This window comes from Silurus meridionalis, chromosome 1 (genome assembly GCF_014805685.1).
Source record: "Silurus meridionalis isolate SWU-2019-XX chromosome 1, ASM1480568v1, whole genome shotgun sequence".
Taxonomy (NCBI): Eukaryota; Metazoa; Chordata; class Actinopteri; order Siluriformes; family Siluridae; genus Silurus; species Silurus meridionalis.
The window spans coordinates 32,078,349-32,150,170 of record NC_060884.1 but is presented as its reverse complement, the minus strand read 5'-3'; the positions used below and the strand labels follow the sequence as shown (position 1 = coordinate 32,150,170).

Sequence of the window (71,822 nt, the reverse complement as noted above, 5' to 3'; positions counted from 1 at the left end):
CCCTGCCATCAAGATGTTCCAGTCTGATGGAAAGTCAAATTTCAATCTGTCACAGGGGGTTGAACTTATTAAACCACATTACAAATATTTATCAAAGGCTTTTCCTTTTCGCATTTTTTATTCACGGCATCGTCATAATAGGCTGTATATTAACTTATTGGGGGAAAACCGGGAGTTTTACGTGAGATCAAAGATTGAGCACCCCCATATAACCAAAATGGCACGATCCACGATTCAGAACACTAATGCGAAGATTTGACGGTGAGACTGGTAGTCGAATCAGACTCCTTAACGATCAATAAAGTGATGAAGTGAAGTCTCAAACAGAACGTGTTTCATTCAACAAAAGCTGAAGAATCTGATAAGGCTGTAGCAGGACACTCACAGCAACACCATCATGATATCGTGTAAGCATGAGTGTATAATAAACAGGAGTGTGAGGTGAACCTTCTGGATGTAGGCATGGATCACAGCGTCGGGCCGCAGGGATCCCTCTCTGATCCGCTGACGCAGCTCGACCAGCGAGAGAATCAAAATAGAGCTCAAATCAACACCAGGATTCTGCAAACACAAGATTGTTTAAGCCAGATGTTACAGTAAGGGTTGATTAGTAGGCCTAGTTCTGCGTTCTGTTGACAAAACATGGTTCACGTGGAAAAAAAAATGGTGTGGAAAAGATGAGTTTACATTTAACACAATGCCATACCAGAATGTCACCAATGCCATGAATTGTTTTTGTGCTTACTTGGTAAAGGAGGTGGTAGCTTAGTGGGAAATATTTTGGCCTTTAATCCAGCCCCATTAGGCTCCCACTCTTAATCAAGGCCCTCAAACCCATAGCTGCTCTGTTGTAGAGGCCGACCGCTTTATCGGTTTTAATCGGCAACGATAGTTGATTGCTTGAACTATTGGCAAAAAACCATACAGGCAGTTTTTCCGGGTTGCGTCATACAGTACGAAAGCGGCCTCTAGAGGTAAATCACTGACACCACATGCTGTTTATTTGAAGCGTAATTTTTTATTCAATTTGGATGTAACTGTTTATTTCGAGTGTTACTTTTTGTTTCATTTTATTTAATATTGATTCATATAATTAATTAATTCATATTTATTTCATTTAGCACATTTTAGCCCATGACTCTGCATTTTTTTTTATGTAAATAAACAGTATTATTATACATGGAGCATTAGGTTGGTTTATTAATCTTTTTATCCAATATGCATTTTAAAAACTATTGGTGGATTAATCAGTTATTGGCAAGTATGATCTAACCTAGATATTGGTAGCGGGGGAAAACCTTTACCACCTAACTAGGGCTGAAACGTAACTGATTAAACAACCGATAGTTTTCGGCTGCTTTCCGCCACGTGGAATCTTCTTGCAGATGCAGATTGCTAATGTATTGTCTTTCACAAACCCTCAACAAATTTGTCTTGCATCCTTGGTATTTTATGCGCTGAAACACGTTATTAAATTTGTGTAAATCTGCAAACGCAAAATTGTGTGATATATTTGCATATTCAAATGATAGTTTGAATGTCATGCTGCTTTGATCTTTACCCTCGTACTCAGTACTTAGGAGTTGATCCTAGTCTCAGATGAAAATTGCCGTTAGCTTATTTATTTGCTTTTACACGAATCCTACTTTATTCTCATTTCACATGCAAGTAACAGCTTTAGACTAATCATGAGAGCAATTCTGATTTAAGAAATCATATAACCATATTTATGTACGTGCAAGCATGTATGTTTATATGTATGCAGATAGATAGATAGATAGATAGATAGATAGATAGATAGATAGATAGATAGATAGATAGATAGATAGATAAACAGACAGACATGTAGGTTGACAGACCTGTAAACCTACATGTCTGTAGACAGACACATAGCGACAGACAGGCAGACAGGCAGACAGACAGACAGACAGACAGACAGGCAGACAGGCAGACAGACAGACAGGCAGGCAGACAGACAGACATACATCTTGGAATGTAAACTCAGACAATCTGTTCCACACACCATTTTCAATGGAATGTTATGTATAAATTATTGTATAACGTGTCTTGAACGAATAAAAATTATTAGTACACAATAAAAAATAATATAAAAATAAAAAATTGCTGTTTGCAATGCAAATTATCGCTCGTGGTGCAAGTTACATTTGGATAAAAACGTTATTGTAATTAATTGTAAAGGGAAAACCCGCACTGTTATAGGTGAGTGCAGGTGAGTGCAGTATGAACAGGTGAGACAGGTGTAGTATGGACATACCCGAGTCCTAAATTGTAGGACTGCTTTTTCAGCCTGTTGGAGCTCCCACTGTCTCTTCGCTCTGGCTCTCTGCATTTTCTTCCTCAATTTTAGTCCTTTTCTCCATTTCAGCAGGAAACCATTCACAACAGCAACACAGATCGCCGCCACCCCTACGGAGAACCAACCATAATACATTATTCCACTCGTCTGCTCAGACCTGTTCCTCATACCCTCTATATATCAGTGACACTCAGAGATCCAACAAGCCCCGCCCCCCGCTCTGCTTTACGTCACAAGAGGAGCGCTGATCAGTCAACTTCCGGGTTACCGCGTTTTTCGAAAAAAAACAACTTGAAATTTTCGAGAGAAACAAATTGTTAAGTCAAAAAACTGAACAGTTTCGAGAAAAATACTCAATATATATGAAAAAAACCCTCAAATAAAAAAAATAAAAAAATAAATTTTATATATATATATATATTGTTTTGTTGTTTTTTTTTGTTTTGTTTCTCAAATTGTTTTTTTTTCTTTTTCTCTAAAATTTAAAACTCGGAAACTTCGAGAAAAACATTTTGGAGAAAAACACAGGCCAGAAACCTGACTGATCTAGAGAAGATCTGTGTGGAGGAGTGGGCCAAAATCCCTCCTGCAGTGTGTGCAAACCTGGTGAAAAACTACAGGAAACGTTTGACCTCTGTAATTGCAAACAAAGGCTACTGTACCAAATATTAACATTGACTTTCTCAGGTGTTCAAATACTTATTTGCAGCTGTATCATACAAATAAATAGTTAAAAATCATATATTATGTCTCTCACAGTGGACATGCACCTACGGTGACAATTTCAGACCCCTCCATGATTTCTAAGTGGAAGAACTTTTTACAAAAATGGCCTCATGCTCTATGACAAATTGAAGGCGTATGGTAAAGGGATAAACGGGTTTATCGATGGTCTTAGTCGTTTGGTTGTACGGATTGAGGCTTATACAACAAATAATGACCCCATGGTTGTGGCTGGTTCTTATATTCAAAGCTTTCTGGGGTCCATAGAGGATGCGTGCGGACTACGGCACTGAAAAACCACACCGATGCCTTTGCCAAAGATTCTAAGAAAACAAAGCGTTCAGTTCTGGATTAACATGTTCAAAAGTCTCCAAGACAATGGCCACTTCTCTGGAGACATTTTGAATAAAAGCATAATCCAATTCTGCTTCATTGGCCTTCTTCAGTTAATCCTCCCTCTCACATGCAGAATAAAAAAATGAGTTAGAACAGAGTTCTCAAACTCCCAGATGTGGCCCCATCTTAATAAAGTTACAGATAAACCTGTCACCATGCATGGCCGAGGCAAGCAGCCGATGCAGAGCTGTTTGTGTCGCGTGCAACAGTATGTGTTCATGCATTTACATTCCTGGTCTTATGCCAAGTTCTGCCTGCTAGCTATAATCTTCCTGCCCTTTGCATGAACGCGCATATCACCCAGCGTGAGAACCGTGAACACTTGACCCACCCCGCTGCAACGGAATATACTGATGTTTGTGTTTTCTTATAACCAAATTCTGGCTAAAATACACATCCAGAGGAAACACTGAAGAGTTCAAATGAATACATGTTGAAAGCAGAGCATTTGCTTTTAATATGGAAGCCACAAAAAACGTGAAAACTTTGTCACTGCCTCATTAAGCACTGCTCCGTGACTTTCTCCTGCAACTTCTCTTCTTAATGTTTTAAAACATACTATAATGCAGTCCTTGTATTTCACCAGAGTCTTTAGGGTCTGATGGTGTTACCTGTTATACCTTCTGGTATGTTTTAGATTAACAGGATAAGATGGATTAAGTGTCTACGGTCATGTTGTTTAACTTGTTTCAAGTAAAATAATGTTTGTACTGTTCTTGCAGAAGGAACTGGATGAAGTGGTCGGACATGGAATACCCACAAGATCCGACCTAGAGCAGGGCCAAGATGTGCACTAAGGTCATCCAGTCCTCCATGTATACAGTCCCACAGTTGTACGATGCACAGGACAAGCTCAAAACAGTGGACCTTGAGGAGGTGGCTGTGTGCTAGGAAGAGTGCATGCCAGTCAAATTTCACCGCAAGTATTAGTGAGGTATTGCCCAGCAATAGTAACCTCTGACTGTCGAAGACGTCGAAGCTTCTTTAAGAACCTACTGTAAGCTGACCTGCTGTGTCCTCAGAATAGAGTCTTCTATAACCAGAGCTCTTTCAGGTTTTTTAGATGGTGCTTCACTGAGGAGAGCACACCTGTTGGACATGTGAATTAGAGATGAATGGTGCTCCCGTAGGAGCCTTAGCGTTAGCTTTGGCTTTGCGAGTATGCCACAGAGTCGTCACCCACTCGCCCCGCTGCGAGGGCTCTAATGCCGGAGTCAGGGGAATGCTTACTCCACCTATAAGGCATCCAGACTTTCTCCTGCAGAACCTGGACTGCTCTCGCACCCACTAATCCTTTTTAGACTCTGGATGCGCTCCTTTAATGCTCAGAACTTACACTTCCCACAGATAAAATTATCTCTAGCGACGGAGAAAGACTGACTAAACATGTCACACTTCACCCACTGAATGAGCTGGATGCTCGCCATATCAGAGAAGATCCATACCTTAATGCGGTTACTGAAATGTGTTCGCAGTTCTCCTGGACATATTAGTTCATCAAACACACACTCACACACACACACACATTCACAGAATAAAACTCGTTGACCATCTTAATTAAAACTCACGCTTTATTTCATCTCAAATAAAAAACAACCAATATTCTTACAACTGTAATTACTCTTCTCCTCTGTGATCTTACAGCATACTGAACATATCGCTGAGATGATCACCACCATCATCATTCTGACCTTCATCCCACATAGTAAAGCTCCATCCCTGACCCAAACCTGCGTCTTCCCACATCATAAACTCATCCTCCATTCGCAGTGTGTTGAGGAGTTCATGTAGACCGAAGGCCAGGAAATCACCGTTACCATAGGAACCGTGCTGGTCATCACCCTGCTTCTTCTCCATTTCAATGTTTTGGTCGTAGATTCTCCGTTGCGCTCGGTTAGACAGCACCTCGTAAGCTGAGGAGGAAAAAGTTTAGCAGAGAAGAAAGTCATGATGCACAGGAAAAAAAAAAAAAATCTGTAATAGAGATGACGTGTGTGTGTGTGTGTGTGTGGATACACACCTTGAGCAAGCTGTGTGAAGACATGTTGAGCATCTGGGCTGTGGTTCCTGTCGGGGTGAAGCTTCCGGGCCAAGTGGTGAAACGCTTTCTTTATCTCTCTTTCAGAGGCCGAGCGAGGAACTCCTAACACTGAATAATAATCAGCCAAACACACGGATACACACACGACCAGCAGCAGCACAACCATGTGCATTGCCAGAGCCATTGACTGCCTGTGCATGGACACACACACACACACACACACACACACACACCCCCTGAAAATTAGCAAATCTAGAAATCTTCCAGAAAATACACTTTCACTAACTAAATTTTTTTTATGATGTGTGCGATATATGCTTAATAATTTATTAAATAAATAATAATAAAAAATAAGTGTATTTTCATCTGTGATAGACAATTCTATCTATACTATATGGACAAGAATTTGTGGACACCTAAACACATCCCATTCCATATCAAGTCTCCATTTGCTGTTTTAATAACCTCCACTCTTCTGGGAAGATGTTCCACTAGATTTTGGAGTGTGCTTGTACATGGGTATTAGTGAAGTCAGATACTGATGGAGGTGAGGTGCAGAGGCCTGGGGTGCAGTCAGTGTACACATTAATCTCAAAGATTTTCACTAGTGAAGGAAAGCATTCATTTTGGAGACAAGGTGAGGGAGGAGAGATTGAGATGGTTTGGACATGTGCAGAGCAGGGACATGGGGTATATCAGTAGGAGAATGCTGAGGATGGAGACACCAGGAAGGAGGAAAAGAGGAAGACCAAGGAGGAGGTTGATGGATGTGGTGAGGGAAGACATGCAGGTAGTTGGGTTGAAAGAGGCAGATGTAGAGGACAGGGGGATATGGAGACGGATGATCCGCTGTGGCGCCCCTAATGGGAGAAGCCGAAAGAAGAAGAAGAGGAAGGAGGAAAGCAGTCCTCTTCAGTTGTATTTCGACACTTCACCACTAGTTTACCAATCATGATAATTTACCTCTGTGACGTCACAGTGCACCTTTCTCCATTCACCAATCTCTCGACTGAGTGCTTAAAAGGTCGAACACTGAGCAGCATTCGTCCTCACGAAACATATCAAACAAAAGCTGCCAGATGACAGCAAGAATCACACCACACACTATCAAATCTTACACCCAGTAAAGTTTGAGTGTTCAGAGTCCTATACTGTGTTTTTACTGACACACTGGGGTGAGTACACCAGATAACCTTCCTTACAGATAGTGAAACTTCCTTACAATTAATCCTTCGAGCCAGATATTAAACCTTCTTAACAAATAGTCAGGGGCTCTACAGCAGGAGAGCTTCCACATTTTCCCACCCATGGAAGCATACCTTCATGGAGCTGGCTTTGTGCACAGGGGCATTGTCATGTTGGAACAGGTTTGGCTCAACTGAAGGGAAAATTTCATGCTACCAAATGCATCAGAAGACGTCCTTTACAATTGTGTGCCTCCAACTTTGTGGGAACAGTTTGAGGAAGAATCACATACGGCTGGAAAAATCAGGAATCCCAAACTTGGAGATCCAAACCTGTTCCAGCATGACAATGACAATGCCCCTGTGCACAAAGCCAGCTCCTTGAAGATCTTCTGTGCATGGTTTGTAGTGGTAGCTCTCCTGCTATAGAGCTCCAACCCAATTGATCACCTTTGGGATGAATGTGAATGCTGACTGCACCCCAGACCTTCCCACCTACATCACCACCTGACTTTAGAACCAGCCTTTAGGCTGAATAAATATCCACAACATCTAGTGGAACATCTTCCCAGGAGAGTGGAGGTTATTTTTACAGCAAACAGGGACTAAATGTGGAACTGATGTTTAGATTACTAGTCTATGAGGTGTATAAAAAGAAAAGAAAAGAAATGCTTTGATAGATAATATTGAGGTATGATTTGTTAGGGTTCTAAAGTTTTAAATATAAAAAAACCCAACAACAAGCATAAAACAAAATGTGGGTTTGTACCGTTTGCACAGCGTGGTGTAGTTCCTCCTCCGAACAACAGGGGGGCAGTAGCGTGCCAGAGTCTCTTCACTTCTTCTCGTTGACTGACCGTGTTTTGGGAGAGGAATCATGGTGTAAACACACGGCCATGGCTGATGAGCGAGAAGGAGCTGAGAACAACAACAACAACGACTACGACGTGAACGACGACATGGGGAACCAGCTGCAGCTCTTACCGGGTGAGTGTTGGTCTAAACGCGGTGGAAATGATCTTCCACCACGCTGACACCCTTCCGAGAAAAGGGAAAGAAGAAAAAGCTGGGTAACTGCGCACTTTTCCCAGGCCAGACACCTGATCTGGGGGGGAACCTGAGGACGAACCTGAGATTTCACACATTTCATGTTTTGTTCAGATCTGATCTTAGAGGGATCTGAGAGTCCTTCATCAAAACAGTCTATGGTTTCAGACTGAAAATGAAGCAACACAAGGGGTAAAAATGCATGAAAGTGAAAATGAAACCATGAACCAGGTCTGGATCTGGAATTCCACCTTATTTTATCAACAAATCAGATGTGCACTTGTTTTTATTTCAGGCGGTTAAGGTTCATTTCCTACATTATAATAACAAGCCAATCAGAACCAATAACTGAAATGATTGACAGCTTCCCCACCATATGAAGCCACGCCCATTTATTCTATTCCACTACATATTAGTGTAAATATAAATGTTTTGACCCCCAAGCAGGCTGTTGCTTTCAGTTAAGTTCAAAAGAACTTCCTGACTTCATTAATGATCAAAGCAAAGTGGGTTCCAGACGTCCTGTCCTGGGACCATTTCCTGATATGAAGACCTCCATTCTTCTGAGAAGAAAAGTATTGGAGCAACTGACTTTTCCATCCATATGTGGTTCTTCTCCAAACTTCTACCACAAAATCGGAGGCACACAATTGTGTGTTGCTGGAATCCCAACCCAAAACCTGTTCCACGATGACCATGCTCCTGTGCACAAAGCCAGATCCATGAAGATATAGGATGGGGTGGAAGATCTCCACAAGTACCCTCCACAATCTAGAACATCTATTTATCTCACTTATCCAACTGAGGTGCAGGTGAGGGTTTCATCCTGGTACTGTAATTGGTTTGGAAAGAAACCCCAGTGGTATCCCCCCCATCCCTATGTATTATAATTGGAGCTTAGTGTAGCTAGATGTAGCTGAGGTTGAGGAACTGTTGCATCACGCTGACAGTTATTGTTTTTTAAGGTTTGGGACACGCCCACAGCCACTTGTGAGATCCTAATGTTCTCTGTCCTTCTGTAGGAAACGAGGAGGAGGAGGAAGATGACATGGAAACAGAGGATCGGGACAGCGAGGGTGCGGAGAAGCCGAGCATCATCAACTTCGACCCCAGCCTTCCCACCTCGCACGCTGTGAGATCATGATTCTGAGAAGATGTTTCTGGTGAAATGTTTGTGACGTGTGTAATGTTTTTACTGTCATTCCAGCGATAAGTTCGACTATGATATTAAACATTACAGTCAGGGGACAAACAAAAAAGTGCAAGAGCTTCTTTCCTGATTTCCCATTTTACTGCAACTTCTACATCATCATCATCGTCATCATGAGGAAACCAGACTCGGAGAGATGTTCGAGCGAACACCAGACACAGAATCCCAGAATGCAGTGCAGGGTGTTGATGTTTGAACAGGGAGACGATGGAGATGGACAGAATAAAAGACATGCAGCATGGGAATGTCGCAGTAGATACATGTCTTTTTTATTGTTGGGAAAATTGCTGCGAATACGACCAGCAACCGGATTCGCGTCACGCTCCAGGGAGAAATCAAATCAGGCAGCTGAGTGGTTACGGCTCTGGGTTTAAGCTTCTTTCTTTCTTTCTTTCTTTCTTTCTTTCTTTCTTTCTTTCTTTCTTTCTTTCTTTCTTTCTTTCTTTTGTTCTTCTTTTCTTTCGTTCTTTCTTTCGTTCTTCCGTTCTTTTGTTCTTTCATTCTTTCTTTCATTTGTTAGTCCTCTTTTCCCTTTTCTTTCTTTCTTTCTTTCTTTCTTTCTTTCTTTCTTTCTTTCTTTCTTTCTTTCTTTCTTTCTTTCTTTTTCTTTCTTAATTTCTTTTTAATTTATTCATACCTTAAAATTCTTTTTCATTCTTTTCTTCCTTACTTCCTTCGCTTTCTTTCTTTCGTTCTTTCTTTCTTTCTTTTTCTTTCAGATTCTTTTTTCTTTTTCTTTCTTTCTTTCTTCATTCTTTTAATTTCTTTTCTTTCTTTCTTTCTTTTTCTTTCAGATTCTTTTTTCTTTTCTTCCTTTTCTTCCTTTCTTTCTTCATTCTTTTAAATTCTTTCTTTCTTTCTTTCTTTCTTTCTTTCTTTCTTTCTTTCTTTCTTTTCTTTCTTCAGATTCTTTATTTTATTCCTTTCTTTCGGATTCTTTGTTTCTTTCTTTTCATTATATCCTTACTAAATTGGACGGCAGGGCAGCACGACTATAATCAATGCTGCTTCTATTTCGGGTTTTCGTGACGTGTTTATTGGTTGTACGTGGTCACGTGACACTAGTTCGCAGGCCCATTTCTGTACTTGTACTGCGTGAGTACGAATGTAAAGGCATGAGGAAGAAACCCTGAGAGGAATCAAACTCATCACTGAATGTCGGTTTATTACAGTTCCATCGATGTCGAGTTAAAGACAAGCATCGCTATCTTTAGCTAGAAATGGAAAAGAGGTGAAGCCCAATGCACAGATTTGGGGAAGTAGTTGAAGTGCATCAGTGTAGGAAAGTGAACGTATCAGTGTGTGAAATAAAAATGAATGTTTTTTTTTTCTTTGTAGCTCATATTAGTCTACATTTTCACTTCTATTACATTCTTTCACTTTTACTACATTACATACTTAACTTGTTACTTATATGACTTCCTGTTGTGTGTGTTTGTGTCAGTACCTGGGTTTAGACATGGAGGAGTTCCACGGGCGCACTCTCCATGACGACGACAGCGTGCAGAACCTCCCCGTCCTCCCTCACGCCGCCCTCATCCTGATCCCGGGTCAGACGCTGCCACTGCAGCTCTTCAGGCCGCAGGAGGTCAGCATGTTCCGCAACCTCGTCAGCCACGACCGGACGTTCGCCGTGCTGGCACACAGGTGAGAGCTCCATCAGGGAATCACACGCTTTCATCAGACCAGGTCTTGAAGGAAGAAGATCCATCCATCCATCCATCCATCCATCCATCCATCCATCCATCCATCCATCCATCCATCCATCCATCCATCCATCCATCCATCCATCCATCCATCCATCCATCCATCCATCCATCCATCCATCCATCCATCCATCCATCCATCCATCCATCCAAATTGAAATATCGCCAATGCCTTCGTACACTTTTTACATACGTATATAATAATAATAATTAGATAATAATCATCTTTATTTCATATAGCACCTTCAAAAGTTGAACAAATTGGAAACAAAAATGACATTAAAAACAATAGTAAAATAAACAAAAAAACACCAAAAGTTGGTTTTAAGAGCAAATAAAAAAAAAAATTTCAATTCATATTTGTTGCCTATAAGTTTATTCCCAATGAGTAAACCAGTGGCGACTGTAGCAATGAAAAACTCCCCAAGAAACCTTGAGAGGAACCAGACTCAAAAGAGAGCCAGTTCTCATCCGGGTTGCACCGAATGTCCATTCATTACAGTTCCATCATTGCAGTTCAACTGTTTAAATGCAGAAATACATGTTAATTATAGTCTGAAGCTGTTGTAACTGTCTGTTTGAAAGTGGTAGGTCAGAGTTTTAAGGCTCTGGGCTACTGAACAGTTGAGGTCAGAGATCTATAGCAGGAGATCTTCCACTCAAATCCATGTAAAGCATATCTTAATGGATGAAGCTTTGTGCACAAGGGCGTGGTCATGCTGGAACAAATTTGGGTCTCCCAGTTCAACCGAAGGGAAGATTTGATGCTAAAGCAATTGTGCGCCTCCAGATGTGTGGTAACACTTTGGGTAAAATAACCAAACATCTCAGATGTCTCTCTTTATCTCACTTTATTTTCATTCGTTTCCCCCCCGCAGTCCGGATGTGGGCGAAGGAGAGCTGCCGGCGGAGTTCGGGACCACGGCGGAGATCTATGCCTTTCGCGAGGAGCAGGAGTACGGCATCGAGACCGTAAAAATCAAAGCTATCGGACGGCAGCGCTTCAAAGTGCGCGACATCCGTACGCAGGCAGACGGGTGAGGCTAACACTTCGATGGTGGACGAGTTCACACACGCGAACCAACGAACGCTTATCGAACGCTTTGTTTTCAGGATTCGTCAAGCAAAGGTGCAGATTTTGCCGGAAAGGATTTTACTGGACCCTTTGAATGCAGTGCATCTGTCACCTCGCGTACACAGACGTGTTCCAGATGCCAGACCCACGCCAGCGCAGAGCCAAGTGCAACGCCGCCACACCTACAGACGGGTAACGAACACGCGAGACCTTTAAATACATATACCACAAACGTGTCCATATACCATATCCGTGTCGTTTTTTCTCCTTTTTTTTTTTTAGAGGAAGTTGTTTACGGCTGGTATGACCCCGTGGCCCTCCTGGGTTTACGCCCTGTACGATTCGGTGAGTTCTTATTCGTAAGTGATGCATTTTTCTTCGTACATACAGTAGATCAGACTGATAATGTGCATAACGTTTTCTCTGAGGTACTTTATTAGAACAATAAAACAAAAAAAACTTAAAACAATCGTAGAAATTACAATAAAAGGTTTTATTGCGACGTCACAGTTTATATTATCAAAACCGCAACAAAATAAATGAAAGAACAGTTTCAACAAATTAGTTTTTTGTACAGCTTTTCCTTGTTTACTAAAATAACTATACAATACGTAGTTAATAACAAACATCACATAATTTGTTTACAAAGTGTATTTATGACTGTTTTGTTTTAAAAAACATCAGCCAAACCGAAAGATTTATCTGGAAAGATAATTTTAAAAAATTCAATTAAAAAATATCGGTCGATATATCGGCCACAACGATATATCGGTCGAGCATTAGTACACGTAGTCGAGCCAGATTCATAATTTGGAGAACTTGTATTTAATTAGGTTTGTGATTATAGATTATATATGTTTTGTGTGTGTGTGTGTGTGTGTGTGTGTGTGTGTGTGTGTGTGTGTGTGTGTGTGTCATACACACAGGAGACTCTAATGAGCAGAGTGAAAAAGCAGCTCCATGAATGGGATGAGAACCTCAAAGATGAATCGCTGCCTACTAATGCTATAGGTATACACCACTACATCTTCCACTCCAACTCATGTAAAGCGTATCTTCATGAAGCTGGTTTTGTGCACAGGAGCAGGTTTGGGTCTCCCAGTTCAAGTGAAGCAGAAATTTCTTTGTGGTAACCCCATATGGCTCGGGAAAGTCAGGTGTCCCAATACTTTTTGTTGTATAGTATATATTAGGTGTCTACTACATTATATAGTCGACAATTAATTTTATTTTTTTTTTATTGTAATTGGCCATTTAGTTGGTACATGTGCCAGATGCCTTAATTAATGCACTCATAAATAATTAAAATTATATATTATATACAGTAAAATAGAGTATTTGTCCAATTGTGTAGAGACAAAAACAGATCTGGCAACCCGACTGGCTTCGTACTACTGATCAGTTTTGAAGTGTCGGTTTGTACATTTATAAATATTGAGGTGGATAAAGCCCATGAATTCCTGTGTGTGTGTGTGTGTGTGTGTGTGTGTGTGTGTGTGTGTGTGTGTGTGTGTGTGTGTGTGTGTGTGTATAGATTTCTCTTACAGGGTGGCAGCATGTTTGCCAATAGACGATGCTCTGAGACTGCAGCTACTTAGGATCGGTAGCGCCATTCAGAGACTTCGCTGCGAGCTGGACATCATGGACAGGGTGTGTGTGTGTGTGTGTGTGTGTGTGTGTGTGTGTGTGTGTGTTTCATGCCCTAACCTACTGACTTGTTATCCGCTGCAGTGCACGTCCCTGTGCTGTAAACAATGCCAAGACACCGAGATCACGACCAAGAACGAGATCTTCAGGTGAGAAGTGAACTTTCACTTGCACATATCAGTATGTCCTTTTACGAACATCCTATTCCACATTTAGTTCCCTTTTGCTGTTAGACGAACCTCCACTCTTCTGGGAAGATGTTCTGCTAGATTTTGGAGTGTGTTTGTGGAGATTTGTGTTAGTAAAATCAGGAAGGTGCAGTCCGCATTCACATTCATCCTAAATGTTTTCGATACAGTTTATAGCTCTAGAGCAGTCAGAGGTGGCAAAAGTACCCACATCCTTTATTAAGTAGATATATTTAAGTTAAAGTAAAGAAGTTTGGGCATTGTCATGCTGAAACAGGTTCCAGGTCTTCTAGTTAAAGTGAAGGGAAAATTACATGCTACTGCTTCCGACTTTTTGGCAAATGGGTGGAAAAGGGCGGGTGTCCCAATACTTTAGGTCATAATCTATTCCCTATAAAACATTGATATGAAATTTACATTTGTGGCATTTACTCCCTTGTCTGAGCATCTATGGGGTTCAGGGCCTTGCTCAGGGGCCCAGGATTAATAGTTTGGTGTGGCTGGGATTAGTCCTTTGGAATGACAGCTAAAAGAGTATTTTCATACACAGACAGAACTTTGTCATTGTATTGTACAGGTAAATTTGATAGATATGCTGAATATCGCATGGTATTCTGCTATTCAATACACTGTATATTTCTCTCTGTGTTCATGTGTGTTGTATGCCGTTATCTGTTCCGTCTCTGCAGTCTGTCTCTGTGCGGACCGATGGCTGCCTACGTGAATCCTCACGGTTACGTCCATGAGACTCTGACTGTGTACAAGGCCAGTAACCTGAACCTGATCGGGAGACCCTCCACCCTGCACAGCTGGTTCCCCGGGTGAGCACATCATCGTTAAGGGTTAGAGATGCAGCTGGTTTGCTATAAACTTAATTTCCATATAAAAACATTGATTAAACATTAGTAGTAGTGAAATTCCCAGACTTTTCCCAACTTCATTCATATGATCTTATAGTCTGCGTTGTTTATCGGATTGTCCACCGCCAGCGCCTGTAAAAAGTGTGGAAACACCCAGACGTTTCTGGTTTTTGAGAGACACGTGCATGTTCCTTTTGTTTCTTTGCTCCAAACTCGGTCGTGTAAAATTATAAAGATTTACTTCAACCAAACAAATATATACTGTAAATGTCCAGATGTTCACTTAATTTTTTTTAATAAAAAAATCCTGAAGAACAGCTTTTCACAAACTCTGCATCCAAATATTCAGCTGAAAAACTTTCTTGTAAAACTTCACTATTTGGAGACTTCTTTCTTGTGGTCCAGTTCATCCCAGAGCAGTTTATAGGATTTTGGTGCAGTGACTGTGCAGGTCAGTCCATGATGGATATCACTCCAGAAAACTCTTTGTTTACTAAATAACACTTACAGAACTCGGACATGCACTTCAGCTCGTTTTCTTGTTGTACGGTGAAGTCGGTTAAAATGAGCCACAGTCCAGACGGAACTGCATGGTGTTGAAGTATGGAGTGGTTGCCATGTTGGCTCAGGATTCCTTTCACTGTGGGGGTGGGGCAGTCTGATCACATCTTCTCTCCTGTTCTCTGACTTACATAAGATCTTCTATTAGAGACAAAATATTGCATTTGGACCCCACAAAAGGTTTTTCCACTCATTCATTGTCTACTTCTGTTTTTGTGTTTTTGTTTTTTGTTCTTGTACTGAGTTTGTTGCTTAGAAACAAAAGGAACAAACACATGTCTCAAACACTATAAAAGACTAGATCTTTCCATTTTTCAGACTCTGTATTTATCATTTGAACCCTGCCAGACAGTGGGTGTGGCTCTGTCAGGCAGTGGGCGTGGCTATGTCAGGCAGTGGGCATGACTTAGCCAGGCAGTGGCAAAGTTTTGAATGAATGTAAATCTGAATAATGAATGAAGAAACTAATGACTTGCCCTATTAATAATTTAATGTATGAATAAAAGTAAAAAAATCGCGTTTTTGTGTTTGTGTGTGCGTTTCAGGTACGCGTGGACCATTGCTCAGTGCCGGACCTGTGGTTCTCACATGGGCTGGAAGTTCTCGGCTGTCAAAAAGGATCTGTGTCCTCAGCGATTCTGGGGTCTGACCCGCTCTGCGCTCTTACCCACAATCCCTCAGGGCGAGGAGGGTGTTGAGGGCTCACGCCTGCTCTGCCTGTGACCTCAGCACAACGCACATCGCACATCGCACTTCACCCAGCCTCCATCACACACACACACTATACCCCGAGCGGATGAACTGGAGGAAGCTGAAGAACGGGATAAGGAGAAAGAGAAAGAAATTAAACACTGAAAATTGTTTAAAGAGATTTATTAGAATCGGGACGTCACGCAAAAGCGTTTTTTTTTTCTCTTCACGCAGAAAAGCGTGTGTATCATAATCGTCGTCTTGTGCATTTTTTTTTTTTTTGCTGTTTGGTGTTGATCTAAATAAGCTTTTCAAATGTCAGACGAGGGATCTTTCTTTTTCCGTTTGGCCCAAGCACGATGATGTTTCACCTGTGTGTGTGTGTGTGTGTGTGTGTGTGTGTGTGTGTGTGTGTGTGTGTGTGTGTGTGTGTGTATATAGAAGTGTCGGCTGTGGTACCGTGTGCCACTGGGACGGCTATAAAAATGGACAGACTGTGATTTATATAAGAAAAAAACAGAGAAATCTCTTATTATTGACGTATCGTACGAGAGACTCGTGTATCTACTGTATTTTTATATTCTCCCCTCTTTTTTGTCAGTGACAATGTCTTTGGGTGTGTGTGTGTGTGTTAAACGCTGAAGACGTTCTCTTAAGACGTGTGTTTTTAGAACGATCTGTGTCTAGATTGAGAAACTTTGGGTTATAAAGGACTATACATTCACCATACACACATCATACACACAATAGAGCTTGTGCAGATTTCATCAGTCTCATGTTGCAGCGCCACCCCCTGGTGTATTTATGCCGTACTATTCCAAGGATTCATGCTGATCAGAACTAAATGCGCTAATAAAATCTGGAATGTGTTTTTTTTTTTTTTTTTATAATAAGTATTTAATAATATAAAGTTTTTAGTGTCCTCCTAATACTGAAGATTTACACTGATCAGGTGTAACATTATGACCACCTGCCTAATATTGTGTTATTCCCCCTTTTACTGCTAAACCAGTTCTGACCTGTTCAGCATCAACAGTATGAACTTCTTCAGCAGTTTGAGCTACAGGAGCTCGTCTGTTGGATCAGACCACACAGACCAGCCTTCTCTTCTCATGTGCATCAACGGGCCTCGTCCACATGAACATGTCGCCGGTTCACCATTGTTCCTTCCTTGGAGCACTTTTGATAGATACTGACAACTGCAGACCAGAACATCCTCACAAGAGCTGCAGTTTTGGAGACCCAGTTGTCTAGACGTCACAATTTGTCAAAATCGCTCAAATCCTTAAGCTTAGCCACTTTTTCTGCTTTCAACATCAACTTTGAGGACCAAATGTTCACTTGCTGCCTAATAAATAAATCCACTCACTAACAGGTGCCATGATGAAGAGCTCATCAGTGTTCTTCACCAGGCATAATGCCATAATGATATACCTGGTCGGTGTATTAAGATAAATAGATGTGTGAAAGGTGTATTTCCAGGTAATGGCCTGTGTTCTAGAGATCCCAATTTCCTGAGTGCTCCAGAACCAAAAGTCCTTGGGTTGTAGTCGGACCTGTTGCTGATCCTTATTCTGCTTGTATTCAGCCTACAACTTTAAACCTTATAAGTACAAGTGATCCAGTGGCGACTGTGGCAAGGAAAAGCTCCCTGAGATGGCATGAGAAAGACACATCGAGAGGAACCGGACTCAAAAGGGAACCCTGTTCCTCATCTGGGTGGCACCGGATGTCAATTTATTGCAGTTCCATCATTGTTGAGGTGTACTGTCCAGCATTCATGCTACCTGTGGTCCTGAACCATTGTAGCAGACTTTTGATATTAATTCCAGTCCAAATTTATCCTCATAGTTCTTGAGTTGCTCAGTAATTTCATGGATCTTTAGGCTGTTCATGTGGATCCATCCTCAGCTGTCTCCAATTTGAAAAGAACACCATCCAGAGGTAGGATGTTGTGATGAATAGGGTAGATCTGAAAAGAAGGAAGGGACAGGAACGCTGGTCAGTAATACCTCAGGAGCATGTTTAACTCGACAGAGAGAAAAATAAGGATTATTAAGTATTATTATTGTTTCATAAATATTTAAAGACAGTGTACAGTGAGATCACAGTGTAAGAAGGGACTCTATCAAAACTTGCTATTGCAGCAGAACTAACAGAGAGCCAGAAGGTAACACATACATGAAAGATTTCTAGTATAAGAGACAAACCACCCACACCTCCATCAACAAACCTGAGTGAATGTATGAGAGTGAGGGGACGACAGCATCCAGATATCCCAGTTCACCAAAACACTCAACAGTGATCCCTCCAGATCTGCTCCTTTACCTCATAAAAACTTACTGACTAAAAGGCTTAGTAAGCAAATAAATATATTTTAAGCCTAGACTTAAACGATGAGACTATGTCTGAGTCCGGAACCCTAATTAGAGGCGGTTCCATAACTGTGGGTTTTTTGTAGGATCAAGCTCCGCCCCCTGCTGTAGTCTTCATTATTTGAGGTACCAACAAATAACCTGTACCTTTTGATCGAAGTAGTTGTGTAGCGGATCGTAATGTAACAAAGATTTACTCAGATACTCTGGCACGAGACCATTCAGTGCTTAATACATAAGTATTTTCCAATCAATGCAAGATTTAAATAGAATCGCAATTGTACCTCATGTATGCGTTACTGGAACCAAAACTTATTCTATGAAGTGCATTAAAGACGTCCTGAAACTAATATTCCAAATGTCCTCAGGTAAAATTTTTAATGGTCTACAATTTTGGGTAGATTTTCAAAATGTGGATTTGTGGACGCTTTTCAGGAATTGGTGCAATCAAGAGAATGGTGAGTCGTTTCATTTCTATAAGGAATAACGAATGAAGAGAAGACGTTTTTATATTAAAAAATTAAAAATAATGGTACGTCTCGGTGCTTATATACATTTGCTACAGAAGCAAAAGTATGTACATTTTCTTCACAAAAAGGGTGAAGAACTGGGAGCCCTCTAAATGAATGATCAAATTCCCACAAATCCATAAAAATAAAAAATAAAAAATTGTGGAAAAACCTTCCCAGAAAAGTGGACATTACTCTCTTTGACTTCTTCATATCTCAGATACCCCACCAGGGGGAGATAGTGATCATGCGCTGTGGGTTTTCTACTTCGACTGCGGTTGATGACGCAATCAAAAGGCGACAGATAAGCGCTGGGCGTAGTGTAAACAATTCCCCTTGTGCTTGTTTATCAACAAGGTTTGCTCCGTCAGCAGCTTTTTGGACCGCACCGGGGAGAAGGAAGGTGATCGGCCATGCCTCAGCCTCCGGAGGCCGGAGAGGGACAGCAGCAGCAGCAGCTTCCTCTGGTCCGCTCTCTGGTCAGTCATCTCCCGGCTCATGTGCTGTTCTGTAACCGCAGCACCCGAACCGTGCAGCTGCTGTGGATTAATTTCCGGGGACAACCGGAGTCTTACGGAGTGCTGCAGCCGCGAACGGGCAGGAGGATGAACACCTTTGTCGGTCAGTCCTTCTTCTTTTTCTTCTCCTCCTCTTTCTTCTTCACCTTAATCCTCCTCTTCTGTCCTTCTTCTTTTCCGCATCCTCCTTGTTCTCCCTAATCCTCTTCTTCCTCCCATTCTTTTTCTTATTTATTTCTATTTATTCTCTCCCACTCTCCTTCTTCTTCTTTTCCTCCTCCTTATTCATACTAATCCTCTTTTCCTTTTTCTTCTCCTCGTTCTTCTGCTTCTTCTCTGTCTTCCCCTTCTCATTCTTTTTCTTCTTCTTTTCTTCCTTCTTCATCCCCCTCATTGTATTGTTCTTCTTCTCATCATTCTTCTATTTCTCCTTCTCTTTCTTCTTCTCGTTCTCCTTAATCAACTCATTCCTCCTGTTCTTTTACCCTCTACTTTTTCTCTTTGTTTTCTCCCATTGTTCTGGTTCTAATTAATCTTCTTCTTGATCCTCATTTTCTTCCTTCCTTCTTCTCCTCATCATCTATTAGGTCACGTGTGTTGTGGCGGGTTCGAGTCTGGAGTTTTTTTTTTTATCATTTATTCTCTCTAAATGTTCTGATTGCTGCTGAAAAGAAAGGAAGGACATAAAGAAGGAAAGAAATAAAAGAATACTTTTTATTTTTATTGGTTTGTGGTGTTCCTCAGCTTGCTAGAAGAAGGAATTTCTTCTTAATAATGTACCATGCACGTGAATTTGCCGTACTGTTTACATTGATTATTCGTCACGAAATAAAGAGGACAAGAGCCTCACGTGACTACAAAACTTCTCGACAGTTGAGTGTCGGAGTCTCACATAAATTATTGTCACAGCAAATGTGTTCAGGATGTTTGTGATGAAAGAAAGGTATAGAAATGTGCCACATTTACGGTCTGATTCTTTCTAAAAAGGACACCCCTGGATGTTTCGTGACGCCGAGACAGACGACCAGATGTTGGTGAATAATAAGGAGATGTATTTGCCTACTGCGCTGGAAAACGGTCAAGTATCCGTAGTCAACATCACACTACCAGGTAACTAGTTCTGAGTGCCGGGGTTTAGAGTCCTGTTTGATTTGAAGCAGCCTGTAAACTGATGTACAAAAACCATGTAGATGAGTAAAGGTAGAGATTCACTCGTTAAAATACCACTCAAGTAGAAGTGCTGCTTTTTAAACGTTTACTTGAGTGAAAGAACGTTTTTGCCTTGTACTTAAGTATCCAAAGCACTATGATTTTATTATAACTATAATGTTCCTATTATCATTTTTATCACAAGATTCTTTATTTACTGTAATTTCCGGACTATTAAACGCACCCATATATAAGCCGCACCGAATTGTACAAAGATTTTTATTTTAAAAATAAATAATCTGCACCTGTCTATAAGCCACAGGTGTCTACACTGAAACTAATGAACTTTACACAGGCTTTAATGAAAGACAGTGTCTATTACACGGCTTGTATCTAAACAGTAGCTACCAAGAAAGTCACTGTTCACTGTCTTCCTCCTTCCTTTCACCATCGGTGAAGCTTTTCTCCCGATGCCGTGCAGCTCAGAACACAGGTGAAGTGTGTTTTCATGCTCGGTTGTTTTCAGCGTGATGAATGATTCACATTTTCTGTAGACAGTCCGAGTGAGCGGCAGGTCAAACGTCAGAGGAACATCATCCATATTTATGATGTGGTGCGGCCCGATTCAGTGGGAGCGCATCTGATTTAATATAAAGAGTTTCATTGGTTCACCTGAACCCGTTCCGCAATTTCATTGGTCTAATGTTATGGGGCTCAGTTTTTTGGATTGAAGTTTGTGAAACCGGGAAAAACCCAGGAAAAATCCATAAATTAGCCGCTTCGTTGTTTAAGCCGCGGAGTTCAAAGCGTGGGAAAAAAGTAGCATCTTATAGTCCTGAAAATACGGTAATCACCTCAGTTTATGTGAAAAGACTCGAATGTGACTCTCAGCACACTGATCTATTAATAGAATGATATTAATGACTCAAACACCGATTTCTACTACAATTATCATGAACACAAAACCTTCTTTTCAACTACTTCAAATAAATCGTGTAAATGAGGTCACGTGTGTTATGGTGAGTTCGAGTTTCTACATCATTGATTCCTCTCTAAATGTTCTGCTTGATGTTGAAAAGATAGGAAAGATGGAAGGAAGGAAGGAAGGAAGGAAGGAGGGAAAGAAGGAAGGAAGGAAGGAGGGAAAGAAACAAGGACGGCCGTAAAGAAGGAAAGAAAAAAAAAAGGTTGAAGGAATTTCCTTTATTTTATTCTTTCCTTCATCACTTCCATCCTTTTTTCTTAGAAAGAATGAAAAGAGGATGAAGGTAAAGAAGATTAGAAGGAAAGAAATAAAGAATCGAAGTGTCTGGAGTTTCTTCATCATTTATTCCTCTCTAAATGTTCTGCTTGATGTCGAACTGATGCTAAACTGTATGTTGGTGATCAGTAGATGCACCAATCAGAACACGTGTAAAACAGAGCGAGCGCTCGATCCTGATTGGTGACTCGCTGCGTGTTTCACCGGTTACATTTTTATCCTCATTAATAAAAAGGAACGACTGATTTCACAAAATTGTAGTTGAGTAAAAAGTCAAATATTTGACTTTGAAATGTAGTGAAATTACAGTTAAAAGTCCACTCGAATGAAAATTCTTGTCCACTGCTGGCTGTATATAATGTATTTTGTGTGTGTGTGTGTGTGTGTGTGTGTGTGTGTGTGTGTGTTAGTGTTTTCCCTGAGGGAACGCTGTCTGCAGGTGGTACGGAAGCTCGTCCGTAATGAAGATTTCCCCCGGTTAGAAATCGCTCGCAGTCTTCAGGAAGATCTCGCCCAGAAGCCGAGCATCGGATCCGACCTGCGGAGAATCAGCCAGAGAGTGGAGCAGAGGCTTCTGCAGAACAGAGAGGCACAAAACACTTGAACATCTCCACCAGCTTTATTATTACGGATATTCAGTCATATTATTATTATTATAATCGCTACACCCTCACAAACGTTCGGCCCGGCTGATTGTAGTAACACAAAACCGGGAAACCGTTTAGACTGCGCTGATGTTGATTTTATAACGGGGTGGATTTACACCTCTTTAACTGCAGGAATCTTTTTCAGGGAGTATTTTTTTAGCTGGAAAGTGGAGGAGGAGGTAAAAGAGACGTAAAAGTTGTGAGACAGAGTGCAGGCAGCAGCGAAAATACAGTTTAAAATTTAAAGGTGCGACATGCGATTTTGTCCCCCAACTTGTACAAAGAAAGAAATGTAACAAAATAAATAAAGATTTTATATATATTTATATGAAGTGGTATAAAAAAAGAACAGAGATTAGTTTTGTGACACGCCAACAGGTGGCAGCAAAAGGCTGCACGCACAGTCACAGGGAGCACCGACCGTCATAAGTCCGTGTGCCAAAAGGCATCGTGTACATCCAGGTGCTAATCTGACCACGTGCGTACCCTGTCACGAGCTTCTCGCACGTGAGGGCACTTCCGCACCCACCTTACTCACCAGATCTGGGTCCTGTGGACTTCATGAAGATGAAGTTCCGGCTCAAACGTCGACGTTTTGACACCATTTCGGAGATCCGGCGCGAATCGCAGAAGGCGCTTGAGGGGCTTCGCAGACGTGGCAGGAACGCCGGGAGCACTGTATTGCTGTGCAAGGGGACTGTTTTGAAGATGATGGTATGGAAATGTAGACAAATAAAGAACTTTCCTTTAAACAGTCTCAATTTTTTTGATTCCAAATCTCTTATATACAGTGCATTCGGAATGTTTTCACAGCGCTTCACTTTTTCCACATTTTGTTACCCCCTTATTCCAAAATAGATTAAATTCACTATTTTCCTCAAAATTCTACAAACAAAACCCCATAATGATCGAGTGAAAGAAGTTTGTAGTTTTCACAGATTTTGCTCAATACTTTGTTGAAGCTCCTTTGGCACCATTTACCGCCTCAAGTCTTTGTGAGTTTGATGCTACAAGCTTGTCACTTATTTCTGGGCTGTTTCTCCCATTCTTCTTTGCAGGACTTTAATCAGGTTGGATGGGGAGCGTCGGCCATTTTCATTCTTCACTGTAGGGATGGTATTGGCCAGGTAAAAATCGGTGCCTGGTTTCTTCCAGACATGACACTTTGCATTCAGGCCAAAGAGTTCAAAAATTGTGTTTCTCATGGTCTGAGAGTCCGTCAGGTGCTTTTTGGTAAACTCCAGCTGGGCTGTCATGTGCCTGTTACTGAGGAGTGGCTTTTATCTAGCCACTTTACCATATAGGTCTGATTGATGGAGTGTTGTAGGGATGCTTGTTCTTCTGGAAGGTTCTCATCTCTCCACAGAGAAACATTGGAGCTCTTTTAGAGTGACCATCGGGTTCTTGGTCACCTTCCTGACTAAGGTTCTTCTCCCCAGGTCGCTCAGTTTGGCCGGGCGGCTCCGCTCTGGGAAGATGGTTCATAACTTCAGACTTCTCTACAGATGATGGTGGACACTGTGCTCATTGGGACCTTCATTGCTGCAGAAATGTCTCTCTTCCCAGATCTGTGCCTCGATACAATCCTGTCTTGGAGGTCTACAGACAATTCCTTGTACTTCATGGCTTGGTTTGTGCTCTGTTAGCGCTGGGATATGAACTCATGACCTACTGATCAGAAGTTTAACATCTTAACCACTGAGCCTCCACTTGCACTACACCTTTGTCTCTGGGTTACTGCTCAGAAGGACAAGGGTTGAAGCCCCCGTATCGCCAAACGACGTGTAAGTTTGTGTGCTCTATGGAGGCTGTATCATTACTGACCCCAGCTACTTAACATCTTCAACAAGATTCACAAACACAAAGAAACACTGAACACTCTTAAGATTGTCATCGTCATTTTATTTTTCGTTTTTTTCACAATCATTCTGAACACGAATGTTGCGAAGCAGGATCCTTCCAGGTGCTGTTAGTTTACTTCGTCTAAAACAAACAGATACAAACAAACAGTGAAGCAAACAGAAAACACAAGCAGGTGTGACTTCAGGGTGTCAGAATCACTTCTGAAGAGCGTGTGAGCGATCAGAACTCACCCCAAGCTGGTGGATCACCCAGGACATCCAATAACATCTTGTGCAGCACAGGACCGTACTCCTCGTACTCGGTCTCACTGAGAGACACGGCCAGCTGGAACGGTGCGCTGGCCTGCAGAGACGGCAGAGCGATTCTCGAGAAGTGTGACGAGACAAAGAGCAAAGAGAGAAACGATCAGCTCACACATCACTGCCTGAGAATTCTGCTCTCAGATCGAGACGTGTGGGACGTGATGATGATTATATCTAATTGTACGTGTGATTTTCCTAACCAAGTTATTTTTCTCCCCTAAAATATAAACAGCAGCTTTAACACATCAACATAAGCCTGATCAGGTAGTTAATAAGGATGAACGAATGAATGGTGTAAAAATTCACACATCTTTCCTCACGTTAGACCTCACATTTAAGGGACGTGTTTTCAGGAGTCCAGATGTGCATCTCCAGCATCACCCATCTGCCCTGTGAACTTTAGAAATATAAATATTCGCCTCGAATTTGCATCTATAATCACATGTACATGTTTACTATTAAGAGATATGATTAATCCTTTATCCATTAACAAAACATGGGGGATGCAAACTTTTAAAAATCATTATTTCCACTTAGTATCACCCTCTCAAGGTGGTTTATCATCATCATCTTCATCTTCATCATCATCATCACTCCCATATGGTTTACATGGCACTGATTTCTTTATCTTATTCAAATGTGTCATTATGAAGACGGTCCCTAATTCAACACATTCTCAAACTAGTTTTATTTCAGTCGTGTGTGTGTGTGTGTGTGTGTGTGTGTGTGTGTGTGTGTGTGTGTGTGTTTCTTGCCCCACTAAAGGAAACATCACCTAATGACATTTTTTTTAGTTCTTTGCCTCCTATTTCTTGCCTAAACATTCCATACCATGATCTTTTCTTCAGTGGGAAGAGGAGGCTCTAGTTCAACTGCAGTCCTCCGTCCCACTCGAGGCTTTCGGTCTCAGCGATTCTGAAACACACACACACACACACACACACACACACACACACACACACACACACACACACACACATCTATAAATATATCTGCTGATATAAACTGGGCAATGAGTCTTCAGGTGCTTTCACACACACAGATACTTGCATTCAATCTCCCAAATCCACAAGTTGAAAAAATCTGATATGTTTCTATTGTGGGTACATTTACACATACACACACACACACACACACACACACACACACACACACACACACACACACTCTTACCTGGGGTCTCTGGCTTGGACTGAGGAAGCTGGAGCCACACATCACAGTTTCAGCCCACAAAGAAAAAGCACAGAGGAGCAGCAGCACGTGAGAGATCCGGCCGTGACACAGCATGGTGAGTATCAGAGAGAAGAACCTGATAAATGAATAAATGACCACACACACTTCAGAATTAGAAAAAGCCACAAGCACATAATACAATTCACTTCTCTAATACTACACCAACTACACTTTCATCTTCTCTACTTTTGATATTTGATGTTATTGATTTAGAACTTCATATTTCAGTAAATTAGACATTTTTAAAGTGAAGTGGGGAATGGCAGAAAAAAGTTTGAGAACCGCATTTCTCTACTCTACCACTCAACCACTTATCCCTCCATCCTAAACCACTGATCCCTCCATCCACTACCACTCAACCACTTATCCCTCCATCCTAAACCACTGATCCCTCCATCCTCTACCACTCAACCACTTATCCCTCTATCCTAAACCACTGATCCTCCATCCTCTACCACTCAACCACTTATCCTCTATCCTAAACCACTGATCCCTCCATCCTCTACCACTCAACCACTTATCCCTCCATCCTAAACCACTGATCCCTCCATCCACTACCACTCAACCACTTATCCCTCCATCCTAAACCACTGATCCCTCCATCCACTACCACTCAACCACTTATCCTCCATCCTAAACCACTGATTCCTCCATCCTCTACCACTCAACCACTTATCCCTCCATCCTAAACCACTGATCCCTCCATCCTCTACCACTCAACCACTTATCCCTCCATCCTAAACCACTGATCCCTCCATCCTCTACCACTCAACCACTTATCCCGCTATCCTAAACCACTGATTCCTCCATCCTCTACCACTCAACCACTTATCCCTCCATCCTAAACCACTGATCCCTCCATCCACTACCACTCAACCACTTATCCCTCCATCCTAAACCACTGATCCCTCCATCCACTACCACTCAACCACTTATCCCTCCATCCTAAACCACTGATTCCTCCATCCTCTACCACTCAACCACTTATCCCTCCATCCTAAACCACTGATCCCTCCATCCTCTACCACTCAACCACTTATCCCTCCATCCTAAACCACTGATCCCTCCATCCACTACCACTCAACCACTTATCCCTCCATCCTAAACCACTGATTCCTCCATCCTCTACCACTCAACCACTTATCCCTCCATCCTAAACCACTGATCCCTCCATCCTCTACCACTCAACCACTTATCCCTCCATCCTAAACCACTGATCCCTCCATCCTCTACCACTCAACCACTTATCCCTCCATCCTAAACCACTGATCCCTCCATCCTCTACCACTCAACCACTTATCCTTCATCCTAAACCACTGATCCCTCCATCCTCTACCACTCAACCACTTATCCCCCATCCTCTACCACTCAACCACTTATCCCTCCATCCTAAACCACTGATCCCTCCATCCTTTACCACTCAACCACTTATCCCTCCATCCTAAACAACTGATCCCTCCATCCTCTACCACTCAACCACTGATCCCTCCATCCTCTATCACTCAACCACTTATCCCTCCATCCTCTTTAACTGCTCCACTGATCCCTCCATCCTCAAGCACTGATCCCTCCATCCTCGACCACTGATCCCTCCATCCTCAAGCACTGATCCCTCCATCCTAAACCACTGATCCCTCCATCCTCGACCACTGATCCCTCCATCCTCGACCACTCAACCACGTATCCCTCCATCCTCGACCACTGATCCCACCATCCTCTACCACTCAACCTCCATCATAAGCCACTGATCCCTCCATCCTCTACCACTCAACCACTGATCCCTTCATCCTCTACCACTTAACAATGTATCCCTTCATCCACGACCACTGATCCCTCCATCCTCTACCACTCAACCACTTATCCCTTCATCCTCTACCACTGCACCACTGATCCCTCTATCCTCTACCACTGCTCCACTGATCCCTACATCCTTTACCGCTGCACCACTGATCCCTCCATCCTCTACCACTGCACCACTGATCCCTCTAACTCTCAGGATACAATGAAGACAAGCATCCAGACTCTTCTCTTATTTAGTGTCAGAATAACTGATTGTACAAGAATCTAAAACAGCAACTGCACAAACTGTAGCACTGAACATCTGAAATATAATTTACACACACTTACCGAGAGTCAGAATGGTGTTATGAGTCGGTCTGATTCACTCTCGTCTCTTAAATACGCTGAAGTTGACGACCTCTGAGACCAAAGCGAGACGATGAGATACTGTATAAACAGTATAAAAAAATCCCTGTGTGTTTAGAGCACTGAATATTTTCCATGCTATAATAACAGTGTTGTTTAAATATTTGTGCGTGTGTGTGTGTGTGTGTGTGTGTGTGTGTGTGTGTGTGTGTGTGTGTGTAAGTAAAGATAAGATATAGATTTTTGGTGAGTGAAATTCAGAGTGTGTATTAGCATACCTGGATGAGGAGATCAGTGTGTAGGTGATGAACACCAGGACGTCTGCTCACCTCTGGGAACCAAAACATCTCACTCATCAAGTACACACATTAACATGGACAAGTGTGTGAAGTCTTATGGTTTAGAAGTTAGAAGGTTTATATAAAATTCTAAATATCCAAAGCCCCAAAAGAATCCAAACCCCCTTCTTATCATTGCACGAGCAAAATCAGACAATGTTGGTAAGAAAATGTTTACACTATATGGGCAAAAGTTTGTGTAAATTTGTAGGTGGGGTTTACGTTAATCTCAATTTTGAAAATCCTGAAAATCTTGTGTCTGGTGTATACTGACAGCCTCCTTCTTAAGTGTCAGACAATTTTATTTTGTGTAAGTTGCCAATAATCACATCTATGTTGTCAAAAAAAAAAAAGAAATGTATATATATATATATATATATATATATATATATATATATATATATATATATATATATATATATATATATATATATACATGGCCTCTTAGGACCTCCGTATTTTTGCTTCTCTGACAAGTTTACATCAGATTTGCAAAAAAACCAAGAGCTGTATTCGTGGGACAAGAAACATTCCCTGCCAGGCCACTAGAGGGCAACCTCACCCTTGTAGTCAAATTACAAGACAATAACTGTGATGAGTTGATGATATTATTATTGTCTACACAGGCTCTTCTAGTTTAGACAGATTCATTTGGCATATGGTTCAAAGCTATCATCTTCTTCATAACCTTCTCCACCCTATTTTTCTCTTACCAACATGCATTAATGCTCTTCATCTGAAATGTTGACCACTCTGACCTCTGAACAAAGCCAGAATTCACCTAGAATGCTGTTAGCTCAATAAACCAAAACTATAAACCCTACCTGATCTAAGAGCATGTTTTTAAAAAAAGACATGGTCACACTAATAGTTACAGTGACTCCTACTCAGTGCATGTGTATGATGGAGACCAGAAATGTGAACTCAGTGTCAGGAAGCTTTGTATGTTGCTGCCTTCCAAGGTTTATGTTTGGTGAACTCGCTTCAGGCACATTTGTATCGAAGTGGAAACAGACGCAATTAAGACGTTGGACTTCGGGTTGGAAGGTTGCGAGTTTAAATCCAAGCACCATCAAGCTGCCACTGCTGGGCCCTTAAACAAGACCCTCAAACGCCCAGTCGTATGAATGAGGTAACTGAAAGTTGCTGTGGATGAAGGTGGTTATACTATGATCATTATTACGGTATATATCTGTCATAGTCATGACTATTGCTATCATTATACTTGCCATAGGTACCACAGTAAAACCACGATAATATCAGAGTAAAGAGTCAAACCCAAACCAGAGTTATCATAAGACACCACAGTAAATTTGTGGCTGTTACATATACAGGAATATATAATTATTAGTAAGACCAGAGTACCATAGGAGCATTAGGGTTAAATTATGTAATGAGACGTAGTGGATAATATTCAGTTATTTCTAATGATTCTTAGTACTCAGGATCACTGCACTGGGCATTTACTTTTATGGTTTTTGGCAGACACACACCTTATCCAGTGTGACTTACAATTATCTTGCACAACTCAGCAATTAAGGATAAAGAGATTTGTTCAAGCATCCAGCAATGGCAGCTTGTTGAACTTGACCTTTAGATCAAAAATATGATGTCTTCAGCATTCACAGGGTTCCTACGCATTTTGGAAAAGTATGGAGTTTGATTTGACTGATTTCCAGGTCTGGATTAGTATGGGGAAAAAACAAACAAAAAAAAAAATATTTTTGTTTCCAAACTATTGCCCTATTTAGTTTCCTAAAATGTAAAATGCTGTATTTGTAATTTTAATACAATACATTTGATTGAAAACCCGTTCCCTGTCCACACTTTCATTATCAATCGCTCCCCAAACGTTGCTCAACCACACCGAAACGTCTGAAAACGCTCACGTTACGCAAAACGTGAGACTCTTCAACCCGTATCGTTTCCACCTGCCGTTTATTGAATTTCCGGCTCTGTGAAACGTCACGGCCAAGACTACAAATATGTCATCGTTTTTTTGAAAGCCTCCGTTTTTACAGTTCACACGCTGCGACTCGAAAAACGTCGTTTCAAATTTACCCACGCTGTAGAGCGTTTAAAAAATACCTACGTTTTTTGTTGGGTGAAAACGCCGTCTCAGTGTGGACGGAAGGGTAAAAAAAAATTTTTAATAAATGTCTCAGTTTGGACGAGGCCAAGAAGTGTTTTTGTTAATGGACTTTAGATCTGTTTTGTAGTTTCTTGGTGAATTGCACATGAAATGTGCAGCAACAGAAGGAAAATTGTGGCTGGGTTCGGTTCCCTGAGAGCACCGAAGCCTAACCACTAGACCACCAGGGAACCCCCCCCGGGGAACCCCGCAATGATCTACCAATTTCCAGATTCGATCGAATATATACATTATACAAGTAACTATACAGAAAGTCTGAGAGAATAACACATATCATAACCTCAAGCTCCAATACAGAACATCTGTTCAAATGTATTTTATCATCTTGTGCTTGTTAATATTATGAATAGCAGCTATGCTAATCCTTCTCCACTGCTTCTCTTCCTCTACCCATCCCTAGTTGTGTGCCACCTCATGAAGATTTCATGCCTTCAAAAATAACATGCTGACCCCGTGAGGATCCCGAGCCAACTAGAGATGAACTAGCTCCAGTTGTGTCCCACTTCAAGAAGATTATAAACATTAGACTTTGAAGATAAATAACCCATTAATCAAAACACAAAATAACCTTCTACATAACGTATGCTAGAGTATTCCTCCATCATTGAATGTTTAAACTCTGGCATGGGGGTCGAATCTATAATGATCTCAGATGTTGAGCTAATTTATGAGTTGCTCGGGAGTTCAGGAACTCCAACTGACTCTAGAAGACTGTAGAAAGGACATCACTCATAATCACTCTCTCTGGTGCTCATGATATTTCTCACTCCCTGAGACCCTGAGATGAAACTCAATAAGGCTCTGGATTACATGTATATTCCTTCCTCAGACTTTACTGTTTCTTCTTGCGACTTTTTTTCAGGCCTGTGACGTCACCTTTCTCCATACAGTGCAGCCCTGACACCTTTCTCTTAGCAGTTTGACGCCTGGTCACGCCTTTGCATTTCAGTCAATGTCATCTAATCATTAACGAGTTCCATCATGTCAGAGGTGTGAATTATTCACAGACATTAATAGTGGGGAATTCCTTCTCATTGTGTCACACTTATGGCCTTTAAACAAGCGTCAAAACTGTTCCAGGAGTGAAACCAACATCCACTCCTCATGACCTCACGCTCAAACTGCACTAAAAGTTGGTTCACATGTGTCTGTTTCTCCCACCTGGAATGTGTCAGATGACTAAGGCTGGAAAGACTGATGTCACTGGCATTATGCCTGACTCACTGGCCTCACACACACACACACACACACACACACACACACACACACACACACACACACACACACAGATGCCATCCTTTGCAAACCTGATCCACACTTTGTAAACAACCAAGGATTACTCCAGATTTAACCAGATAAAAGGTTGCTTTTATATATACTCTATCTATCCACATTTACATTTATGGCATTTGGCAGACACCTTATCCAGAGCCACTTACAACTGAGCAGGGGGAGTTTAAGGGCCTTGCTCAGGGGCCCAGCAGCGGCAGCTTGGTGGTGGTGGGATTTGAAATTGTGACCTTCCAATCCAAAGTCCAATGCTCTAACCACTGAGCTCCTATCTATCTATCTATCTATCTATCTATCTATCTATCTATCTATCTATCTATCTATCTATCTATCTATCTATCTATCTATCTATGTCTGTCTGTCTGTCTGTCTGTCTGTCTGTCTGACTGTCTCTCTATCTGTCTGTTTATCTGTCTGTCTATTTGTCTGTCTATCTATCTATCTATCTATCTATCTATCTATCTATCTATCTATCTATCTATCTATCTATCTATCTATCTATCTATCTATCTATCTATCTATCTATCTGCCTGTTTGTCTGTCTGTCTGACTGTCTCTCTATCTGTCTGTTTATCTGTCTGTCTATTTGTCTCTCTGTCTGTCCGTCTACCAATCAATCTACCTGAAACCCATCTATCTATCTATCTATCTATCTATCTATCTATCTATCTATCTATCTATCTATCTATCTATCTATCTATCTATCTATCTATCTATCTATCGTCTGTCTGTCTTTTTTTCTTTGCTAACTTATAATGTTTACTTCTACACTTTGTACAGTATGTTTACATTTACAGTATTTGTCAGGTCAGATGTTCTTATCCAGAGCGACTTTTATCTCATTTATACATTGGTCCTATTTCGAAAGCAACTTTATAGATCTGTTATGCATCATTGCACAAACCTTGGTAGGCATCTTCAGGACAATGACCTGTGGCTATCTAAGAAAATTAGCAAACACAAACTCAGGCCACAAGTAGCAGCAGATGACACCAAGGGTCAGAGTAACGACACCAGGGGTCAGGAGTGATGTCATGCTGGTTCCCATTAATCACATATTTATCCCTGATGCTCCTATGGCACTCTGGTCTATTTTATTTATCAGAATAATCAACTAACTGTAATACACTCTCTGTTTAACACAATGTAACTGCACAATTCTTAATCAGAACTCTTACAGTTTTTCTCAGTGGCTTTGGAGTATTTCTCAGATCAGATATTAAGTTCTCAAAACTACTTGTTCAACCTCCACATCATTTAGTCGCTTGTGCTATATGTAGTGTTGATCAAAATATATTATACTGGTTTCACCTGAATAGTTTTAACCCCCAAAACATCGCAGGATCAGTTCATTGTATACGTCATTCAATCCAAAATGGCTAAAACCAGTTGTCAGAATCCATCATCTAATATCTGAACGGCATCAGATCAACCAATAATCAACCAGTTCTCTAAAACAGTGTCAAAGGTGAATCTCGTGAACCTTCAATTGGCAACAGAGCAAAACACAGAATTATAAATTCTGAAAATGGATGAACAACGAAGAAACGAATGAACACTAATACAGTACAGTAAAAGTGTGAATCCTGTCTGGTTTCTTACAATCAACATAAATCACATATACAACCAATAAATGAATTTCTGCTGCTGAAATTCATCGATATCAAACAGAAGGAAGTCAAATTATGTGCATTTTCAGTCACTGTGATCCAAACCATAGTTTATATCAGGAAGTCCTGAAACTGTGCAGCGTCACACTGAAAACACGACTAAATATTGTGATGATTTTGTTTGTGAACAATGAAGAATGGACTTTTCATTCTGATGGGAATTAGATGATCATTGACAAAAATACTCACATTTGAGAGATGAACTGAGGATTTTGAGAAAAGTTCACGCTTTTGCATGAAATCCAATGTGTTCTTTTGTTTGCACACATTGTTTTGAGAAATGCACTTTACTGCTCTGCAAATATTAAAGATGATTCGAGAAATTCTCCATAGCAACTGAGAAAAACTGTAACATTGCTGTAGTTTGCTTGTAGCCTCACTTAAGCATAACTGAGCTAACTGTTTGTCTCAGTGCTCGAAGAATTGAACTTCTCTCACACGTGGAAGCCTCCTGGAATCTCTTCATGCTGAATTTACTACATTCACTACATCGTGCCCAACGAATTCCACCACATGCATTTCAATCTTTTTCATTTCTACCATCCATGCATGCTGATATTGCTCTGTGCAGCCCTCAGCATGTTCGCATGCAGCCATAATCGGTGATGTTTATCAGCGTTATATAACACGGCTGGCCTTTGAGTACGAGCAGCCGACTACCAAATCAATTATTGATCTGATCTGATGAATAGTCGCTTTATTACCTGAGCTGACGATCATTTTTATTAACATTCTTTACCCAAAACTTGCTAAGTGGGTTATAATCATAGTATGTCTATGAGTTTATATATCTTTAGATATCTGGTCTTTTTAAAAATGATCTTCGTGTATACAGTATTTTAGAGCTGTCAGCATTTTAGTGAACTTTGCTCTATATGGGGTGGAGAAGGAGGAGGACGGCACGTTCACGGTCTTAGCCAAGATCAAAGTCTTAGTTGGTGTGTTTCATTTTTTTTCGGTCTCTCATAGAAGGTAAATGTGGACAATTCAGACTACTATAATATAACTGATAACAGTGAAAAGTAGCAGAAAATAAAGAAAAGTGCTTCACTACCTGTGACAATGAAAATGGACAAAAAAATCATACTATAATAAATAAATGTTTTGTGGTATAAGAGGAAAAATACTTAGAATAATGGATTTGGATTGTAATTCATATCAAAAGGTTGCTACAATGGCTCTGGACCACAGGTTGAACCATTCTGCATTGTGTGAAGTGTGAAGTAATGGAGAGTGTGTTAGAGAAGTGAAGAAAAGAGTGCAGGCAGGGTGGAGTGGGTGGAGAAGAGTGATAGCAGGAGTGATTTGTGATAGAAGAGTATCTGTGAGAGTGAAAGGGAAAGATTATAGGACTGTGGTGAGACCTGAGATGTTGTATGGTATTCAGTAAAAGACAGGAGGTGGAGCTGGAGGTTGCAGAGCTGAAGATGTTGAGATGTTCATTGGAAGTGAGGAGGATGGACAGGATTAGAAATTAGTTTATTAGAGGAACAGGGCTGGTAGGAAGTTTTGGAGATGAGGTGAGAGGCGAGATTGAGATGGTTTAATCATGTGCAGTGGAAAGACATGGGGTAGAAGAATGCTGAGGAAAAGAGGAAGGTCAAGAAGGAGGTTTATGAATGTGGTCAGTGAAAACATGCAGGTAGTTGGTTAGAAAGAGGCAGATGCAGAGAACAGAGTGATATGGAGACGGACGATTCACTGTGGGGAGCAGCAGATAGAAGAAGAAGAATGACAGATTACTTACAGTACAGACCAAAAGTTTGGACACACCTTCTCATTCAAAGAGTTTTCTTTATTTTCATGACTATGAAAATTGTAGATTCACACTGAAGGCATCAAAACTATGAATTAACACATGTGGAATTATATATGGAATTATATACATAACAAAAAAAGTGTGAAACAACTGAAAAATGTCATATTCTAGGTTCTTCAAAGTAGCCAACTTTTGCTTTGATTACTGCTTTGTACACTCTTGGAATTCTCTTGATGAGCTTCAAGAGGTAGTCACCTGAAATGGTCTTCCAACAGTCTTGAAGGAGTTCCCCGAGAGATGCTTGGCACTTGTTGGCCCTTTTGCCTTCACTCTGCGGTCCAGCTCACCCCTAAACCATCTCGATTGGGTTCAGGTCCAGTGACTGTGGAGGCCAGGTCATCTGGCGCAGCAACCCATCACTCTCCTTCTTGGTCAAATATCCCTTGATGCCTTCAGTGTGAATCTACAATTTTCATAGTCATGAAAAAAAGAAAACTCTTTGAATGAGAAGGTGTGTCCAAACTTTTGGTCTGTACTGTACTTTTATTACAATCCTTGACAATCCCTTTCCAAGGCAGAATAAGAGGATATAATGGTTGATTGACTGATCGATTGATTGTCTATAAGCACCTTTATGTGACCTTCCTTATTAGTCAGATGTGACATGCTAGTAAATAAAGCTATATTTTAACAATTATCCCAATTATTCCTAACTGTACTCAGACAGTATCTGTGGATTCACATGGACATGCATTTGGTCGACGTTTGACTGAAAAATTCACAAAAAGCTTTCTAAAAAAGATGTTTATTGATGGAGAGGAATACACCAAACAAAGAGAAACATCTAAAGGGGTGTGGGGGGTTAAAGTAGAAAGAGAAAGATAGAGAAACTGATTAAGAGGTATGGAGATACACACACAGGGACAGAGACAAAGAGAAAGGGAGAAAAAGAGAAATCAAATGTTTTAATTGTAAGAGAGAGAGAGAGAGAGAGAGAGAGAGAGAGAGAGAGACTGAGTGACTGAGTGACTGAGAGGTATAGAGAAAGACACAAAGAGACAAAGATAAAGAGAGAAAGCAATGCAGAGAGAGAGAGCGAGAGAGAGAGAGAGAGAGAGAGAGAGAGAGAGACTGAGGAGAGGTATAAAACAACAGAGGCAGAGACAAATACAGAGAAAGAATAGGAGAGGGAGTGAGAGAGAAAGAGAGAGAAAGCTTGCAGAGAGAAAACAAAGCAAGAGAGACAGAGAGAAAGCATAGAAGAGCTATGCAGAGAGAGGATTAGTGAGATAATTAGTGAGAGAGAGAGAGAGAGAGAGAGAGAGAGAGAGAGAGAGAGACTAAGTTAGAGGTACAGAAAAACACATGGAGACAGAGTAAGAAAGGGATAGAGAGAGAGAAAGAGAGCGAGAGAGATTGAAAGAAAGCAAGAGAGAAATGCAGACGGAAAGAGAGAAAGAAAGAGAGAGAAATAAATGGTGAGAGATTGTGCAAGAGAGAAAGAGCAATGCAGATTGAAAGAATCAGGAACATCTCAGTGTTTTGGAGCTTTACAGATTCCTCTGCATTCTGTCCTGTATTCACCTCGAAAATACTGAAACTGTTGCCATAGCAATCCATCTCTATTGTAGGTCTTATTCCCATGGCAACAAGAAGGCAGAAAATAGGATTGTAGAGCAGCTGGAAAAGTGCTGATTAACTCACACACACACACACACACACACTAGCACGTGCAGCACGTGCATCCTGACTCGCACTAATTTTGCCCTGTGGTACAGAATGCCTTGCAGAATCTTGCAATCTTAAGCGCTTTCACATACACTGTGTTCAGTGTGGGTTCTTGCTGGGTTCTTCTCTCTGTACTATTCTTTTTGCAGTTGAGAACATTGCAATCACACTATAGCATTTTTTTTTAGGTGGACCTCAGACCAATTCAGAGTGGACCCTAGTGGACAAAGAGTTTTGAGTTGACACACCAGCAGGAAGTGAATCAAATATACAAGTGTATTTCTGGGTGTTTCAGCTGCAGAGAGCTTAACTGGTCCAGAAATGCATCATGTGTTGGAGATTTGGGCCGACAAAGATCACGTCATTAGTTCCAGGCTTGTATCTGAGTAATCTTCCGTTCCGTTATAATCCCCCATGCCTACCTCTATCAGAAGGTGCAGGCTATTTGTTGGTACCTCAATAAATGAAGACTACATCAGGGGGCGGAGCTTTCTTTTACAAAGCGTTACAGTTATAGAACTGCCTTCCAATTGGTGTTTGGGTCATTTTTCCAGTCTAGAAAACACATTTAGTTAGTCATGCCTTTAGTTAGTAGGTTTCTCTGAGGTGAAGTAGCAGATCTGGAGGGATCATGGATACAGAGTGTTTTGGTGAACTGAGATGTTTGGATGCTGTCGTCCCCTTCACTCTCACATGTTCACTCAGGTTTGTTGAGGTGTGGTGGGTTTGTCTCTTATCCCAGAGATCCCTCATGTTGCCTTCTGGCTCTCCCTACTTGTTATGCTCCCAAAGCGAGTTATGCTGGAGTACCTACTCACATCCTGATCACACTGTACAGTGTCTTTAATCTTCGTATAACAATAAGGACACTTATTAATCCTTATTTCTCTCTCTTTGTCACCACTCTACACTCGTTCTCTCTTTGGATGGAGTTCTCTTTTACAAGTGGAGACACGAGGATCCATAACCCTAGATCCATATAAACTTTGAGGATGAATTTGGACTGAAATTAATATACATAGTCTAGTACAATGGCTCAGGACAGCAATTTGGATAAACAGTTCTTCATTTAAACATCCATCACTGAACAGTACACCTGAACTAGGATAGAACTGTGATGAATGGACACTCGGTGCTACCCAGATGAGTCTGGTTTTTCTCAAGTTTCTTCCTCATGATATCTCGGGTTTTTTTCTTGTCACTATAACCACTGGTTCACTCATTAGGGATAAACTTTATTAGCACTAACATAAATCCATGTTTTATAACTTTTCATCTCTGTAAAGCTGTATTGAATTGTTCTCCAGGTGATTTTTGTAATTCTATGTCCACTTCCCAATATCTTTGTTTATTGCCATATTTGTATCTAATGAAGAAACATAAATTATGACGACAAATTAGTGCTGCTTGAGTTTTCTCTTATTGTGCGAAAACAACACAGAAGTCTCCATTTCTTTCTGATTTAGAGACAACAAAGTGTGTGAACGCACCCTCGGCTAGTATTAGCGATGAGTGACATTGTGACAATTGGATCCCACTTCATGTGGAGTTTGGACACTGGACCTCCTGGAGTGTTTAAAGGCTCTGGCATGGAGAAGCTGGTGTTGGATCTGTGATGATCACAAATGTTGAGCTATTTTATGAGTTGCTCAGTAGCTCCTGGTTTTATAACCATAAAGACTGTATGAGACTGTAGAAAGAACATTACTTATAATCTTACACTCCAGTGCTCATGTTAGTTCTCACTCTCCAGTGTTCTGTATTGTTGAAAGATTTATGATCAAACTCTTGATGTCACCCAAATGAGGATTGGTTCCCCTTTTGAGTCTGGTTCCTCTCATGGTTTCTTCCTCATAACATCTAAGGGAGTTATTTCTTGCCACAGTCGCCATGGCTGCTCATCAGGAATTATTGCACATCATTCACTTTGACTGTTGATTTCTGTAAAGCTGCTTTAAGACAATGACTTGATTGTGGTTGTCATATGGACATGTTTGGCTGCTGTTAATTAAAACTCAGTGATGATGAAAATCATGTGGTAATCAATGTAGGATATTTCCATGTGCATGTTCATGTATTCCCATAGGTCCTCATGATTTTTAAGATGATTTCAGGTTCATTTTCATTGCATAAATATATGCATAAATAACATTAATATCACTTCTACTCGTCACACTGTTGGAGCATAAGTTCAGATCTCAGGAGGATCTGTGAATGTTTTGGTTCCTGCACCAGTTTCTATGTGTTTATCAGGACAGGTTAAGACCAGGTTAGATCCTCAATGAACTGTGTGGTTACCTTTCACTGTGATTAACATTTGGCAGTGTGCAGTTATCTTCAGAACATCATAAGAAAGACATCTAATGACTGATCATTACCTTAAGAACCTACTCATTTTCATATAGCTTTTCTTTTTCAGAGTTGATATATTCTGTTATTGGCATCGTTCAAGAGCATATTAAAATCTCAAATTCAAATTTAAATCAAATTTAAATCAAATTCAAATCAAATTCAAATCAAATTTAAATCAAATTCAAATCAAATTTAAATCTGATTTGTATTTGATTTGAATTTGAATTTGAGATTTTCTCAAATTGATAAATCTCTTCAAAAAAAACTTTTTTGGGGGCAAAATGATTGAAATATTCAAAACAGTGATCTTGTCACCCTTCTGCTCTCCAGACCTTCTTAATCCATCCTGATCCCCTGTCTGGATAAAGTTCTTATCATTTGTAAACTACTTGCTGCTACTGAATACGATCCACATGAACAATATAAAAATAAGCTATATAAACAAAAGTTTGTGGACACCTGACTATAAACGTTGTCTACCATTTCACATTTAACCTCCACTCTTCTGGGACGATGTTCCACTAGATTTTGTTTATTCAGCCTCAAGGGTACTAGTCAATTTGGGTACTGATGTAGGTGATGTGAGGAGGCCATGGGTGCAGTCAGCACTCACATCCATTCCAAAGAAGTTGCAGAAATTGGATGTAAAGCATATCTTTATTGAGCTCGCTTTGTGCATCCAAAGACCTCCTGCATCCAAAGACCTCCCTACAGGGTTTGGTTCTCCATTTCAAAATATGTAATGCTACTGCATCCAAAGACCTCCTATACAAATGTGTGGCTAAAGAATGAGGAAAAAGTACATATGGCTGGAAAAGTTAGGTGTCCAATACATTTGGGGCAAATAGTATAATTATTTCGGTTATTTTTATTCATTAAAATCTCATTGGACAAATCAGCTTTGGCCGAAGTACAAGCAAAAAACTCTTTTCCAATCTTTATAGAGAAGTATGTATTATCCAGGACCTAGAATCATCTAGAACTTGAGAGTAGCACTCCCAGCATGCAGTGTGTTTTACAGTATGATATTGCTGTTTTTTTGCTTTATAGAAATTATGTAAAAAAAAAAAAAATGTATGCCTGAAAATCCACACGTATCTCTTAATATTCAGAAAGGGTGCCAATAATTCTGGAGCTGATAATAACAGTGAACCATAAGCCCTGGTCATGACCTGGTTGTGCTGTGTGTGTTCTTTCCGATATGGGACTTAAGAGTTTAATCCTCAAGAGGTTTGTTAAAAGCAGCAACAGGCTGCACAACTGAGGCTGTACAGCAGTAAACACACTCCTCGGAAAACATACTTACACACACTAACACACGCACACACATCTGTACACATTTCAGTTTTTGGTCTTCAAGTTCAAAATTGTAATGCCACCACATCCAAAGACGGCCTAAACAACTGTGTGCCTCCGAGTTTGTGGTAACAGTTTAAAGAAGAACCACATAAGGCTAAAAAACTGGGTGTGGAAAAACCAAGCTCTGCTGCTAAGGTGAGGTTGTGGAAGATATTTTCATGTCATACATCATGGCAAGACTGAGCACAGCAACAAGACACAAGGTGTTGCATCAGCAAAGGGCTCTCGCAGGCAAAGATTTCAAAGCACACTGGGATTTCAAGATGCGCTCTTCAAGCTATATTGCAGAAGCATAAAGAAACAGGTGATGTTGAGGACAGTTGCTCAGTATGATGGGTCAGAATCTAAAATATTTGTCTGTAGCAAATATTGTTCGACGAAGCATATAAAGTGGTAAAATAACAAATATCTGGAGGTAAACAGTGAACCACCGTGGTGGTTTCCTGCAAGTTAATGGTGTCCTCAATGCTGAGAAATACAGACAGACACTAGATCATGCAGTACCGTCAGGGAGGCGTCTGAATGGCCCCAAATGTTTTGTGTAGCAGGACAATGATTCCAAACATACAGCCAATGTGATTAAAACTACCTTGACTTTAGAGAAGAACAAGGAGCCCTGGATGTAATAGTTTTGGCCTCCACAGAGTCCTGATCTCAAAGTCGATGAGACTGTCTGGGATTATATAAGGAGAGAGGAGGATTTGAGGTGGCCTACATCCACAAAAGATCTGTGGTTAGTTCTTTAAGATGTCTGGAATAACGTACCCAAAAAAGTCAACGTGTACCTAGAAGAAATACTCGAAGAAATATTGATTTGGATTGGATTTCTCTTCTGTTTAGTAACTAACACATATTTTGGAAAATATTTTTACTTTAGAGCAAAAGTTGTAGTACGTGTATACGAGGGGGCGTTCGAGTGAAACCGAGACTTTTAATTTAATATCTTTAAAAATGGATGCAAGTGAAGTAGTTAGCTAGTGTGTCCCATTCCTGATAGGCAGTGCACATGTTGCATGTCAAGATCTGCTACAGGAGACTACAAGCACAGTACGGTGATGAGACGCTCAACTCTGGCGTAAACGTGTAAAAGATGGCCGTACATACGTCAGTGAGGATCCCGGTCGTGATGGTTCTCAGCCCATAGCAGTCTTTCCTATGTGGTGGACATTTAGCGTGTTAAAGGCATGATCCTGCATAATCTACAAGATCTTTATGGGTCAGCACTTCAGCACTGATTACGGAGTGAAGCAGGTTGTCTTAAGATGGTTCAGGAGTACTGGCAAATCATTTTATGCCGAATATTTCTAGATGTTTGTAAACGCTGGTATAAGTGTGTGAATGCAGGGGAAGATGAAGAAAAAATGAATGCAGATTCTACTCCTTGAAATTGTATTTAATAAACTCAACTGCATGTTCGACTTGAACAATATATATATATATATATATATATATATATATATATATATATATATATATATATATATATATATATATATATTAATTATTTACACGTGATTAATGTAGCGCGCATTTCTGTGACCATTTTTACAAAAAATATAAATAAATGAATATAAAAATTTAAACCTTCAACATAACGCACATTTATTCACGACATCCTTTCTTTACTCGGATATTAAAAACTAAATAAACTCCACCAAAAAAATACTTTTTTTATCACTAAACATTTGTTTTACTGACTCGGCAAATCTCAAATCAGCACCAAAATCCTCCATGACGCACACATCCGGCGATTAAAACCGTCCGTGTGGAAACATAGCAAAAGTTCAGTTTGGTGTCCTGATGATTAACGTCATTTAAAACACTGTCATTACTTCAAAACATTTACAAGTATATTTTGTCTTCATGCTCCATGTTGAGATCGGTTTCACTAATAATAAACATGCATTAACAGAAAGCAGCAATATTTGGGTATTAAAAACGTGAAAAGTATTAATTTAAGGTGCATTTAGAACAGATAAAATTTAAGCGATTAATTAATACGAGTTAACTCATGACAATCGTGCGATTAATTGCGATTAAATATTTTATACATATACATACACACACACACACACACTCGCATACACACAAAGAGTTTTACACAAATTAGTGTTCTTCACTACAAGTTATTTTATTTGTTTTGTGTCGTGTTGAACAGAGACAGAGCACAGTGAAATCCAGGACTGATTCCTATAAAGATCACATTATAACAACAATACAGTAGGATGGAATGTCAAATTCTCCCATTTCCGTTCATCATAGACTTATCACTCGTCAATAAATAAAGTTCTGTTTATAGCATCTCCTATAGCGTCCTGTGAACTACGGAATGAAGTACGAAGATAAACAAGTGTCATAAAGTGTCTGTGATTAAAAATCGGTCTGTTCATCCCTTTAAATAACAGTCTCTTTCCTTAACTTTCCTTAAGTATTCACTTCACTTTCCTTCCTTAAGTATTAAATCTCTCTTGGTCTTCACGGCATTTATAAAGCACCTTGATGTCTGTGAGTTGTTTGTAGAATAATGGCTTATGTTATTTATTTTGTGCAAAAGATCCACAACTCTTTTTTTTTCCGTATTTGCTACAAATCCAAATCTCATTCGAAAGTGTATGAAGAATGTCTCTTTCTGCATTTCTGAGCAAGAACTGAGAAAGACATCTGCCAGTTTGCAGATGGTGGTGTGTTTCCATCCTGCTATCACATACAGAGAAAGTAGACATGGCTAGAGGAGAGAGGGACCACACTAGATATTACAAACAATGAAAAGAAAAGCCAAAGTGTGAGCAGTTCAGTCCCATCAGCTCCTGAAGGTCTTTCAGAATAAGACCTTCCACCTTTTCCTTGCCCCTCCGGTTGCCTCGAATCCGGGGCGTGATTAAAGCTCTGAGGGGTTTGGAACGTAGCCTTCAGCCCGGTTACCTTTATCCAGGTATCCACTATAAGCCTAGCATAGCGGTCGGTGCACAGACGATCGTTTCAACATGGTTTAATCGTTGCTGTTCTCCTCGAGCTGCGACAGAATGCTAATGAGATTCTGCAAGCCGAAGATATATCCGCTGTCTCCCCCTTCGTGCACGACGCCGTCCTCGCCGTAATCGCGGCATGTCGTGTGAGCGAAATCAATCATCCTCACGTCCACCAATGGCGAGGACGACCCGGAACTATCCCGGACCTGAGAACGCTCCCCGTCCGCTCCTTCTTCCTCGTCATCTTCCTCCTCTTCGTCTTCCTCCTCTCCTCCATGAGAAGTTCGAGATCTGACAGGAGGCGGTGCAGGTGCTCCGTCGTAGATGATGAGGAGGGAAGAGGAGAAAAAGCGGTAGCTCTCACAGGCCTCGAGGACGGCACGCATGTCTTTGAGTCGCTGGAGAACCGGCGAGAGGAGTTCTCTTCGGAGAACACGGCCATCGCTGAAGAACTGCCATAGGGCTTCTTTGAAGCCGGCCAGACTCAACTTGCGCCCGTGGTACTTGTTCATGAACATCAGCTGCCCCGTTACACTGTGATACACCTATGTGCAGAGAAAAAGAAGGGAAATGAGGAGTCATAATATCATAAAAAAAAAATCGGTGACTCTCACAGAAAAAAGACCCCTGGATTAGAGCCTTACTATTATATACCGTAGCTACCTGCATCCCACAGAGGCGCACTCCTATCGACGAAGATGTGCTCTGCTGGCATTTGCGGATTTGGTTGGCTTTCTTCTCTTCTGAAGCGTCGTCACCATGCTGCCTGGTTCCCATTTTCAGATCAAGAACGCAAGGAACTCGATAGCGCCATGTCAGGTTCTCCAGTAGGATAAACTCTGGTAAAGGGGTTTCGGTTAAAAAAATAACAATCCCAAATTGAAAAGGTTTCTTATAACGGTGCATTTCCTCTCCTAATCACTGTCTCAATCTAATCACGTCTGCGATATTAAATTATTAGATTAGATATTAAAAGCGTGCGAAACGTTCATATGTCCCACCCGAATCCAGAACGATCGGCTAGCAGTGATTTCGGAAAAAAAAAAAAGGCTGAGCTTCATTTGATTACATGTGGAAAGTGCATTAATGGATAAATAGATTTCTAAAGCAGATCGAGTTTTGAAATGATTCCAGACATTTTTTGGGACGTCTCCAGTTCGAAGGTGAAGAAACCATAGAAGCCAAAATCTATTTTAAACATTGGAGCAGATTCAAGACACAGTATATGGACCAAAGTTTGTGGACACCTGTGCATAAGATTGGTTTGTGCTCATTTATGAACATCCCAATTCAAATGTAGTCCCCAATCATTGTTCTAAGAACCTACACTCTTCTGGGAAGATGTTCCACTAGATGTAAGAGTGTGCTTGAGAGAACTTCCTTCAGTTACAAAGGTGTTGATGAGGTCATGTGCTGATAAAGTTGAGGTGAAGAGGCCTGGGGTGCAGTCAGTGTGAAAAAAAATTATCCCAGATCTTCCACTTTAACTCAGATCTTCATGGAACTGGCTTTGTGCAAAGAAGCATGGTCATGCTGGAACAGGTTTGGGTCTCCTGGTTCGAATGAAGGGAAAAGTATCCAAAGTATCCTCTAACTTTGTGGTAACAGTTTGGGGAAGAACCGCATTGAAAATTGAGGTGTCCCAATACTCTTGTCTATATAGTGAAATACAAACTTTTTAAAATTAATGGCACCCTATAAATGATAAAAAGGGAAAGAAATTAAATTTTTCAAACTGAACTAGAAAGTATGGAAAGTATTTAATTTCAGTGTTTTTTTTCCCCCTTTTTATATTATGTTTGGCTGCTAACTACATCCCTGGCATGTTCATCCCAGACACCTTCCTGTGGGTTGTTTGTGTGTAGATTTTACACGATCTACATATTTATTAAAGCATGTGAAGGATACTGTGCTGGTTCCGATGTTTAGAGTTCTCTTTCATCCTCTGCAGGTGCTGCTGGTGGCACTGCAGACTCCAGGGGTTGTGTTTGATCTGCGGTGCCAGGTTTCCTTTCTCCAGGCTGTAGTACAACACCTCCGCTTTATCCTCACGATGACTGCCAAAACAATCCGAGAGTTGTGTGTCAAAGTCTGAGACGGTTTTCATTAGATCGCTATGATAAACAGTCCGTATTTACAGCTCACCTTTTGCTCTTTTCTTCTTTGCGGCTCGGCCTCATCCTGTCATTCTCCAGCAGGCCCGACGCCTTCTTTTTGCTCCACTTCAGCATCTTGGTTTTGGGTTCTCTGTCAGATAGGGGTTCGGTGTTCTCCTGGTCAGACGGATCGCTGTGCAAAGGGTACGCAATCAAACACAGGTTCCCTTCCTCGTCTTCCTCGAAGCTCACCGATACCACGCCTACAAGGAGAGGAAAAAAGGAGAGTGAGATCTTTTCGCTACTTATCATCCTTTTGACCTTTTTATCTCATTTCCAGATAATCTAGACCGCTTCAGCGAGTCTCCCGTTTCGTTCCCAATGCCAACACCTCTAGTTAATTATGGTATTAAGAGCAGCACTAAGAAAAGATAAGAAGACCTTATGTTGTTGATCACTTGATCACTGGATCAAGGAAGCATATTACGAAGTCATTACATTAGTCATAGGGGTATAACCGGGGTTAAGATGTTGGACTTCTGATCAAAAGGTCATGAGTTTAAATCCCGCCACAACTGAGCCGCCGCTGCCTGACCGTTGGGCACGGCCTTTAACTCTCAAATTCCTTAAATGAACATATTAATAGAACTATTGACAGAATAAGAACATAGCTGCGTCTCCAAATACAATCTGTCCCACAGCTGTTGTTCATGGCAATGTCTCTGAAGCATTTGGCTTGTAAAATTTGTTTTCAAAGGCAGAAGAGCAGTTTGTTACAACCTTCTAGTTGTTATTCGGATTATTATTCGAATAAATTCGAATATATTATTATAATTCGAATATATTATTATTATTATTATTATTATTGATGCTTACTGCACCCTGAAGCAACACACACACCCACACACACCCACAAAGTGCACTGACAGGAATGTCCTTATTTTCTAACATCATCCACAATCAAACTAATTGTGATCTGGAAAGTTTCAGAAGGTAAAACTTTTCAAAGCCTTCTGTTTAAAACCGTGTGATCGATGATCGACCTAAAAACTGTATAAATTCAGTATATAGAGAAGCAAAGCAGGAGATGATAGATGAAGTCTACTCTGAACTTCAAAAAGGTTAGTCAATTTCTCTTTTTTGTAAATAATACATATGCTTTACGTGAGTTGCAGATGAAGAGCTTGAGTGGTCTGCTATAGAGCGCTAACCTCAACCCTACTGGATGAATTGGAACAGATAACTGCACCCCAGGACTCCTCACCTCACCTACATGACTTTAATAACCTCTTGAATCAGCACAAATCTCCACAAGCCAACTCCAAAATCTTGTGGAACATCTTCCCGGAAGTGCGGAGGTTATATAATGGGGAGTGGGACGATCAAAAAAGGCACATGCTAATCTCATCTTAAGTGTCCAAGTGAGAGTTTACATTTATTATTACTAAAATAATTCCTATTGATCAAATTATTTTAGCACCCCTTCGGATCGAATTACGATGTTTTCAGGACGGGGTGTGATTTCCAACCTGATAAGTAACAGATTTTTTATAAACGCACAAATGGCTGAAGATTCAATTCGATTCAATTCAATTCGATTCCACAAATGCTTATTTGTAGGGTGCTTTTAACAAAGGCCATTGTCTTTAAGCAGCTTTACAGTGATAAAGCTGATATAAAGTTGTATAAAAGAATGTATACATTTTCTGCCTATAAGTTTGTTCCTCATAACCGTATGCCAGTAGTGCACTGTGGTGACGAAGAACTCCCTGAGACTTCATGAGGAAGCAACCGGACTCAAAAGGGCACTCGAGATGGGTTCATGAAGTGGCTCATCCCGGGGATATTATATGAAGTTCAGATCATCGATACACTACATAATTCATCGAATGATATTAATCATTGATCAGATTTATAATTGAATAACGAGTTGGCGTATTGTTGTGGTTTTCAGATGAATTAAAGCACATAATTCACCTCAGCATAGTGACTGTAACTCCACCACAGGTCCTCTTTTTAAAATCAGCTTTTTTATTTCTCTATAAAATTCAACCTTGTCCGCAATGCAAGCTCAAAAAATATATCCACTTTACAGGAAGACATCTACATCTGTACATGATGCACATTGTGCTCTTTAGGACCCTGAGGTTTCCTGCTGGGCAGTTGATGGGCCTGATGATGTCACCAGCTGTGATGTCACAGTTTTATTGGACAATCTCATGCCCTTTTAGTTGCTGAGTCAAACCTGAGAGTGTGTGTGTGTGTGTGTGTGTGTGTGTGTGTGTGTGTGTGTGTACCTTTTGACAATACTGCATGTGTGTACCTTTTGACAATACTGCATGTGTTTTGTGTGGGTGTGTAAACACAGAGAGAGAGGGATAGAGGGAGCAAAACAGAGAGATAGAGAGAAAGACAGTCAGAAAGAAACACATATCTATATAGAGACATACAGACAGAGAGATAGACAGAGGTAAAAATATACATAGATAGAGAGAGAGAAAGAAAGAGAGAGAGAGAGAGAGAGAGAGAGGCACAGAGAAATACATAGAGAGATATACAGACTGAAAGAGAGATAGAGAGTTAAAAGAGAGAAGGATAAAGGGAGCAAAAAGAAGAGAGAGGAAAAAGAGAGAGAGAAGGAGACAGATCCAGCTTGAGACATACAAAGTGAAAGAGAAAGAAGGAGAGACATACATAGAGACACATAGACAAATAAAGAGAGACAGAAAGAGAGAGAGAGAGAGAGAGAGAGACAAAGAGAGAGAGAGAGAGAGAGAGAGAGACAGACAGACAGACAGACAGATAGAGCGAAAAGAGAGATATATAGAGAGAGATCAACAGAGATAGAGAGGAATAGACAGACAGATTGACATAAAGAGATATATACAGAAAGATAAAGAGAGATAGATAGTCAAATAGATAGATAGATAGATAGATAGATAGATAGATAGATAGATAGATAGATAGATAGATAGATAGATAGATAGAGATATCTATAGAGAGACAAAGTGAGATAAAGATAGATAAGGAGCGATAGACTGAATTACATCTTCTAAAGGTCCATGCAGGCTGCTGGCTTTTTATAGGCCATGTGCGTATGTTGGTCAAAGACACTGGCAGCACACACTGCTACTGACTTATACACCTTCCGTTCATCTCTCCTTCACACACACAATGGGAATGATGCCAGAATTTACAGAATGTGATCTCACACTGGATATGTTTTGGCACAAATGCGTATGAGGGCTGAATTTCCTCCATCAGAACTGCTTCTAGTATTGATCCATATTTCAGTGTAACTCGAGCCTCCATCTGTACTGTGGCTTACATCAGGCTGTGTGTGTTCGTATGACATCAAGACATCACGCTAGAACAACCACCAAATATTACTTTCATAAGCACTAAACGTCCATTCCAAAATTATGTCACTTTTATTCCCCTTTTATTATTTCTGTCTTCCTTAAAGCTTTTTGTTAACTTGAACTTAATGAATAAAATCAACATCGAAACCATAAATTGGTTAAAACAACGTTAAAGAAGAAGTTCTTTCGGCAGCACATTGAATCTACAATTACTGCTGTAATGTACAGAATAATGTTATTCTTATATAAATATATTTATTTATTTAAAACCAGATCAGATGTGCTACTTATTCTCCACATGTGTCAATAAGTCCTGTAGAAGGTTCTAAAACATTCTGGAAAACATTTTCCTGCTGATCTCTTAGTTAGTCATCCCAAATACCAATCTTTTTTTTTACCGGCTTTTTTTCATTCTTTATTATTATATTTCTTTTCAGAATTTGGACTCATACACACAAACCTAATTATAGATATAAATCATATGAAGACTATGTATATATCATTGTGCCATTGTGGAAGATCAGTAGATACAGAGAGAGGAACCATAAGTGAGTAATCATACCATTATTATAGTAGAAAAACCGGCATGAATGGTGTGTGTGTGTGTGTGTGTGTGTGTGTGTGTGTGTGTGTGTGTATGTTTGTACCTTTGTACTGAGGTGTGAATCTGCGGATCTCTGGTGGCAGGCTCTTGTAGAACTGGTGTTCTCGTGGGATTAGTGGCTTGCAGATGGTCTGCTCCCCAAATCGCAGTACACACGAATGGCCTCCGACCTGATGGACAAATGGTTCCAACATCACTCCACCTTTCTTCTGGCTTTTCCCCGGGTATCTACACCCCTCCATCAGTGCCTTTAAAGCCGGACTCATTCTCCAAACACATGCGTCACTCTCCAGGTACAGGCTTCTGTCTCTGTCCCAGCACCTTTAATGTCTTCAGATGATTGACAGGAGCATAAGGGAATTGCCAAATTCTTGTATTCTTAAATTCCTTGATTCGTCTTAGTGATTAATTTGATTGCGAAAGACCAGCAGGCAGTGAGTTGGAGTGAGTGTGAGTGTGCTTTCAGTATGTCTGAATAACTCCACACTGTGGGTCTTACTTGCTCTGCTGAATCTGAGCAGACTGTTCCAGGCAGAGAGGCAAAATAGCACAACAACTCACATGGCTCCACCCGCCTCTCTGCTTCCAACCAATCAGAGTCAAGCAGCTGTTGTTAGGTTCGGGTGGGGGATCCAAGAGAAAAGGAAACCGAACAAACAAAAGGCAAGGAACGGGAGGAGGGACAGAGAGACCAAGTGAGAGGAAAGCACAAACAAAGCAAAGGAAGGAAAGAGAAAGTGCACAGCTGTTCTCGGCTAGTCTCTGTCCATGACTGGGCTTCCCGTTAGTCAGGAAACAGAAAGAGGTGGGAGAAGACTCCAAATGACAAAAAAGGTGTCACCTACAACTAAAACCGAGCTTTCTGTTAAACATTGACAACAGTTCCAGTAAATATGAGTCACATGGGTGAGATTGTGATTAATGAATTCTAAAAAGAACTCAATAATCAGTTCTAATCGATCTAATGAGGCAGAGACACAAAGCAGACACCATACTACTTATACTACTACTACTAAAACGTCATTTTATTAAGAATCTTTAAATCGGCTACATTTGGCATAAAAGTTAACGATTAAAGTAAAAAAATGTGCATTGAATTCCAGTTTGCATTTCTATCGTGATGCATCGTTTTGGTCATATTTACATTGATAAAAAAATTATTTATATGTCATTATTGGAAGATACTATATTTTTTATATATATACTTTTATTATTTAAAAAATAAACAATAATTTGTGGCAATTTTTTTTTAAGACAACGCTACGGAGACCGAGGCGTGTCCTGAGAGTCACATACAATACAGATTAACATGGCAGAGGTAGAGCTGCGTCTTCCATGAGACAGAATTCGAAAAGATTATATTGTTTTATTTAAAAGTTTTTTTTTTTTTTTGCACTACAAAGGCCTGTTTGTGAAAGGACCATGTCTTAGAATTCAGAAGACACTTAAGTTAATTTTATTTAATTTGTTGTCTATGAAATATCGGTAACATATTTATTTGCATAGCATCATATTTTTCCATTGCACCATATATGAATTGTATCATATCACATCCGTAGCTGCTTCATATGTATCTTAAATGTATTGCATCGTTGGCTATGGATTGAGATGCACATCTTCAGTCTACACACAATTTACAAAAAGCAAGCATACATTTCAAACAATTGATTACAATTTCAATCAAAAGTTTTATTTGTTTATATCTTTTCACAATCGACATTGTCCCGAAGCAGCTTTACAGAGATAAAGAGGTTATAAAGTTGGAGTGTATAAGTTTAATGCCTATAAGTATGTTTGTCCCTAATGAGGTGGGGCGACTGTGGTAAGGAAAAACATGTGGTATGAGGAAGAAACCTTGAGAGGAACCAGATTTAAAAGAGAACCCATCCATATAAGGGTGTCACCGAATGTTCATTCATTACAGTCCCATCATTGCCGAGGTGTTCTGTTGAGTAATAGGTGCTAAGATGCAGAACTGTTCATTCAAACTGTGGTCAATTCCATTAGTTCTATAGTTCAGAAGCACAAGTTGAAAAACCCTTTTGCTTATGTTCCCTAAACGAGTGTGAAGAACAACTAAAAAAACAGACTGAAAACAGGGTTATGTCTTGTGGCTATCTACACATAAGAACTTTAAAGTCAACTTGAAACCTGACAGGAAGCCAATGGACTGTATGAATTCTAAAATATATCAAGACATCAGAAGGGACAAAATTACACCTGAGTGACGTTGACACTTTGATTTGAGCATTTGAGTCTGTTGATCTACAGGAAGTTTCACACTGTAGATTTTACATTGAATGGTGGAAACACCTTGCTGAAGCCAGAGGAGAACAGCCAGACTGCTTTAGTCTGACAGGAAGATGATAGTAACTTAAATAACAACCATTTACATGGTGGTGCTTGGATGTGAACTCAAAACCTTCTAATCAGAAAGCCAACATTTTTATGAATATGTCTACCACCTCTTCCTGGCTACATTAGCAAAAAAACATCATCCTGCCCACAGTAGCTACACTCCACTTTTACTTCCCTTTCCATCTAATCTACACTAGCGGAATGATTTTTTTCAAAATCATGCTAACACTTTATCTTTTCACTAGAACAAACGGACCTTCATGTAGGACAACCCAAAACATAACCAGAAAGAGGAAAAGACCTGCGTGCATGTTTCTGACCCACAGATAACCTTTAGCATTGTGTTATTTTGGTGTGTTTTTCCTGGAGACGCCCTCCACAGTACCCACAGGTACTGTTTGTCCATATACATCCACATACAGTGTAACACAATTCCAGTCCTGTTATTAAAGCGTTGTGGTAGTGATGTGTGGTGTGTGGTGACACACAACCACGTATTTGTTCTGGAAAACACTGTAATAAAAGAACTTCCTTGTTGCATTGTAATAGACTAGAAATTGTAATGTGCAAATGTCCTGCAAAGATATATATTTACATAACGGCTATAAAACAAATCTGTGTCCCACAAACGTTATTTTATTTGATCTTGCATACGTTTTTACCTCCTCTTGAATGTTTCTACATTTAATAATGTTAGTGTCAGATCCTTAGCCAGTACCCAGAAACCACCCAAGCTTTCAAATATGGCTGCCATGGACTCCAGCTCCCAGAGCACACACACTTTTTCCTACCCTGATTCTTCCTGCTACTGACTTCTTAATTGCACACACACACTAAGTAAACTATAAGGGAACTCCTGACTTCTTCAGCCATATCCCCATATGATCAGACATTTGGAGGCACAAAATTGTATAGGACAGCTCTGGATGTGCAAGCATTGCACTTTCCCTTCACTTGAACTAGGAGACCCAAACCTTTTCCAGCATGACCATACCCATGTGAACAAAGCCAGCTCCATGAAGATATGCTTTACTTGTTTTGGAGTGGAAGATCTTGATTAGCTTGATATAGAGATCTGACCTCTACCCTAATGACATCTTTGGTATAAATTGGACTGCTTGATTTTAAATACCAGGAGTCTACTGTGCAAAGTAATGGAGTGTGTTTTAGAAAAGTAAAGAAAAAGTGTGGAGTGGAAGGAGAAGAGTGGGGAGTGATTTGAGATAGAAGGGTATCCCCAAGAGTGAAATGGAAAGTTAATAAGATGGTGGTGAGACCTGTGATGTTGTATGGTTTATAGTCAGTGGCATTGAGTAAAAGACAGCTGGAGGTTGTAGAGTTGCCAACCTGATTTTCATCAGGAGTGGACAAGGATGGACAGGATTAGAAATGAGACATTATTAGAGTAACAGGTAGGACATTCTACTGAAGAATGCTGAGGATGGAGCCACCATGCAGGAGGAAAAGAGGAAGGCCAATGAGGAGGTTGATGAATGTGGTGAAGGAAGACATGCAAGTGATTGGTTTGAAAGAGGCAGATGTAGAGGACAGAGTGGTATGGTATCATCCGCTGTGGAGACCCCTGAAAGGAGCAGCCAAAAGAAGAAGAGGAATGAATTGGAATGCTGACAAATAAAATCTTAATCTGAATTTGGATTTGACCAAATGCATCACGCTGACAGATGGAAAGTAACAAATTCCATTTACTTGTGTTACTGTAATTGAGTAGTTTTTTTGTGTTCTTCGATCTTTTTAAAGTAGTTTTTACATTGCCCTGGAATCTACTGCACTGAATGAATGATTGATTGATTAATTGATTGGGGAGTTAAACTCACAAGAAAGAAAGATGGAGACGAACAAGACTGACACCAATGATGAGGATCCAGCAATCGAACAATGCGTGTGCACGCTGTCTGAATTCTGAATCTGCTTTTGCAATTTCTCTTATTATCATAAATCACATAATAAGAGGAAGTTTTTATTTTTTTTGCTAGAACGTGCATACCATACATTCGATTTTTTTTTTCTTAAAGGCGTTCATTCAATTACTCCAAACTAGTTTGAGATTTATATCTCTTTGTTTTTTTTGTCATAAGATTTCATTGTAGTAACAGTATATTTCCACTTAAGTAGAATAATTTATCCCTCTTTCCACCTCTAACGCTGACCTTGTATTACTCTCATAATCACAATCTACCATTTAACGGGACCTGCATGACAGAGATCGAAAAATAGAAAACAGATGTCATATTTGGAAATGAGGAAAAAAGTGATATCATCTGGGAAACCCTTTATCCAGAAGCACACATACACACACACACACACACACCAACAAAGCACCTCTGTTTACGGTAGGACCTTGTTCTCACAGTCTTGTGTTTGTCTCAAAATCAGTAGAACGTGTCGAATCGTTCCGTTCCAACGTTTGTTTACCTAAAAGCACGCAGATCAAAATCGCATGCTAAAGTGTGATGACAACGAACGAGTCCACAAACGTTTCAACGTGAAGTTCTCGTTTTTCTAGGATATGCTTCAGAGATACACAGCTGCCTATATAATTTCTCAAACAGCCATTTCCTTTTACCAGTGGGAGTGTATTTCAGTTGTACATGTAAATACAGACCACTCCAACCATTAATTATTTGAATACACTTTATTCTTGCAGTCTCTCTGTCTCTGCTTTGCACTCAGGTTAACTAGCAAAGCTCTGCGAGTTTACACATGAAGTAAAGTATTCCCGCTGTTCCTGGAATTGTGCTTTTCTTGACCTAAGATCAGTGGCGTTATTCCTGGAAACCACTTTTGCAGCGCTCACCGACTCAGGGCCTTAACATACTGTATTATTATCACCCATACAACTTTAATGTGAAGCCTTCACATTCCTTCATAATTCTCAGTATTTCACGGTGTTCTCGTGTTCCTTCCTGTGAAACGAGCTCCACGTGCATGTGCTCTCTGCACCAGCCTCAGCTAACACATTCAATAGAAATTCATACATTTTATGCGATTATAGATACGTTTTTTTTTGTGGAACCTCGATAAAAAAAGTGAGCACGACTTATAGCAGATATAAGCTGTTGTTTGGTTCACCAACCTCTTTTTATTCTCTTTTTTCTTTACCTTGAAGGTACCAGCAAAAAAACCTGAACAAAGCATAAATTCCTCAGTCCTGCAGACTACGTGTCAGAACACTTAAAGCTACAGCTTTACTTCTCCTTCCAGGAAACTTATATGACAATATCGATAATTTGACTCTCTTTCATTCACTTTATTTATTAGCCTAATAGCTACACTACTGTCAGTGCTGCTGTTAATATTTGATACAATAAAATGAATAACACCTTTTGACCAATCAGATTCTATGTGCCTATGAAAAGTGTGGAAACACCTTGTTGTTTATGGTTTTTAATAGACATAATGCATGTTTCTTATGTTTTTATGCAAGGTTGAAATTTTCAAATGAGATGAGCTGGTAATTGTTAAATAAAGCTGGAATGCTGTAGTGTTAGAAAGAAAAAATTCCAGTTACATACACAAGAACCTTGTGCTTCACTTGCTCAGAAGGTGAAGGGTCACAGCTGAAGTGTCAGTTACAGTAGGTCTATTGCTCCTTGTGACTGTTTTTCCACTGATATGTGTGTGTGTGTGAAAACTCACTGTGATGAACAAAAAACCTAGATTCGTACAAAAACTCCAAATTTCCTATAGTCCAGGTATTCATTCTTTTGCAGTCATAATTTTCAATCCAGAATGAGAACTTTTTTTTTGTTTTTTACCTACTGTAGTTTATCTCTACTTTAACTCAACTACATGGTTTGTGTGTAACGTCCACCACTGGTATGTAGTATTAATATATGACTCTAATGTGACTCTCAGCACACTGATCTAAAAATAGAATGATATTAATGAATCAAACACTGATTAATTTCTATTACAATTATCATGAGCCCAAAACCTTCTTTTTAACTACTTCAAAAACTCACGCAAATAATCCCACGTGTGTTGTGGCGAATTCGAGTCTGGAGTTTTTTCATCATTTATTCCTCTCTAAATGTTCTGTTGAACTGATGCTGAACTGTATGTTGGTGATTAGTAGATACACCAAGCGCCAATCAAAACAAGTGTAAAACAGCGTGCGCTCGACCCTGATCGGTGACTTGCTGTGTCTTTGACCAGTTACGTTTTTATCCTCATAAATAAAAAGGAATGACTGATTTCACAAAATGTAGTCGGGAAAAAAGTTAAATATTTGATTTTGAAATGTAGTGAAGTAAACAACAGATAAAGTGTATCAAAAGCTACTTAACTACAGTAAGGAATTACCTTTACTTCCTTACTGTTCACCACTGCCACATACCATATCTCTGTTCTGGCACCTCAGTGAGTCACTGGCTGTGTTCAAACATTGAAACACCTACCTCTTCCAGGAGAAAATAATCTACCATGCTTTTATAACTTTATTTTCTCCCACTGATGGTATTTTTATTCTGTGGTCCAATCAGAATCATTTTCCCCCATAAATATGTAAAATAACTAGTTTCTTCTTTTCATAGCTTTTCACTTGATCACAATGCTTGCAGTAGTGCATGTTTATGTTACAGTTTCTATCCAGTCATATTTGATCCATCACGAGTTCTAAGAAATTTGCCTTGAGGCCTTTTGAATCAACTGATACTTGACATTTTAACTGAAACTGTTACAGTTTTAGTTACCCAGTAAAGTACAGTACAGTACAGTAACCCTCAGGAGCCTCGGTATCTGCGGAACAGCATGGGAATGGTTTACTTCCTACTTGGAAGTTCACTCATACCAGGATCCACATCTGCCCGGTGCAGACTTACCACTAGGGTCCCACAAGGCTCGGTACTTGGTATCCTTCTTTTCTCCCTCTATACCCACAATCAGCTGTCCTTCTCCTCACATGTTGCTAATGTGGCTCATTCTTCTCAATTTCTTCTCTACAACATCCGAAGGATTTGACCATTGCTGTCCACACAGGCTGCCCAGGTGCATGTTCAGTCTCTTGTCATTTCGAAACTCGACTACTGCAAGTCTCTGTTGGCAGGACTTCCTCTGAACACTATTCATTCACTGCAAATGATCCAAAACGCAGCTGCACGACTTGTTTTCAATCTGATCAAGTTCTCCCACACCACCCCACTGCTGCGCTCCATTCACTGCCTTCCAGTAGCTGCACGGATCAGATTCTTAACATTGATGCCTGCCTACAAGGCCAAAAATGGACCAGCACCATCTTACATCAGAGACCTCATCACACCTCACACTGCGCCATGCTGTCTATGATCCTCCAGCACTGCTCGACTGGTACCACCTTCTCTTAGGATGAGAAGATAAGTACACTTCAAGGCTCTTCTCTGTTCTGGCACCGAGGTGGTGGAATGAACTTCTCAGAGATGTCTGAACAGCCCCTGGCGTTTTTAAGCGATGGTGAAAGACCCTCATCTTCCTGATACACTTAAATTAGCACTTTCCAAGTTTGCTTTGTAAAAATCAAGAGGTGTAGTCTGATTTATCTTAAATTTGTAATCTGGTGTACCAGTGTAGATTTATTCATTGCTAGAGACTCAAAGCACTTTTGTACGTCGCTCTGGACACGAACGTCTGCTAAATGCCGCAAATATAAATGTAAATGTAAACTGTTGCTCTAAACAATCAGATTTTGAGTTGTGAACACAGTGGACATCTAGAATAACGTCTGCATTTTCACGTCCTTTGATTGAATGGGGAGCAACTTCTGTAGCAAACTGCGCATGCTAAAATGTATTAATGGCTGACAGCGTAAAAGAATTTGATTTGGTTGCAGATACTGAAAAAGAAGTGTTACTTCAGAAATATTCTGATAATCCTTGAAAACTGGTGACTGGTTAGAGAGTAAAAGCTCGAATCTTTATTGATAAGTTGGCTACACTGATTAGGTAAGTGAGTGTGGTCACGCTGGTGTGGTTTTACTGCAGTAGATGAAATAGATCGCTGTTGGTTGCGTAATCGAGAAGTTTGATGCTCGATAGGTTGTGTATCATCTGCCTTCTGGCTTTTAAGCATGAGGCCAAGAGCAGCCCACTGTGATCTCACATAGATAACTTATCATGAGTTCACTGTAAATTTCCCTCTAGTGGTGAAGCATGGAAATACAACTAAAGGGAAAGGCTTTCCTACAGATATACTAACAATTTCAAATCCCCAGGAAATCCGTAATCTTCGGATTTTCCGTTGTCAGAGAACTCAAAAGGTGCTAAAAAATGCACTAGAAACCCGAGTAGACTGTTTTTTGGTCATTGTATGAGGTTAATATCGATGCTTCTATTAGAGATGATGTATGCGGGAGGTGCAGTTGTGGCTACAGTGAAAGGAGATGTGTGGAATTGTGTTTATTGGGTTTCTTGCTTTAGTAATGACATTTATTCACAGTGCATGAGATTCCTGTCTGTGATGCAGTGCTTTGTTCTACTGCGTTTCTCTATAATATTGATGTTTTCCATATCCGTGGCATTATAATGATTGTATTAATTGGTGGATCGATTCAGGTAGGACACCAATGAAGGCCTGGGTGTGAAATACACGGCCCACAATACATTCCGATGAACCAGTATTAAAATGTATTCATTGATAGAGATTTACAGTAAAAGCACTTTTGTAATTTGCTCTGAATAAGGATGTCTGCCAGGCACCATAGCTGTCAATATACCATACCTTTAGATGTACTTCAAATAGTTTAGAAAGAATTAATGAAAGCCAAATAAATCAAATTGATATTTATGAAACCCAAAAGCGTCAGCTTGTCTGAAGAACTTGATATCTAAAGACTTCAAGGTCTTAAGATGTTGGACCATAGATCAGGCCATTGCTGGACCCTTGAGCAAGTCTATTAATCCTCAACTTTACAGTTATATAAATAAGATCATTGTAAGTTGCTCTGGATGAGCATGTCTGCCAAATGCCATGAATAAAATGTTGCAGTATTTATATTTGTGATTTTCTTGACCATCCTAGAACATTAGAAGCTGGTAATTGTAGTTCATTTAAATTTTTGTCATTTGCAAACCACTCTGAGCCAAAAGGCCTTGCTCAGGAGGGTAGCAAATTGGTGGTAACAGGATTTGAAGTTCTGACCAGAAGTCCAGAATTGTAATCACTAAGCAAACTTTTTCTGTAGAACTTCTTTTTATTTTCACTTGCACACTAACTGAGGAAAAAGTTACAGAATGTTTCTTCTGCTACTTTATTTTTCACATAGCCTTCTCAGTACTGTGAGTAATTCTTGTTTTCTCATATCTCAGCTTGTTATGAAGTCGAAGACCAGGGTACAGGGTCAGCCCCTGTACGTCACCCATGGAGCAGATCAGGTTAAAGGCTATGCATAAGTGCCCCCAGCTGTGGCAGCCTGGAAATGCTAGAGCTTGAACCTTGGACCAGTTAACCTAGAGGTTTACCCAGTCATGCCTTTTTATTATGTCTAATATACAAATATGTATTAGAGCAAGGAATTAGAACTGAATTGAATGAATTAGACAAGACAAAGCTGCCACAATTTGATAAAGTTCTTGCTGTATCTATTTCTGCAAAGGCCAATGGTTTGGTACATTAAAAGCACCTATGATGATAATATACTCTGGTTTATTGTATTGTATTGAACTGACACCATTTACTGAAAGGAAGGTGTGTTAAATGGAATGATTCATCTGACTGGATTGTTATTTGGTTATAACTGTGTGTCATTGTTTACATATAGTGATGTTTAATAATGGTTTTTAAAGCTTTGGAGCTGTGTGTGTGAGTGTGTGTGTGTGAGTGTGTGTTGGTTGTTGCTTAGCAGCCATGCTTGTTTTCTTCTTTGCTATGATCATGTTGGGTGTTAAGTAGGTATAGATATCTACTGGTCATAAAAGAGCTACCAGGTTACTAACTGTTTATCAGATATGAATTGCTAAGGAGTACGCATGTGCAAATACTTTATATAGAAAGCCAATGTGAGTACTGCCAAGACATTTAATATTTACTCGTTGTGAAAGACACACCTACAAAATGGAAGCTGATACGTCAGAAAGCTCAAATTTTGGACAGTAGAAGGACAGTTTTTACTGAGCAGGACTGGAATGTGCATGTCAAGTTCATTTGTCTTTTATGTTATTACTGGTGATGTTAAACAAATGCTAAACAGCTCGGAGAAGTGGTTGGACCCAGTGTGATTTATGTGGAGACATTACTGGGAAATGACACGCTGGTTTATGGTGTGGGGAACAGGGTGTAGGACTGCCTGAAAAGGAGTGAAGTGTTCAAACCTGCCTTGAAAACCTCATAGTGAGGTTGCTGCAAAATGTGAAAATATCGGGGAAAAAAGACTTTCTTGTCTTTTGCATGTATTTAATGTGCATCTTGATGCATAGCCAACGATACTCATTAAAAATACATATGAAGCAACTACCGATACGATGTGATGCGATTCACCCCTATTACGATGCAGTGCGATTCGATTTCGACTTGATTCAACACAACGCGATTAAATTCGATGCAATGGATAAAACATAATGCTGTGCAATTCAACATGGTGCAGATAATTCACTTTTATTTCTTTGGTATAGAAAAACAGCAACTCATCAAATTACTTACTGCTGACTTGGCATAAAAGTTCAAGGTGTGATGCATCGACTAAATAAGGTGCATTTGTATCGTGATGCATCGTTTTTAAAGATATTTGCATCAGTAAAAAATGATTTATTTATATATAATTATTAATAGATGTGGCAATAATTTGTGACCAAAATTTGATATGTAGATTGATTTCGCTTTGCTAAACAGTTTCTCGAGCGCGTTCTCTCAGCGCCGCTTCTGCTACGTGAACATGACGTATCACAACACTACGGAGACCGAGGCGTCTTCTGAGAGTCACATAGAATACAGATTAACATGGCAGAGGTAGAGCTGCATCTTCCTGGAGACAGAACAGGAAAAGAACATCTGTTTTTTTATATCTTTTTTTGTGTGTTTGTGAAAGGACCATGCATTAGAAGTCAGAAGGCACTGATTGATGACTTTCTGTCTGTCTGAACAGAAGAAATAAAAGTAAATTATCTGTACCATATTGAATTGTAGAGCATCGTATTTCAATGAATGTTTCGAATTGAAATCGGATCGAATGTGCATCGTAATGGGAGTAAATCAAATTGCATCCGCAGCTGCTTTATATGTATCTTTAATGTATCGTATCGTTGCCTATGCATCATGATGCAAATTGCATCTGCTTTAATTATGAAGACGCACATCCCTATTATTTAGACATATCACGGGTGGTTGAATACATTCGCAAGCCATTCCCATATTTGTATATAACTTTTCTAGCAAACGTATTAAATAAATATATAAATAAATAATATTAAGAAGAAGAATAACAATTATAATAATACTGTTAATATGCATTTTATATACATACATCTATACATCCTTTTTTTTTTTTTTTTTTTTTGCATCTACCTACTCAAATAATCCCAGACATCTGTGCCTCATGCATTTCCCTCATGTGTCTCCAGTGACCTCTTTAACTCGCAGCTTTGTCGGCTCGATAATCGTTCTGGCTGCTTTGTGGAACTGTACATTAAATGGATCCACACATGGCCCACAGTCATGAAAACGTGGGGAGAACGTGAGGGACGAATCACGGACCATGTGTGCATCTCTTTCGGAGAATTCTGAGAGACAAGGGGTCATGGGAAGATCATTAAAAAAAACAAAGACTTTCAGACAAGCTGCAAATGTGGACAAAGTGTCCTGAGGAAGCAAAGAAAGGGGGGAAAATGTGAGGTTTATTCCAGCGAGTGAGTGTGTCCACTGTCTATTTCTCTTTTGCTCTCTCTCTCTTTTTCTTTCTGATGAGCCAGCTGGAAGGGAGTGTGTTTTTAACAGATGTTTCAAAAGTTCCTAGTGTTCCTGGAAAACCTTGAGCATGGGTTATCTTGTGGGCGTATGTGTGCTTGTATACATTTTGCTGTGTATGCTTGCATGTGTTAATTACATCACAGGTCAACTCCAAGTCATGATTTCTAAACCCAGTTGGATTTTTTTATGACACTCCATGGGTTCAGCATCCCATGCTCTTTCAAAAAAGCAAATGTACATTTTCAATCATAAAGAATTATATTTTCCAAAAAGTAAGACACCTCTTGCATTTGACCTGACCTAGAATATACTTCTCCACCACTACCAATCATTTCAAACAGCGCTCATGAAAATGACAGCAAGGAATAATTTAGCGACGGAGAACAGGAGGGGAGTCAAATATCCGTCACCCTAGTCTGGAGTCTGAAGTCTTTTGCTCCGAGCCAAAACTTAAGAGCACATTATGTTTCACTCTGAATATACCCACAATCCCACAAGGCTGGAGTGTCGGTTCACCACAGAGTCAAATGAGAGCGTGACATGAATGATAGATCAGCACTGGGGCACATGCACACATGCGTGCGCACACACACACCCACACCCACACACACAGAAGTCTTTGGCATGAAAGCTCTGAAGGTAAATATGAGGTCTGTAATAAAGTCCAGTCTAAATTTAACCACGCTTCACTTTTCAAAACTCTCACTCAATGCTCCTGCTCCCAAGCCACCCCAAGACTCTCATATCTGTAATAAAGGAATATTTCTGGTTTTAAAATATTCCTATATCTCACAGAAAACAAAATCATATGCACATACAATAGAAGGAACTATTGCGACACCATAGTTTTCCAGCCAGATGTGTTGTTTTCTTAAATTATTTTCTTATTTAATAAAACATAGATAAAATGTTCATTAATTCTGCATATACTTATACAGTCAGTGTTTCCTGCTCTTGTATTCCATCCCCGATTGTCCCAATGGGGTGTGGTAGCTTAGCGGTTAAGGCATTAAATATGACGGTTGTGAGTTTAAATCCCCACCACACCAAGCTGCCACCCTTTGGCCCCTGAGCAAGGACCTTAACCCCATAGCTGCTCAGTTGTATAAAGGGAATAAATGTAAATCGCTCTGGATAATGCCGTAAATGAAATGTAAATATCCTTCATTAATTTTCGCCTGTTCCTAAAGAGACTCCTTGTTAACATATGTATATAAACCGTGTATGTGTTTCTCATTGTGTTTCCCCTCCGGGTATAACAGATGTCATTCTTAAGTGTGGCTTTATTCGAGTCTCATTTCTGCAAATCCGTGTGTTTCTTTTGCGTGTGTTTCCTCATCAGTCTCATCATCGCGCTCTGATTAATCCTGTGAAAATGTGCTTCGTCCACACACTTGTGTCTAAATTCATGAAGCTCAGACTTCATCCCACACGATATTATGCTCTCCCCCATCACATTGCACTATTTTTTATTGCTACATCATATGAATCATACAAAAACGCACACAGAGTGATGACGAATGCAAAACACACATACACACAATTATAATTCTGCAATGTAAAAATTCAGAACAGAAGGCCTGAATTGCACACTTCACACATACATCATGTGCATTCACACAAAAATGTGTAATTAACACTGTCCTTCAGTTCTCATCTCACACCAATATCTGCCAGACAAACTGCATCCTCCTGCATCCAAGAATCCACTCCTCGTTTAATATCCAAGAAACATTTTCACTTGATAGACAAGGAGAAAAAAATAACATGACTTACTACTAAATACTCCTTGATTTGTTCATTCAACAGAAAAAAGCACATTTTTAAAAACATTGACATTTATATTTTTAGACTTCCTTATTTTTCCCCTTTATCTTTATTAAAAGTCATGTACAATCTATGATTAATAAGTCTATAACACTAAGTATATTTATACATGTATATACTGCTAACATTCTTGTGGCTGAATAAATCTGGAGTGAAATGGAAATCACTGCATGGGCTTCAGAAATCATTTGCATGCATGGAAAGTATGCGTGAACATGATCCAGAAATAATTCTGTCTCCTTTAGGCCGAAGCTCGTTTAAAATATACTGCTGCAAAGTGGAAAACTTCTGTGGTCAGACTTATCGAAATGTGATTCTTTTTGGAAACTACGGACACTGCGTCCTCCAGACTAAGAAGTAGAAGGACAATCAGTGCTCAATTAAAAAATCTGCATTTTTAATAGTATGGGGTGCATTAGTGCTAATAGAATGGGCAGCGTTCACATCTGGAAAGGCAATATCAATGCTGAAAGATTTATACAGGTTGTGGAGAAACATATGCTTCCATCCAGATATCTTTTTTAAGGGAAGGCTGAACGAGTGCTGAACTGGTCTAGACCTTTCACCGGTTAAAAACCATCATGAAATGAAAAATACCACAAAGAAGACCCAGGACTATTCAGCAGTTAATCATTTAGTGAATGTTAGTGAAATTACATTTTTTAAAAAAAGCTTTAGGTATTTTAGCTTTAGGCTAAAATCACTAGTGCATCTGGATGTATTAGTTTTGTGTATGGTTGTCCTCAATGCATAACACACTTTTAACATTCCCAGGGTCGTGGCTGCATTGTTTATTATTATTCCTTATACCATTACATTCTTATCTATTAACTTCTTACCTGTAGAAATACCACATAAACTGCATTCGTCATGCATATTGGTATCGCACTGATCTCGATGTTTATTCATGCAGGACAAATATCTCATCCTTCACCACTTACATGTTAATAACAAGACTAATGACTCACTAATGACTAAAAGACTCATTTCGGAAGAGCTGCATCACTAATACTTGTTTTTCACATGGAGGAGTCCCTTTAATCAAATGTGCTCATTTCTGCTGCACACTAAAAATATTGCTTTCAGGATTTATTTGTCTGATGGTTAATTTTTCATCTATATATAGAATTTCTTTACCTATGATTCAATTATATTGTATTTTTGTTTCGCTTTTAACAATCGACATTGTCCCAAAGCAGCTTTACAGAACTAAATAATTTGAAACTATCAATATCATCATCATGAAATAGTTCCTTTAAGCTTCTTCCTAATGCATGAACCTATGGGAAGTGGTATCTCAGTCCAATTCAATTCAATTTTATTTTATTTGTATAGCACTTTTAACAATGAACATTGTCTCAAAGCAGCTTTACACAGATAATGTGGTGATTAAAAGTGAATATGTTCTTTATTAGTAAGTTTGTTTCTGATGAACGAGCCGGTGGCGACTGTGGTGAAGGAAAAACTCCCGAAGATGTCATAAGGAAGAAACCTTGAGAGGAAACAGACTCAAGAGGGAACCCATCCTCATCTGGGTTGCACCGAATGTCCATTTGTAGCAGATATACAATGTTGCGGGGTACAGTGATGATGATCAGAAGCAGGAACAGTGGTCACTGGAACATCAGGAGCATGTTTAACTCGACAGAGAGAGAGAGAGAGAGAGAGAGAGAGAGAGAGAGAGAGAGAGAAAGAAAAGGGTGACAGGAAGAGAAGGATATGGATTATTATGTATCCTTATTGTTGTATGAAAGTTAATATCACTGTGCAGTTTGGACTACAGGGCAAGACTCACTATGGCAGCATAACTAAAAGAGAGAACCAGAAGGTAACACCGACATGAGGGTTTTCTGGGATAAGAGTTTGGCCTTCTCATTGAAAGATCATGGGTTCAAATCCCTGTACCAACAAATGTCACTGCTGGGCCCTTGAGAAAGGCCCTTAGCCCTTAAAATTGTATCTAAATTCTTATTGTTGCTTAATAACTGAGATAAATGTAAGTCACTCTGCATAAGTGCATCTGTCAAATACATGAGCCATTATACACATAAACTCAAGATGTTATGTGACAGTTTTAAAGGATTAAAACACAAGAAAAGGAATAAAATGGGTGTAATATATGTGTGTATTTTGTTTGATTATATTGTAAATTCTTTCTTAAATATTAATTGTTTTAATTTAAAAAGTTTGAGAGAGCGAGAGAGAGAGAGAGAGAGAGAGAGAGAGGCAATGTCACTGAAAGTAATTAGCAAATCTGTGAATATATGCATTGAATTGCTACACTGTTGGAGTGTAGGTGCGTGTGTTTGTGTGTGTGTGTGTGTGTGTGTGTGTGTGTTGAAACAACAGTAAAAATCACTTGACATGACCTGACTTGATCATATTCACAGTGATGTGATTCATCCTAAATATGATTTATTAGTATTAATAAGGGATGACTGACTAGTAATAACATGTTTCAGTGTACATGAATGACGGATTTTGCGAAATCAGCACCTGGTCTGTGGAAATCACTGGCAAAAATAAAATGTCTGCTGTATTTGGAGCAGGAAACAAGTGCCATTACAAATCAATTACAAATGAATTACAAATCATTAGAAAAATAATTCTAATAAAAATATAGAAAAAAGGAAAGAAAACACTAAATAACATAAAACATAAACAAGATACCATATTCTAAACCTCGGCCTAAAATCAAACCTGATCCTAAACCTGAACTTAAAGACCAAGTTAAATTAAACCCAAACCTAAACTTGCACCTTTACCCAACCTTAAATCTAAGCTTAAACCAGATCCTAAGCATGAGACTGAACCTGAACCTAAACCTGAAACTGATCCTGAACCTGGGAGCACCACAGGCTTTGTTTTTATCATAAACTGTATGTTGCTTGAAGTTTTACCAATCAGACTGTGATTTGGTCATTACTTCTGCATTCACATCCTTTGATTGGATGGTAAGAGTCAGATCTCTCAAACCGCATCTGTAGCAAACTGCACAAGCTCAAATATATTGGTGTGGATTTAATAGCTGTTTTTTATTCCACAATGACTGACAGAGGAGAAGAAATTTATTTGGCTGCAGATACACTTACAAGGACATTTACAAGACTTTTCTAAAAAAAAAAAAAAAAAAAAAGAAGCTGGACGTTATGAGGACTTTCATACTTTTGCATTTTCGGTGCTATAGAGTACATATACAGTATAGAGCACAGTATAGAGTATAGTATAGAGCACATAATTTGCCTTCATTTCAAATACCCAGGAAAACCATAATACACAGAAAATCTGGGGTTAATATCAATGCTTCTGTTAGAGATGATGTATGTGGGAGGTGCAGTTGTGGCTACAGTGAAAGGAGACGTGTTGAATTGTGTTCATTGGGTTTCTTGCTTTAGTGATGACATTCATTCTTACTGTATGAGATCCTGTGTGTGAGGCAGCGCTCTGTTATACTGCATTTCTCTATAATACTGATGGTTTCTAAAGCTTTGGCATCATAATGATGATGTTAAGAGGTGAATTGATTCAGGTAGGACACCTCTGAAGACCTGGGTGTGAAATGCACGGCCTGTTACTGATTATTATATAATGTTAGTTACCACTGTATGGAGTTCTGCTGATTTTCCAAGGCCACTGCTATAGACTGTGCACTGAGCAGACTGTATCTAATAAAAGGAAACTGTTTCGATATGGACTTAAATAGCCATCCTGTGTGTGTGTGTGTGTGTGTGTGTGTGTGTGTGTGTGTGTGTGTGTGTGTGTGTGTGTGTGTGTGTGCAGTGGATTTTGAAGACTCAGTATCCTATTGTCCTTTGCATATACAGAATTTTTGCTCAGAAAGTATGCAGTCTGAATCATTACTGCACTCACACGAAGTGCGTCAGCTTGAAGATTCGCACTGACGTTAGGTGGCTGTGCTGCAATGTCACACACACACACACACACACACACACACACACACACACACACACACACACTGTGACTTCTCAGTGCATATATTCAGAGGCATGCTACCTACTGTCAGTGTCATTAGTGGCAAATATGCATATACTCACACACACACACACACACACACACACACACACACACACACACACACAGTGTCACTTCTCAACACATAATAAATGTGCTACCTACATTCAGTGTCATAAGTGCATTCAGAAAGTATTCACAGCGCTTTACTTTTTCCACATTTTGTTATGTTACAGCCTTATTTCCAAAATGTATTAAATGTATTATTGTCCTCAAAATTCTACAAACAAAACCCCATAATGACAACGTGAAAGAAGTTTGTTCGAAACCTTGCAAATTTATTACAAATAGAAAAACGAAAGACACATGTACGTTTATAAGTATTCACAGTCTTTGCCGTGACACTCAAAACTGAGCACAGGTGCCTCCTGTTTCCACTGATCATCCTTGAGATGTTTCTGCAACTTGATTGAAATCCACCTGTTATAAATTCAGTTGATTGGACATGATTATGGAAAGGCACACACCTGATCTATAGAAGGTCCCACAGTTAACAGTGCATGTCAGAGCACAAACCAAGCCAGGAAGTCCAAGGAATTGTCTGTAGACCTCAGAGACAGGATTGCATCAGGGCACAGATTAGGGGAAGGGGACAGAAAATTTTCTTCAGAATTTAAGGTCCCAATGTGCACAGTGGCCTCCATCATGCGTAAATGGAAGAAGTTTGGACTCTTCCTAAAAACCCACCAATTAACTCTCTCAAAAAATTTGAGTATAGTGACATGCCAATCAGCTTATCAACTCAAAACACCAACAAAGGTTTCCTGAGCCTTCAAAATGGTCTCTCAGGTGGTTCACTAGGCGTCACAACCATTAGGTGTGCTGATCTGACAGTTGTCCAGAAGACAATCATTGACACCCTTCACAAGGAGATGAAGCCAGAAACATTCATTGCTGAAGAAGCTGCTGTTTACAGAGTGCTGTATCCGAGCATGTTAACAGAAAGTTGAGTGGAAAGAAAAAGTATGGAAGAAAAGGATGCACAACCAATCCAAAGAAACAAGGAACGGACTGAGGCTGGGGTCAAGGCATGAAGAGCCACCACACACAGACGTGTCAAGGAATTTGGCTACAGTTGTCATACTCCTCTTGTTAAGCCACTCCTGAACCACAGACAACGTCAGAGGGCTAAACCTGGGCTAAAGAGAAGAAGAACTGGACTGTTGCCCAGTGGTCCAAAGTCCTCTTTTCAGATGAGAGCAAGTTTTGTATTTCATTTGGAAACCAAGGTCCTAGAGGCTCATAGACCAGGTTTCTTGAAGTACAGTGTTAAGTTTCCACAGTATGTGATGATTTGGGGTGCAATGTCTTCTGCTGGTGTTCGTCCACTGTGTTTTTTGAAAACCAAAGTCACTGCACCAGTTTACCAATAAGTTTATAGAACTTCATGCTTCCTTCTGCTGACTAACTTTTTAATAATTAATGCTGATTTCATTTTTCAGCAGGATTTGGCACCTGCCCACACTGCCAAAAGCATCAAAAGTTAGTTAAATGACCATGGTGTTGGTCTGCCTAAATGGCCAGCAAACTCACCAGACCTGAACCCCATAGAGAATCTCTGTGGTATTGTCCAGAGGAAAAGGAGAAACAAGAGACCAAAAAATGCAGATGAGCTGAAGGCCACTGTCAAAAAAAAAACTCGGCTTCCATACCACCTCAGTAGTGCCACAGACTGATCACCTCCATGCCCCGCCCAATTGAGGCAGTAATTAAAGCAAAAGGAGCCCCTACCAAGTACTGAGTACATTTACAATAAATGAACATACTTTCACACAGAATGCCAATAATTTACTAAAAATGTTTTTTTTATTGGTCTTATGAAGTATTCTAATAATAATAAGCAAAGACTTAAACTACTTCATTTATTTAATACACGAGTTTCACAATTTGGGTTGAATTACTGAAATAAATGAACTTTTCCACAAGATTGTAATTTATTGAGACGCATCTGTGTGTATATATATATATGCAAAATCCACCATGATGTACACATTTAACCCTCTGGGGTCGACAAACGCACTGGCAAGTTTTGTGGCATGTTTTCCTCATAACGCCGTCTTTTTTGATTGTGCAGAAAAGAGCAATACATCATCCGAATCTATAAAGGGTCTACTTTTATTTGTACACACTAAATTTTTATTTCTACACTTCACTAGTACATGACACTAAAACAGGTAGTAGAAATGGCTATGTTTTACTCAAGAAAATGTCAGAACCCAAACTTCTAACATTAGTATCTGTGTGTGTGTGTGTGTGTGTGTGTGTGTGTGTGTGTGTGTGTGTGTGTGTGTGTGTGTGAAACAGCGACTCAGGGTCAGGGTTACATAATGTCCAATGCTGACCCACTAAGGCCACAGATTTAGAGACAAAGAACAGCACTGTGCAGTAATAACAGAGTTCAGGCACAAACGAGGTATGAGACGACTAACTGGATTTACAGAGGTGGGATAATCTGACTCAGAATGCCTGAATGATGTCTCACAGCATAGTGTGTGTCCTCACACTCAATGCTCACACTCTTCCAGAAAGACCCAATACCACTGTGACCTAAAACACTTCAACCAATAAATGCTTGTTCCAAACACACACACACACACACACACACACACACACACACACACCTTTGCTTAATGTCATCAAGCAAAAGGGAACCTTTGGTCTCTGCAAATTTTTTGTGAAAAGAAAAGATACAAAAAGAAAGAAAATGCAGCACATTACATTTGGGGACTCAGTAAATTTCCACTGCAGTTTATACGATGAGTCAGCCTGCAACACACACACACACACACACACACACACACACACACACACACACACACACACACTAGATCACCTCAACAATCACCATAGAACTTTCTCTCTGTACTACTAAAGACATCAATCATGGTCTTGTTTTCCTCCTTTCCCTTTTCTTTACTTGACATTAAGACACAATGAATAAGAGAAAGGTTTTAAACCCAGCCATTATGGATGCACAAGCCAGTGCACTCTTAGTGCCCGTCCCAAGCCCGGGTAAATGGGGAGGGTTGCGTTAGGAAGGGCATCCAGCGTAAAAACATGTGCCAAATCAAGTATGCGGATCACAAATGAGAATTTCATACCGGATCGGTCGAGGCCCGGGTTACCAACGACCGCCACAGGTATTGTTAGCCGATAGTGTACCGGTGGAAATTGGGCTACTGTTGGCCGAAGGAGGAGAAGGAGAGGAGGAAGACGTCTACAGAGACGGCAGGGAAAGGAGCAGTGTAGGAGAGTGGAGGTTCGGGTTGGTACTTTAAATGTTGGTACTATGACGGGTAAAGGGAGAGAGGTAGCTGATATGATGGAGAGGAGAAAGGTAGATATGCTGTGTGTTCAGGAGACCAAGTGGAAAGGGAGTAAGGCCAGGAACATTGGAGGTGGATTTAAACTGTTCTATCATGGTGTGGATGGGAAGAGAAATGGTGTAGGGGTGATTCTGAAGGAAGAGTACAGTAAGAGTGTAGTGGAGGTGAAGAGAGTTTCTGATAGGGTGATGATCGTGAAGGTGGAAGTTGAAGGATGATGATAAATGTCATCAGTGCCTATGCTCCACAAGTTGGCTGTGAGATGGAGGAGAAGGAAAGATTCTGGAGTGAATTAGATGAAGTGGTAGATGGTGTACCTAGGAAAGAACGATTGGTGATTGGGGCAGACTTTAATGGGCATGTAGGTGAAGGAACAGAGGTGATGAGGAGGTGATGGGTAGGTATGGTTTTAAGGAGAGGAATGTGGAAGGGCAGATGGTGGTAGATTTTGCTAAAAGGATGGAAATGGCAGTGGTGAACACTTATTTTAAGAAGAAGGAGGATCATAGGGTGGCGTATAAGAGTGGAGGAAGGTGCACACAGGTGGACTATGTGCTATGCAGGAGATGGAACCTGAAGGAGATTGGAGACTGTAAGGTGTTGGCAGGGGACAGTGTAGCTAGACAGCATCGGATGGTGGTCTGTAGGATGGTTTTGGAGGTGAAGAAGAAGAGGAGGAGAGTGAGGACTGAAAGAAGAATAAGATGGTGGAAACTGAAGGAGGAAGAGTGTAGTGTGAGGTTCAGGGAAGAGGTCATACAGGGGCTCAGTGGTGTTGAAGAGGTGTTGGATGATTGGGCAACTACTGCAGGAGTGATGAGGGAGGCAGCTAGAAAAGTACTTGGTGTGACATCTGGAAATAGAAAGCAAGACAAGGAGACGTTGTGGTGGAATGAGGAAGTGCAGGAGAGCATAAGGAGAAAGAGGTTGGCAAAACAGAAGTGGGATAGTCAGAGTGATGAGAAAAGTAGGCAGGAGTACAAGGAGATGCGCAGCAGGTAAGAGGGATGTGGCGAAAGCCAAGGAAAAGGCATATGAGGAGCTGTATGAGAGGTTGGACAC

At 40.1% G+C, this 71,822-nt stretch overlaps 6 protein-coding genes across 6 annotated transcripts in view; 2 read left to right on the top strand and 4 right to left on the bottom strand.

The window, feature by feature from the left end:
* The window catches only part of LOC124392310 (fatty-acid amide hydrolase 1-like), a 14,690-nt gene extending 12,172 nt beyond the window's left edge, over positions 1-2,518 (bottom strand). The window contains exons 1-2 of the mRNA XM_046859176.1: positions 2,276-2,518; positions 448-561 (exon numbers count right to left, since the gene is read on the bottom strand). Of these exons, the coding sequence (XP_046715132.1) occupies positions 448-561; positions 2,276-2,485 (324 nt within the window). The 5' untranslated portion in view covers positions 2,486-2,518. The remainder of the gene's footprint in view (positions 1-447; positions 562-2,275) is intronic.
* Positions 2,519-4,989: 2,471 nt separating this feature from the next.
* On the bottom strand, positions 4,990-7,543 carry zgc:152986 (uncharacterized protein LOC101884054 homolog). Its single transcript, XM_046859317.1, has 3 exons — positions 7,431-7,543; positions 5,457-5,668; positions 4,990-5,349 (listed from the first exon to the last, which is right to left on the bottom strand). The coding sequence occupies exons 1-3, from the start codon at positions 7,538-7,540 to the stop codon at positions 5,075-5,077; spliced, it is 597 nt and encodes a 198-aa protein (XP_046715273.1). The 5' UTR covers positions 7,541-7,543; the 3' UTR covers positions 4,990-5,074.
* crbn (cereblon) lies at positions 7,520-16,514 on the top strand. The gene is made up of 11 exons (XM_046859304.1): positions 7,520-7,648; positions 8,731-8,840; positions 10,363-10,565; positions 11,503-11,661; positions 11,738-11,891; positions 11,982-12,044; positions 12,626-12,710; positions 13,234-13,349; positions 13,431-13,495; positions 14,224-14,355; positions 15,501-16,514. The coding sequence occupies exons 1-11, from the start codon at positions 7,558-7,560 to the stop codon at positions 15,676-15,678; spliced, it is 1,356 nt and encodes a 451-aa protein (XP_046715260.1). The 5' UTR covers positions 7,520-7,557; the 3' UTR covers positions 15,679-16,514.
* A 2,291-nt stretch (positions 16,515-18,805) lies between these two features.
* Positions 18,806-22,856, top strand: vhl (von Hippel-Lindau tumor suppressor). The gene is made up of 3 exons (XM_046851725.1): positions 18,806-19,150; positions 20,035-20,157; positions 21,868-22,856. The coding sequence occupies exons 1-3, from the start codon at positions 18,943-18,945 to the stop codon at positions 22,059-22,061; spliced, it is 525 nt and encodes a 174-aa protein (XP_046707681.1). The 5' UTR covers positions 18,806-18,942; the 3' UTR covers positions 22,062-22,856.
* Positions 22,857-23,985: 1,129 nt separating this feature from the next.
* LOC124396370 (ghrelin-like) lies at positions 23,986-41,553 on the bottom strand. Its single transcript, XM_046865513.1, is given in 7 exon segments — positions 23,986-24,087; positions 24,198-24,309; positions 25,101-25,184; positions 25,443-25,578; positions 27,630-27,728; positions 27,926-27,978; positions 41,400-41,553. Coding segments are annotated over 4 exon segments (324 nt in total). The 5' UTR covers positions 25,557-25,578; positions 27,630-27,728; positions 27,926-27,978; positions 41,400-41,553; the 3' UTR covers positions 23,986-24,073.
* Positions 41,554-42,401: 848 nt separating this feature from the next.
* Positions 42,402-49,852, bottom strand: ip6k2b (inositol hexakisphosphate kinase 2b). The gene is made up of 5 exons (XM_046857924.1): positions 49,370-49,852; positions 45,410-45,623; positions 45,173-45,321; positions 43,928-44,103; positions 42,402-43,809 (listed from the first exon to the last, which is right to left on the bottom strand). The coding sequence occupies exons 1-5, from the start codon at positions 49,590-49,592 to the stop codon at positions 43,285-43,287; spliced, it is 1,287 nt and encodes a 428-aa protein (XP_046713880.1). The 5' UTR covers positions 49,593-49,852; the 3' UTR covers positions 42,402-43,284.
* Positions 49,853-71,822: the final 21,970 nt, after the last annotated feature.

Excerpts from the sequence above, each read along its gene's own strand:
- ip6k2b (XM_046857924.1), bottom strand. The coding sequence starts at position 49,592 with ATGAGTCCGGCTTTAAAGGCACTGATGGAGGGGTGTAGATACCCGGGG. Across the intron at positions 44,104-45,172 it reads TAAACATCGGAACCAGCACA|AGTTTATCCTACTGGAGAAC; the intron begins GTATCCTTCACA and ends CCCCTTTACCAG. Across the intron at positions 43,810-43,927 it reads TGCGCCTCTGTGGGATGCAG|GTGTATCACAGTGTAACGGG; the intron begins GTAGCTACGGTA and ends CTCTGCACATAG.
- vhl (XM_046851725.1), top strand. The coding sequence starts at position 18,943 with ATGCCTCAGCCTCCGGAGGCCGGAGAGGGACAGCAGCAGCAGCAGCTT. Across the intron at positions 19,151-20,034 it reads GAGGATGAACACCTTTGTCG|GACACCCCTGGATGTTTCGT; the intron begins GTCAGTCCTTCT and ends CTTTCTAAAAAG. Across the intron at positions 20,158-21,867 it reads AGTCAACATCACACTACCAG|TGTTTTCCCTGAGGGAACGC; the intron begins GTAACTAGTTCT and ends TGTGTGTGTTAG.
- crbn (XM_046859304.1), top strand. The coding sequence starts at position 7,558 with ATGGCTGATGAGCGAGAAGGAGCTGAGAACAACAACAACAACGACTAC. Across the intron at positions 7,649-8,730 it reads CCAGCTGCAGCTCTTACCGG|GAAACGAGGAGGAGGAGGAA; the intron begins GTGAGTGTTGGT and ends GTCCTTCTGTAG. Across the intron at positions 14,356-15,500 it reads CTGCACAGCTGGTTCCCCGG|GTACGCGTGGACCATTGCTC; the intron begins GTGAGCACATCA and ends TGTGCGTTTCAG.
- zgc:152986 (XM_046859317.1), bottom strand. The coding sequence starts at position 7,540 with ATGATTCCTCTCCCAAAACACGGTCAGTCAACGAGAAGAAGTGAAGAG. Across the intron at positions 5,669-7,430 it reads TACACCACGCTGTGCAAACG|GCAGTCAATGGCTCTGGCAA; the intron begins GTACAAACCCAC and ends GTCCATGCACAG. Across the intron at positions 5,350-5,456 it reads CTTCACACAGCTTGCTCAAG|CTTACGAGGTGCTGTCTAAC; the intron begins GTGTGTATCCAC and ends TTTCCTCCTCAG.